The sequence below is a fragment of the Euleptes europaea genome, chromosome 2 (genome assembly GCF_029931775.1).
Source record: "Euleptes europaea isolate rEulEur1 chromosome 2, rEulEur1.hap1, whole genome shotgun sequence".
In the NCBI taxonomy this organism is placed as follows: Eukaryota; Metazoa; Chordata; class Lepidosauria; order Squamata; family Sphaerodactylidae; genus Euleptes; species Euleptes europaea.
The window spans coordinates 101,871,576-101,943,309 of NC_079313.1; the positions used below are offsets into that span (position 1 = coordinate 101,871,576).

The 71,734-nt window shown below is 45.7% G+C and overlaps 3 protein-coding genes across 3 annotated transcripts in view; 1 reads left to right on the forward strand and 2 right to left on the reverse strand.

Annotated features, from left to right (window-relative positions):
• Positions 1–2,351, forward strand: part of GPR37L1 (G protein-coupled receptor 37 like 1) — a 12,011-nt gene extending 9,660 nt beyond the window's left edge. Inside the window, exon 2 of the mRNA XM_056845037.1 lies at positions 1,064–2,351. Within this exon, the coding sequence (XP_056701015.1) occupies positions 1,064–1,873 (810 nt within the window). The 3' untranslated portion in view covers positions 1,874–2,351. The remainder of the gene's footprint in view (positions 1–1,063) is intronic.
• A 4,355-nt stretch (positions 2,352–6,706) lies between these two features.
• Positions 6,707–55,710, reverse strand: ARL8A (ADP ribosylation factor like GTPase 8A). Its single transcript, XM_056844274.1, has 8 exons — positions 55,557–55,710; positions 24,684–24,764; positions 23,649–23,722; positions 21,079–21,172; positions 19,443–19,510; positions 16,469–16,539; positions 15,876–15,997; positions 6,707–6,722 (listed from the first exon to the last, which is right to left on the reverse strand). Exons 1-7 carry the CDS (start codon positions 55,677–55,679, stop codon positions 15,948–15,950), a joined length of 561 nt encoding a protein of 186 aa, XP_056700252.1. The 5' UTR covers positions 55,680–55,710; the 3' UTR covers positions 6,707–6,722; positions 15,876–15,947.
• Positions 55,711–66,219: 10,509 nt separating this feature from the next.
• Positions 66,220–71,734, reverse strand: part of PTPN7 (protein tyrosine phosphatase non-receptor type 7) — a 21,341-nt gene continuing 15,826 nt past the window's right edge. The window contains exons 7-9 of the mRNA XM_056845023.1: positions 70,167–70,324; positions 68,211–68,324; positions 66,220–66,298 (exon numbers count right to left, since the gene is read on the reverse strand). Coding sequence (XP_056701001.1) covers positions 66,220–66,298; positions 68,211–68,324; positions 70,167–70,324 — 351 coding nt within the window. The remainder of the gene's footprint in view (positions 66,299–68,210; positions 68,325–70,166; positions 70,325–71,734) is intronic.

Here is a 71,734-nt window from a genome sequence, read left to right on the forward strand (position 1 = left end):
CCGCCCTCCTCAGGCTCCGCCCCCAAAAAATCTCCCGCCAGTGGCAAAGAGGGACCTGGCAACCCTATGGGTGACCTTGGGCAAGTCACAGTTCTCTCAGAACTCTCTCTGCCCTCATGGAGGCAGGCAGTGGCAAACAATCTCCAAATGTCTCTTGCCTTGAAAACCTTACAGTGTCGCCATAAGTCACCTGTTACTTGATGACACACAAGTACACACACACACACACACACACACACACAAAGTACAGTGGTGAGCATGAATGGGTTTAGGAAGACCACACAGACCTTTTTTTTTTTTGTTCCAGCCTCTACTCCACATTTACACAGGCAGTAGTTTATCAGCCATACTCTTCCCACCTTTTTTAGAAGAACCCTACTAAAAGTAGCCCTGTGAAAGGGGCTAAAGGCCGCTATGGATTTGGTGCACCTTTCCATAACTAATAGTTATTTATTCTGTTCTTTGGAGGAACCCTTCACAGAGAAAAAGTTTTAACCTTAAGTTTAAATTCCTATCTTACAATATGCCCCTTGTGTCAGCTCTACATGGTGGAGCCTGAGCGTATCTTGCTGAGGGAGATTATCATAGCAGTGAGCATTGGAAAGTTACTGGCCCACTACAAGGGCTGATCCCATTTTCGCTTACTTTATTCCAGAGGGGTAAGCAAATTAGACTGTTGCAATGAAGACAAGTACAGGAGTCTTGTAGCATCTTGAGAATGAAGTAATTTTTTGTGTGGACTAGAGCCAAATGATCATGCATGTAATGAAAAGGGCTCCAGCCTATGAAAGTTCATGGTAGAAAAAATATTTGTCCATTTTTAAGAATTGCTCTTTTGCCTGACTGCAAGTGTTTTATGGCAACCACCCATTTTAATCTTCTACCTGTTGATTGTATGTATTTTTTGTAATGTGGTGATTTTGCAAGCCACCCTGGCAAATATGGTGTCTCGAAACGCAAGATACGAGTGCTTAAACGATCGAGAAACATGTTAAGATCAACAAAGAATGTACAAAATCATGCTATTTTATTTAACACTTCTCTCTGTTCTCTGTATTTCTAGGTGTCTTCTTTGGGAGTAACCACCTTCAGCCTCTGTGCCTTGGGCATTGACAGATTCCATGCAGCCACTAGCCCTCAAGCCAAGCTGAGGCCCATTGAGCATTGTCACTCCATCATTGCCAAACTGGCTGTTATTTGGATTGGCTCCATGACCCTTTCTATACCAGAGCTCCTCCTCTGGCAGCTAGCACAAGACACCTCACCCATCTCTGGCGTGGTGACGGACTATTGCACCATGAAACCTTCGCAGGACCTGCCTGAATCCGTTTACTCTCTGGTCCTTACTTATCAGAATGCCAGGATGTGGTGGTACTTTGGGTGCTACTTCTGTTTGCCCATCCTCTTCACAGTCACCTGCCAACTGGTCACCAGAAGGATCAGTGGCACAGAGAAGACCGACTGCCGCGGTGCAAAGCATGGCCAGTGCGAGAGCCAACTCAACTGCACAGTGATTGGACTGACCGTCATCTATGGTCTCTGCGCGATCCCTGAGAATGTCAGCAACATTGTGGTGGCCTACCTGTCCCCTGACCTGGCTAAGCAGACCTTGGACCTGCTAGGCCTTGTCAACCAGTTCTTCTTGTTTTTCAAGAGCTCAGTAACTCCTGTGCTGCTGCTGTGCCTCTGCAAGCCACTGGGCCAGGCCTTCATGGACTGTTGCTGCTGCTGTTGTGAGGAGTGTGGCCAGGAGGCTGCCTCCAGTGATGGTGGCTCTGACGGCAAGACGAAAACGGAGATGTCCTCCTCCATTTACTTTGACAAGCCTCGGGAATCGCCTACTCCTGCGAGGGCTATTGGAACCCCATGTTAAGATCAATCGGCCCAGAGGGGAGCATTAGGTGCTCTTTCACCAGTTTCTCCCAAGACCAAAAGCTGTTGTTCTCTTTAGTATCGATCGGTGAAGTGGCTGGACAGTGGATAGGGCAGGTGTCATCCATATGCTTGTTTCAAAACCAACTCCACTAAGGGCGATGGAGTGACGAGGCCTCACAGAGAAGCTCTCTCTTCAGTGCCGAACAGGTGTGAACGTGTCCAGAATCCCCTAGATCCCAGACATGACCAGAGAGGCCACTGCCCTGAGTGAGGGAGATGCTGAGGAATGTTCCACCTACAGACCCTCAAGGACTAAGAGACCACAGTGTCTTAGAGGACATAGTACAAATTAACCCATCTCCATTCATGTAGTATCTCACTGTCCCCCTCCCTTCCAACCCCAGAAATAGCCTCCTCTACAAGATAAGCATTGCCCTACCCTAGCCTCAATAAACCAATAAGCTTGATAGGAAAAAAAATGTTTCCTTTGACATAGTTAACCTATTGTAGCGCAGCAGGTTATACTGTAAGAGTCTTACCAGTGACTCATAGTGAAACTACTGACTATTTTATCTCTGTTCATGTCAAGGGGAGTACGTATGGTTTCCCATGGGAATGTATTGTTTTTCTAGCTGCAGCACTGTATTTATATTTTAAGCCTGTCAAGAGAGGCGCTGGAAAGGTTTTGTTATGCTGAGGTAGCGGCCATCTCCATTAAGTCCTGAACATGAACCAGTGGTTGGCCACTAGGAATATGGCATGCCCCTCAGAGCCATGATTGGTTGAGATTCTTAGCCGCGCACTTCCTTCCGCAAATGGGGGTTTAGCATAGAGGTACACGGAAGACAAATGGGAATTGATATTTCCTGTATTGTGTGAAGCGGCTGCAAGAAAAAAACGTGAGTCTCTCCATGCTTCCCCATTCTTGCAGATAAGAGTTTGGGAGCATGGCCCGTGTATGACGTAAAGCAGGGTTCCCTAACATGGCGCCTGTGGACCCCTGTCCTGATGCATGCCCCAGTGTTTTTAGAAAGTGGGTGGGGCCAGGTGGGCCTTTTGCCCATTGGAGATCTGATTGGCTGCACAGATTTTTAAGCAGTTGCTTTGGCAGCAGCTGCCACCACAACAGAAAGATCTCTGTATAACTGAAGATAAGCTGTGTATATGCATGAAAATATCTTAAACAGTATGTTCATTTTAAAAGACATCATGTTAAACAGAGATTCTGCCTGAAATGTTGAAGATTAACTATAGAGTTATGCATGACCTCACTCTCTGAGGTTTTGTGGCTGGCTCCACCTTTTGTGGCAGCCATTTTGTGGTTGGCTCTGCCTCTTCTGCCAACCATTTCATGGTTGCAGCCACCTTTCAGAGTCAGAATTCCAAAGGTGCCCACAGGCTCAAAACAACTAGGGTCTCCTGCCATGAATGATACAAAGAGTAGATTAAAAGGTGGAAGACAGTCCAGTAAAAGCAAGATGGTGCACACAATAAAGATCGCAAAAGACTACAATCCCATTCCCTTCTGGATTGTTCCATTATACTGCAGTTCTGAACCCTTTATAAAAATGCCATTCTGAACATTTCTGCTTTGCGCATTCTGTAGAATGGCATAAAAATGAGAACCTTTCCCCTCTGGTAGGCCATTCCACAAGATGGGAGCCACAACAAAGAATGCACTTTTACAGTCACTGCAAAAGTCACGTTTGCAGGGAGGCACCCTTGGAAGGCTTTACTCAGATAAGTGAAGCTGGCACAGCAGAGCAGAGCAGGAGAGGCAGTCCTGCAGGTAACTTATCTGCTTGTCCTAGGGTTGCCAACCTCTAGGTAGTAGCAGGAGATTTCCTGCTATTTCAACTGATCTCCAGTCAATAGAGATCAGTTCACCTGGAGAATATGGCCACTTTGGCAATTGGACTCTGTGGCCTTCCCCAAACCCCACCCTCCTCAGGCTCTGCCCCAAAAACCTCCCGCTAGTGGCGAAGAGGGACCTGGCAACCCTAGCTTGTCCAGCACAAGAGTCCTGCCAGGAAAACCCTGCTTACAAATGTGCCTGAGCCAGTCTTTGCCCATCTAGTACTAGAAGGTGGGGGTTCCTGGTCAGAAATCCTTAGTTGCGCCTTTCACAAGTTGCATAAAAAGGCAATACTACAGAAGGCAAAGCTTTTCCCCAACACAGCATTTTCCTCTGCAGAAAAGATGCCGCTGCTGAAGTTTTTGCTTGTCCTGCCGCTACAACAAAAGGCCTGACAGTAAAACAAAGCACCCTCCCCAACAAAGCAGGAATTCTTGAAAATAACACAGGTTTTTGCACCAAAAAACCAAGGCTTGGTAGAAACAGTATTAAAGAGCTGTAGAGTTTAATCTTGCCTCAGTATTCCATGTCAGAATATAAACTTTTCTCTGCAGTAAATATCAGTTACCCCTCTGGGAGAGATTCCCAATCCCAGGCAAGCCTCAGTAGCTTGGAAGAAGCAGATTGTACCTTTAAAGAATCACCAGTGAGGGTGAGACAAAGACTATCTTTAGTCAGCAAAAAAAGGCATCTGAATTACTTGGATTAGTGAAGCCATACCAGAGGCACACAAGGAGCCAGGTTTTATCTTCAGTTATTGGGATAGTGGGGCTAGGGAAAGAAAAATAATCAAGAAACACTAAAAGATCCACTACCTGTTGGAGTACACCAGGGGTGGGGAACCTCAGGCCCGGGGGCCGTATGCGGCCCCCGAGGACATTTTTTGTGGCCCTCGGGAGCTCCGGGAACCCTGCCGCGGGAACCCTGCCACGGAGCTCTGGGAAGGGGAGTGCACGGAGACTGGGGCCCGGTTGCTTGGTGCTCTGTGCGCCGCCGGGTGTGTGTGTGTGGGCGGGGGAGGTGGGGTGGCTGGGGCCCTGTCGCACAGGCCGGCATGCACGGGTGTGTGTGTGGGGGGGGGAGGCTTTTCTCTCTTCCTCTTTTTCTGTCACTCTTTCTCCTTTCTCTCCCACTCTTCCTCCCTCTTTTTCTGTCTCTTTCTTTGTCTCCCTCCGTCCTTTTTTTCTTTCCCTCCGTCCTTTTCTTTCTTTCTCCCCCTCTCTCTATTTCTTTCTCCCTTTCTCTCTCTTTCTCCCTCCCTCCCTTTTCCTCTTTCTCTGTTTTCCTTCCCCCCTTCCTCCCTTGCCAATCGACTGTGGGCTGCCCACTGTTTTCTGGGGCCCACCGCTGGCTGCCCTCCCACCTGGGAGGGGGGAGTGGGGGCACCCTGCAGGCCTTCTCTGGGTGGCCTCCCCTGGGGTTGCCAACCTCCAGGTGGTGGCTGGAGACCTGGCAACCCTAGCCTCTCCCCCCCACAGGAGATCTACACCTGGTATGGCCCCCGAAAGATGGCCCTTGGCAGGAAAAAGGTTCCCCACCCCTGGAGTACACCATAGTGAGCAAGGTAGACCAATGGCCACTCCTAACAGGAGGAATGCTTCCGAAAAGGTGGAAAGACCCATATTCTATCCTTGCTTCCAAGTGCTAGTCGAAGCCCCAGCAGTCTTGGAGGGGCTGTGGCTCAGTGGTAGAGCATCTGCTTGGCATGCAGAATGTCCCAGGTTCAATCCCCGGCATCTCCAGTTAAAGGTACTAGGCTAGTAGGTGATGGGAAAGACCTCTGTCTGAGAACCTGGACAGCCACTGCCGGTCTGAGTAGACAATACTGACTTTGATGGACCAAGGGTCTGATTCAGTATAAGGCAGCTTCATGTGTTCAGTATGGCTCTCCAAAGAAGCCCAAAGGTATGGAGAACTGCCCCCACACACACATGCACACACCCACACACACTTGAGAGACTCCTGGGCCTGGCTGTGCAGAAATGTTAAAGAGCCTTGTTCTCCACCACTCTCTTTGGATTGCACCCTCAGGAGCGACAAACGCCACTGAGAGAGGGAGGCAGTTGCTAGGTGATGAGCCGCAATGCTGGGGGATCAGTGAGGGCTTTGTATATAGAATGACACCCACAGTTCCTTCTTGGGACTGCTGCCATGGAAACAAAGCCTCAGTCTTTGCACAAAGAAAGTGATGTTTGCTAATGGGGGCAGCCATCCAAAGAGGAGCCCTCCCAGGACAGGCACACTTGGTATCTCTCCCGCAAAGCTCTCTCACCCCAACAGATTGGGCCAAGGCACTGTCTGTCTGTGTTGGCATTGCGGGGGGGGGGGCAGCCCCTTTGCCCCTGGGACTGTTAAATCATTTGGACAGAATCTGATGAAACTTATTTGGGGAACGAGAGGCTCAGGCATAACTCCTCCAAAGTCAGACACAAGGCCTCAACAAACACAGCACCTGTTTTGAGGGAGGGAAACAAGGTGCCAAACAAGGAATTGGCACGTTAACAGAGGAAGAAAATGGTTTCAGAGGGTAGCTGCAGTAGAACAGTTAGATTTGAGTCCAGTAGCACCTTAGATACCAACAAGATTTTGGGGGTGTGAGTTTTCTAGAGTCAAAACTTCCTTCATGAGACAGAAATAGGAAAAGATCTGAGTCTTTTTAACTCAGCCAGAAGGTGAGAGGGGTGTTCTAAAGAAGAGGAAGAGAAACCACCTTCAAGTACTTGAAGGGTTGTCATATAGAGGATGGTGCAGAGTTGTTTTATTTTGCCCCAGAAGGTCAGACAAGAACCAACGGGTTGAAATCAAAAGAGTTTTCAGCTAAACATTAGGAAGAGCTGCCTAACAGTTACAGCAGTTCCTCCGTGGAACAGGCTTCCTCTGGAGGTGGTGGGCTCTCCTTTGGAGCTTTTTAAGCAGAGGCCAGATGGCCATCTGACAGCAGTGCTGATTTTGTGGACTTTGGAAGCTCATGAGAGGAAGAGCAGGAAGGGTTGTGTTAGTGCTTGGCTCTCGTGGTCCTTTCTTACATGCCCAGGGCAATGCGGATCGCCACTTTGGGGTCAAGAAGCAATTTTCCTCTAGACCAGATTGGCCAGGGATCCTGGAGGGTTGGTTTTTTTTTTTTTTGTTTTTTTTTTGCCATCTTCTGGGCATGGAGCAGAGGTCACTGGGGATGTGGGGGAGTAGGACTAGATGACCCTGGAGGTCCCTTCCAACTGTCTGTTTCTATGATTCTAAGAAAAGAAGGCAATAGTTATGAGGGCAGTAGGTGAATGCAATCTGAATGCCTTGCCAGAGGGTGTGTTGGCATTCCTTGCTAAGCACCAGTTTTCTGTCTTCAGGGACCCTTTGGTTATTTATGCCTCCCACCAAATCCTGCCTACCAAGAACTCCTAACGTTGTAGACAATTCTGGCTTGGGGGGTGCATAGTCTGTTCATGCAGAGTTCTGAATGGGCCTGCTTAGCTTCACTCTTGCTGTTGTGAACCAAGTGGGTACAGTCTATGTGTGCATACAGACAGACTGCTTCTTTCAGATTTGTCAACAACCCCCCCCCAAAAAAAACAGCCAACAAATGCCACAGAAATTTCTCCTCCCTGTGGTTGGCACAGGCCAGTTTTCAAATGGTGGCCGATTTTGCTTTGGATACAAAAGTCTCTTATCACAGTATCTACTAGTGGAAAGTTGTTCAGGTTTGGGGCCCTTCCCCAACTGCCTATCTGGAAGCTGTTTCCCGTTTGCCACTGGAGGAGCATTCCCATCCCAGAAGTAGGCTAGCCACCTGGCCCGGAGAAATATGTCTTACCCTTTTAAATAGAGGTTTAATGGGTTTAACAGGCAGTTGAAACTTTTTCTGGCATGGAGGTAAATAGCATCACCTGGTAAATAATATTCCATTAAACTTCTACTAAAGGGGCAGGGCATTTTTTTTTAGTACTGGGCAGCTGGCAACCCTACCCAGAACACAGCCGGAAAACCACAGCAGAAGGGAGAATTTCCAGCCAAGACAAATGAGTTGTAGTTGCCAAATCCCTTTGAACTGATGGCAAGTTCACATTCTTTGGGCAAAACACATGAAAACTACAACTCCGGACAATATGGATTATTGGACCACCTTAGGCATGGCAAGCATCACCAGGATAGAAATTAGCTGCAACATCAAAATGCTGGTAGTTTTCAAAATGGTGTCATGTAGCCCACACACTTCCCATCTAGCTCTTGAACCTCCTCCCTCTCCTCTAAATATCGTTGGACTTTAACAGTCATTACTAACCTGCCGCCTACTCAAAGAGCTGCCCCTTTCTTATGACAGAAGAATTACCCCAACCTCTGGTCAATGTACTACACAGTCCTTTCTTGGCCCCCATAGTATGGAGGGGGGTTAGGGTTACTAACCTCCATGTGGGGCTTGGAGCTCCGCCAGAATTACAAATGATCTCTAGACTAAAGAGATCGGTTCCCCTGGAGGAAGTGCAGCTTCAGTGGGCAAGAGGGCGAACTCTATGGCATCATATCACCACTGGGCTCCCTCGCCTCCTTGAACCCCATCCTCCCCAGGCTCTGCCCCCAAATCTCCAAGAATTTCCCAAGCCAGAGTTGGCAACTTTAGGTGAGGGGCTGGTTCGTTGGTAGTACGGTAGCCCTTGTGGACTAAGTAGATGAAATGAGGGCTTGGTTAAGAGTCACCACTGTGGTTTTCCTATTTGGACTAATCTTTGCTTGCAGTCTTACAGACTGAAGTATGACAATTCCTCCCCTGCACAGGGATCTCGCTATGGTTGGCGCTGACCTAAAGGATAATATTTGAGAAGATCCTTTGGACTGAACAGGCAGTTTATGTACATGAGGTGAAGTTGCCTGCACTTAAGGTTCTTGCTAATTATAGGATGCCGTCCTACAATAATTCTTAGTGAATGAAACCAGGCAATTATGGCACCAACCCACAGAGAGAAGCACTGTCTCTCTCTCTCATAAGCCATTTATTCATGGAAGGTTTTGCATTGGATTTGCCACTCTTTAGATGCACTTTCCCCCCATCCATATTCTCAAAACTCAACAATAAGCCGCCATGCAGAGTTTTAAGAATTCAGACGGGGAAAATGTGCATCTATAGTGACAAATCCAATGCAAAACCTTCCATGAATAAATGCCCATACACACACACAACCCATCCCGCCACCACACACTCACACTCCTCTGCCTTGATCCTAGCCCTGCCAGGGTGGGAGGGCCAGAGCGCAGCTGAAGTGCCTGATGTGACCTGAATGTCTAACAAGACAGGAGGGGATGGAGGGGAGCAGCCTTTCATGCTGTGTTCTCTCTGCTGGTTTACCCTGAGCAAGGGCCAAGCAAGAACAATGCTGGGTTTGTTGCAGTGGCTCCCAATTGGTCAGGAAGCTGGGGGTGGGGGAAAGGAGGAAGAGATCAAGCCTGGCTAGAACACTGTAAGGGGGGGGGAGAAGTGTGTCTAACATTTGATAAAAGCTGGGGCCAGGAAAGAAAGCCTCCCTCTCTCAAGAGGGTAAGAGAAAGCCACGCACAAGCCCCCAATAACAAACATCAGCACAATGCTATTTCCACAAGGAGATAGCGCCCAAGCAGCTACTAGTGGAGAGAGGGTCTAGGGCAGGGGTGTCAAACTCATTTGTTACAAGGGCTGGATATGACATAAATGTCACTTGGTCGGGCCGGGCCTTGCCTCGCCCGCCCAGATCGGGACTGGTGTGTGTGTGGGGGGGGGGGGGCTTCCTCAGCTGGCTCCAGCCCTTGGGCCATATGTTTGACCCTCCTGGTCTAGGGTGATCCCAAAAGGCAAGGGCCAGTGGGCAGAATCAGTTCTGTAGGGTGCAACCAATTGGCATAAGAACAGTGAAGATAACTAGAACGAGAACTTCCATTGTAGCAGCAGTACAAACAGAAGGGTCACCCCAAAGGGAGGGGACATCCCGGTCTCCCCTCCCCTGCTGATCCCTCTGTCCCGTTCTAATAAGCCTCATCCCCACGCTACCCCACATTGCCTGGCTGATGGTAGTTGTGTGAGGGATGGTGCAGGGTGGGTTGTTCCAGCCAATGAGACCCCTGGAGAGGACATTGTTGCAGGCATCCTGGCCTGTGCTTTCAATCCACCCTGCCACCTTCTCTCCCCCTCTCCTTGTCCTCGATCCTCCAGCCTCTCCAGCCACCATTTCCCCATTCCCCTCAACTGCCCCTTACTTTGGTAAGGGGTTGCTAGGTAACTCTACAATGCCAATGGTGACCTTGCAAGATCCCTGTCAGCGTCGTTGTTTTTTTGCACACTGGCACACAAGATGCTTCTCTTCCCCATGTATTTTTTTCAAACTTGGGGATTCCGTGTTTGTAGAAACATCCCTTCTTTCTGTTCCTGGATCAGATTTTTTGATTTGTACTCTGGGTCCAAGTTCAGAATGATGTACAGATATGTTTAATTACCATGTTCTACAAAGAAGGGATGGCCCTCTCTCTATTACCCGCTGCTTCGAGTTTTCCAGAAGCATCTAACTAGCTACTGTGTAAAAGCAGAATCCTGGACCAGGGGATTTCTTGCCTGATGCAGCTCAGCAATCCCATCCTTCCAGTCAATTCTTAAATTACCATGGATCAGAAATTGAATTAAGGCATGCGTATGGATTAAGGTCCCAAGCTTTCAGTGGCATCAGAACATATCCACTTGCTAGATGAAGAACGCGTTTTCAAATTCCATCTACTTCTAGAAGGGTCAAATTAGACTTTTTCAAACAAGTTGAGACAAGTTAACCTAAACCCTCATTATCCCCTCAGTCATATGGCAACTGCTGGGAACTGATTTCCCAAGCGCCACAAGAGTCCAGTTTGGATTGGGACAATTGTGTGTGGCTAGAAGCAGCTTCATCCTTCTCCCCTTGCTTCTTTCATGACTTGAACCACCAGGGTTGGGGGGGGGGGGGAGGAAGGTTTCTGGGAAAACAATCCAGTGCAAACCAGGCCCCTGCAGTGCTTGAGAAATTAGTTCCCAGCAGCTGTCAGCTGACTGAATGTAATGAGAGTCCAATTGAGGAAACCCGGACCTAACCTGTTAAGAAACATATTGGCTAGTTTGGTCTTGAGTCTTCAGCAATGTGAACATTTTCACATTGTGCAGGACACTGCACATGCTCATTTAATCAAGATTGCCCTCTGCTAGACTACTCTCAGCTCCTCCTTTGAGAAAAGCCTGCACCACGTCCATTGATCAGAATGTTCTTTGGCCCCTTTGCTTTCCATGATAGTCTCAGGATGCTCCAGATGAGAGAGGCTCTCAGGCAATTGCCTTCTGGACTGAAGAATGTCTAGTCCCCTGTCCTCCCCACCCCACCCCACCCCACCCTCTCATATAGATTTTTTAAAACCCCAACCACCCACAATCAAATAAAAAAGGGGTCACACACACTTTGGTTAAAGGATTGGTAGCATGTAAGCTATGCACTTCCTTTACAGTCTCTTATCTAGACCAAGGCTGAAGTAAATATAAATAATTTTTTCCTAGATATTTGCCTAGTTAGACAAGACACAGATGGAGATGAACAACAAGGGTTTATTTAACAGAAAATAAAGTATTTAATAGGGTCAAATGCTTTGTGTGGATGGCTTCAATATATAAACTATAACTGGCTTTCAACGTCACCCACTAGGGCTTAGAGATTTCAGAATTTTCCCCAGTGAGAGCAACTACTTTGTAGCTGAGCCTCAAGTAAAATAGATAAACCCCGAAGGGGGATTCGATTCCCCTTTCTCCGCACAGGTTACCTCAGCAGGGTCAAGGCAGTTCTTTTACCACACAGGGCTCCTTTCCATAGAACCTGTTCACATAAGCGAGGAATGGCAGGACTTTAATAGGATTCTTATTGGTCATACTAAAACAAGTTTTCTTCCCTGAGCTGATACTCAAACCCTAGCTGAAAGCCAAGTAAAAGCCTGGCTATGCTGATGCCGCTATCCAGAACCACAAAATCCCCGTCCCAAGAAAAAGGGGCTTCTTCACCCCACTTAAGGTGAGGCTGGCTCACCTCCTCCCATCCGGTGGAGTTCCATGGGCTCTGATCGGCTGACAACCACTTGGATTTGTATGAAGCCGAAATCACAAGGATTGGTTCAGAGCCCTGGAGGAGAGGTGGGACTTTGGAGGATGATTGCCACACTAGTGGCAGAAAGCAAGCCAAAAAAACCTGTGGGCAGAAACTGATGAACAAATAACAGAATTCATGCTTCTGAAATAAGTAGGTGGTACATATTTCTCCCCACCCCCAGTGGGGGATTTCTGCCTCTGTTCACTTGATATTCTTGTTCTACTAAACCTTACCAGAGTATTTATTGTAATCTTGACAGGATTGGCTTGCATCCAACACTATGTGGAAATGTAGTCACCTCTGATATTTTGAGACACTGTCCAGCAGCACAGTAGCTGAATAGTGTAAAAACCAACCTCTCTTATGGCTCTTCAGGGATGCAAAAGAACGTTTCATCCTCTTTTCTTGCATGAAAAACTCATGCAATTAAACCAGCTTTAGAGCAGGGGGGAAACTCCCACAGCAGCACTTAAGGGAAGATACTGCTGTCCTATTGCTGTCAGGTCTATCACCGCTGGTCAAGGAGGCTCTGTTATCAGTGGATTTGTTTAACCCTCTCCCCCCAATACACACAATCTATCAGTTTTGACACAGAACAAAACAAAGCACAAGATTACAGTTCACTGAACAAAAGCAATAATTTCAAAACCCACTAAGCTAGTGGCCGTCACATACTTTGTCAGTGAACTTCCAAGTCCATAACTTGCAAGAACTTCTTTTGTCTTGTCTTGGTCAATTCAATTTGAGTGACCCCATATTCTCTTATTCTGAGAATGAGAAAAATCTCTAGTCCCTCTTTGTATTGCCATTTACCATCGTATCAATCTCTTATTTTCTTCCTTTAGTTATCCTTTTTCTGAGCTAAAAAGGTTCATATGTTTTAGTTGCTTTTTACTGCGGAAATTCTTCAACCCACTGATCAGTTTGGTTGCTCTTTTCTGTACCTATTCTAGTACTGGGATATCCTATTTGAAATGAGATGGCCAGACCTGTAACCTAGCATTCCAAATGTGGGCATACCATCAATTACAATAAAGGTATTGTGATGCTGGCAGTTTTACTTCTCGTCCCTTTTCTCATAGTTCTTCATTCTCTTTCACTGCCGCTGAACACAGAGTTGACATTTGCAGTTTCACGGATGGCTCCTTAAAACACTGTAAGATGGAGACAGCGCTGAAGTGGTACCCACCTTCCCCCACATACACAGTAGTCCAGCAGTTTTCACCATGCTTGCAGTTAACAGATACACTGTGCAAATAGTGAAAATTGCATGGGAACACACACACAAAAATGGCTTGCCATGTGGAACAGAATTTCTGTGCAGCTGCCTTTCAAGCAGCTATCTGAACAACAGGCTGCAGAGGTGAGAACCAGGCCATCGATGTCTGTTTTGCTACAATATTGGAAACTCTAGAAACTGGTCTGTTAGATGAGGATTTTGCCAGTCAGGACACACCTAATAATTCTGGAGTGACACCCGCAAGCCTTCCTTAGTTTGCTGCTCTCCTCCTACACAGGCTCTGCCCCAAGGCCCAGAAGCCCTCCCAGACTGGCAAGACTACAGAAGAGCCAAACAAGCTGGGGGGAAATTGTGCCAGGTACCAATCTGAAACATTACACATAGGAGCTGGGTATGTTTAGCCTGAAGAGGAGAAGACTGAGAGATGATATAACCACCTTCAAGTACTTGAAAGGCTGTCATATAGGAAGGTGCCAAGTTGTTTTCTGTTGCCCCAGAAGGTCAGACCAGAACTAACGTGTTGAAATGAGAGTTTCCATCTAGACATTAGGAAGAATTTTCTAACAGATAGAGTGGCTCCTCAGTGGAACAGGCTTCCCCGGGAGGTGGTAAGCTCTCCTTTCCTGGAGATTTTTAAGCAGAGGCTAGATGGCCATCTGTCAGCAATGCTGATTCTATGAGCTTAGGCAGTTCATGAGAGGGAGGGCACCTTGGCCATCTTCTGGGCATGGAGTATGGGTCACTGGGGGGGGGGAGGTAGTTGTGAATTTCCTGCACTGTGCAGGGGGTTGGACTAGATGACCCTGGTGGTCCCTTCCAACTCTATGATTCTATTCTATGCATGAATAAAATCCCAGTGGAGAAAGATGACCGCAGTACAACCACCAACAACACAAAATTGTTAATTTATTGTTGTTATTATTAGGAGGCCAAAAAAAAAAATAGAGTACTGTTACAAGAACCATTTCCCATCAGAGAAGGTCAAAATAAGCCAAAATATATTTTTAAAAGGAATAAATGACACTTTACAATTCATTAAATTAAAAAAAAAAAAACAATGTAAATCTCTCCTTGTGCAGTTCTGTGAAAATGAGAACAGAAGCAGAAAAAGGATGCAGTTGAGAAAGCCCCACCTCCCCAGGGGAGCAGCCCCGTGCAGGGCTGGGCCAGGCGAGGGGCAGGAAGGGCCCTGTGGCGTCACACCTGCCCACAGCTCAACGGGGCAAGGGAGGACGTGGCCACACGTGGCCTGCAGTCAGTTGCCCTTCACAGGGAGGCATGAGGGGCTAGCACATGAAGCTTTATGATCCTTCCCACGATCCCATCCCTGGACCATGATGCAGCTGCGGTAAAGCCCCGACTGAACAGGCGCCAGCACACTGGCCCGGATTAAGCGGCCAGGAATATCCTCCTCTTTCCTGTCACAACCTGTGGCTAGAAACTCAGGCGCCCCACTGCCCAGCAGGGTGTGAAGTGCAATCTTCTCCACAGCTCACTCCTACTCGCGCGAGAGAAAGAACTCCTCTCTTCAGCTGCTTCCCCCATCCCCAAGTCAAAAGCCTCACCCTCAAAACTTGAGGAAAGACAGGCTGTCCTCTCAGTCCCAGACCCATGTGCGTCTGCGTGTAGGGGCAGGGGGAGTCAGGCCCAGAAAACTGAGGAAAAACTGTCGCTCCTAGAGAAGAGGTTGTGGTCTACACTAACATCTCTGGCTAGAGACGGCACAGGAGAACTTGTTTCTCATCTCATCTGTTCTGGGATCCACATCATGAGGGTCTAGGATTTGAGGAACATGGATGAAGCAAGTGCCCCAAGACTGAACCCTTGCCCAAAGGGGTTTGAGGGGAAGTTATGACAAAACCACACCCCACCCCATGCAGAACAACGCCCAAATGTCTGTGTAGGCAAGAGGCCTAGGAAAAGAGTTTCACTAAACTAGCCCTCTAGATCCGACCCTCTCTCTTTGGCAGCCCTCTCAACCTGTAGACTCAGCTACTTCCATACAACCAAGGCTCAACATGCACCCTCCACCCATCTCTCAATGGAAGGCTGGCGCATAGGCTGAAGAGGGCACTGGGCAGACACCAGATATGGGCAGTGCAGGACGACTGAAGGAGAGAACGTTCAGGGTCTTCAGGAGCAAGATGGGTGGGATTTGAGCTCGTGTGGGGAGACCATCTCATCCTTAGCGCTAGGAGACAACAAGACAGGTCTTTGCTCGCCAGGATTTAGTGTCTCTCCCTACAGTTTCAGACCAGAGGCCTAAGTGAGAACAATACTGCCCCATGAGCTTTTCGTCCCCCACCCAAAGCACGGAGCGGCTTGGGGAGGCAAAGACACAAGCAAAACCAGCCAAGGGTAGTGGATTCCACCGCAGAGAGGGAGCAGGGGATGCTCATGGAGGAAGGAGAGGAAGACAGGAACCACTGAAAGCCATGCTCCGTTCCAGCCCCTACCCTGCGGCTGCTCATGACATTCCCAATACTGTGTCAGGTACTTTCCCAGCCCCGTTAGTATCACTGCTGCCCCCTAGACAGCTCACAGGCCCAGTTTAGTAACAGCGTAATTGTTTAAATTAAAAAATTAAAATATATATACATATATATATATATACTGTACACACACTGACGACAACAGAACAGTGCCAAAACCAGAGGAGGGAGCAGGGGTGGAGGGAGGGGGAGACAGTTTCTTTACAATAAAAACAGGAGTTCAGTCTCAGCAGAAGAGGAGTCTGGGGTCCCCTAAAAATACCCATCTAGGGAAAGGGGGCGGGCGAGAGGGAAAGAGCAGGAGGGGGGGCAAGAGGAAGGAGGAGGTGCGCTTGGGCTTTTACAATGGCATCTTCCCGATCCGAGATGTGGCTGGAGGGCTCTCAGCTTCGCCGCGACTTTGAATGCTGAATAAGCCACTGTAGGGTGATGTCTGTCAAAACATAAACACACACAACCGTCAACGAGACAGGATCAGCGGATCTGTGCGTGGCTCAGCAGGAGGTTATTGAAGCAGGCAGTCGGCTGGTTGCCAAGGACAGAGGCATCCCCAAACACCGGGCTGGGTAGATGCTCCATTTCTGGAGCTCTGCCGACAGTGCCTTAGGAGGCTGAAGAATGCCTGAAGAGGAGGACTCTTATACACGAGTAACCTACTTCCCGCTGTTAATCCCTATCCTCTGTATGACAGCCACCCCTGCCACGCTACTAAACATGTGGAGGGCTGGTCCCAAGGACATTCCATTTAGAAAAGAAGTTCCACACCCCAAATGGTTTGGCTGAGGGTGTCTCAGCACAACTCAGCACAAAATAGGACTGTCATGAGCGATTTGGATGTTAGGATCCATTCCACCCCACCATTCCTCCGCATGTTTCGCAGGGCACTCTGGCCTTCCAGACTTACCGATGTTGTCCTTTTCTTTGCAAGAGATTGAATAGCAACAGATCTCTCGGTCCTGGATGGCAGATAAGTTCCTGTAAGACAAACAAAAGGAGATCAGCCGTCATAGGGGGGAAATCCTGCAAACAGAGGCTATTCATGAAAATATATATGAGAAAGCCAAGGAAATGGACAGCACGTGCCTCTTTTGCCTTAGCAGCTATACATCTTTGGTAGAGAGCCAGTTCAGAGCATCTCCCTCCATGCAATGGTGGAGCAAGACCACACTTTTCTTCCTTCCCTCCATCCCAGTGGGCAGGCATGTTCTCTTCTGGGGAGAGGGGTCACATGCACGATACAATCAATATGCCACATACAACAGACATGTCAGATTTTATGCACAATACTCGTGCACGCCTGGAGGCAAGATAGGTATGGGTGGAGATGTCTGATTTCACTCCCTTAGGAAGAAGGCAGCCACGCCTGGTTAAAACTCAAACAAAAAGGCCTGGTGGGCAACCAGATAGGTATAGGTCCACACTCACATCAAATTTCTCTACTCCTCCACAAAACGCCCCAGAAAAAGGCTGCATGCTATAAAAGAATGAGCTCTAACTGTGGCTGCTTGTCTTTCTGGAAGGACCACCTCGGTGGTATGGGGATGCTAATATGGAGCTATTTTTGCATGATGCTGGAACACACCGAGATGCAAGTTCTGAAAACATTAAAGAGGCTATGAATCTCTGTTCAGGCAGAGCAAAGGTGAGCATCTCTCTTCCTCACCCATCCTCTAGCTACTTGCCGGAAACCCCACACAGCATCTTTGAGTTATGCTGCCATTTTAGAAAGTATCAGGCATAAAAGACCCATGGACTACTTTAACTTTCTTTTCAACCATTCAACTACATTTTCCAGGCTGCAGCACTAAAAGAGAGATGAAAAACATAGGCCTGCCTCTGGCGCCACCATGTGGCTTAGACCATGCAGGGCTCAAGGTATTTAAAAAAATCACACCTGTCAAATCAAAGATTTCTGCAACTCTGTACACTTCCACAACAGTAAAGTCTGTGACTTGAGCACATTTTTAATCTCCACCCAAGTTCCAAGATGAACATGGATACTTCTGGCACCTTAAAGAGTCATAGATTTACTGTGGCATAAGCTGTCAGGGAATAGACAGCACCTTCAGATGCATGAAACAAATTCGATGCCACTTGCACAATCCACATGCCGGATACAGTCCATTTTGGGCCTACACATGTTGAATTTTATGCATAGGTTTCTTCCCCACTGCAGGTGTCATATTAGCCTGTCTGGAAAGACAGAATCATCTTCATGACTGTGTTGCAGACAGGTCATTTTGTTCTTGCCTTGTGATACCTTTGGCCTTTGCATAGGATGGAGACCTACGACACCTCTTAGATTGCCTGGCCTTTTGGCCCCTCTGATGGCACTTGTTTTTCTCTTTACTCACATGGATCTTTCTCTGCCAACTGAGGACAAGGCGTTTGACAAGGTTGATAATTCTGAATGATAGCGCAACAACAAATTACTGATCGTTTATAGCTCCTTCGTTATTTTCTGCAGCAGACTAACAAGGCTGCCCTCTGGAATTTAACAACACAACGTGTAGCCTTGTGAAAGGAATTATGGATCCGTACCCCTGCAAGTACAGTGCAGGCGTTCAAGAAACAAGGGCTGGGAGCTCAGAGCTACCTTAGGACAAAGTGGAAGATGTAATCCCTAAAGGCAAAATTGGCCCTTTACAAGAATGCAGCCAGAAAGTAGTTACCTAGATCCTTGCAGCTGGAAAAACAGGTGTCCTAATGGTGGTCTACATGAGAGTCACTGAGGAACAACACCTCCCCCGCCCCCCATCTTCAGATGCAAGCTACCAGAGAGACGTTTGAAGAACTGTGCATGTTTGGGAGAAGAAACCGACAAGCCAAGAACGCACAGCTCTGACGCATAACTTTAAGAGACCAGGGCAGGACGGTTTCTCCTGCTTCCCACCACTACAGGGCCTGTTGCTCAAGAGGCAGCCATGGTGAAAAGAGTTCCTCTTAGGAGGGAGGAATTAAAAGGACAGACAGAATCAGAAAAACTCCTTGAAAAATGAAACTATCCCAACAAAGAAAGGAACACATGCCAATGTCTCTACAGTGTTGCATCAAGGCAACCACCAGCAAAAAAAAAAAAAAAAAGTCAGCTACAGCTCAGCATCACCTAACATCAAAGAAGACAGAAGTGGCAAACCAATGACAGAGTGGCTGGACTATGGTGACCTGAGTTCGAATTCTAATTTGGTCATGAAGTTCACTGGATGGCCTTGGGTCCGCCTCTCTCTCTCAACTTAACATGCCTCACAGGTTATTATGAGGATGGAATGAGGAGAGGAGAACCCTGAGGAAGTTAGAATCAAAATGCCATAAACAGACACCTATCACACCTCTCTTTTCATGACAAAAGATGGATAGAGAGGATGCCAAAGGGGGAGGAAGCAGTGTTTATCCTCCAAGTAGGCAAAAGAAAGAGGAGAGCTTGAAAGACATTTGGCAGAGCGTTTCCCCACCTCAGCACTTGGAACTGGGCTGACGATATCTGGGGGACAGGTCATAAAAACATGCTCATTTGGAGCATAGCAGGGGACACTTCAGATCAAGGTTTCTGGTGATTACAGAATGGCTCCAATGGAAGGCGGGAGAGGAACTGTATGGACAAGAGAGAGGACAGACAAGCAGACTGTCGCGCTGAAGAAGAGAACCCGCAGGACTGCAGCAAATCCCAAGCACTCACACTCACCGACATTACTACTGCCTAGGCTTGTGATTCTTTGTCCACGTGAAAAGCATCCCAACCTGGTTTCTTTACTGGCACACAGCACAGCAGCACCACACCGTGCGCGCCTCCACATGGCTCGGCAACATCCTGCCACATGGCAGGAAGGCGCAGGCCTGCAGAAAGCACCTGCAACTCAACCGCCACAGCGAGCACTTACATCTTCTCAATGAGCTCCTTCTCGTCCAGGGCGCCAGGGAGATCTCGCTTGTTCCCAAGAACTAGGACCTGCAAGAAAGAACAGGGCATGGTCTAGCCTTACTCACACCCCAGACTCACACATGGAGTGCCCTCGACAAGCCACAGCATTCAGAGTTTAACAAGGAGCTGTTTGCTCCAGAGATGTCTCAAGCTTCGATTCCCTGGCACATGGAGCCAGCCCAAGACAAGCTCATGTGAGCAGTGGAGGGGAAGTGAAGCACTCCGGGCCTCCCTTCCTTCCAGAGCTATCGGGAAGGGGAAGCGAAGCCCTCTGACCTCTCCACCAACAGCAGCACGTCCAGAGAATCAACCTTGTATAGGTCACACTAGGACGGGAGAAATTACATAAAACGATTTGCCTGCTGTTCTTTTCTTGTGGCAGCAGGAGAAATAAATTTAAGCCTTTCAATGCAGGAGCTGATAAGGCTAACTGAAAGCACGAATTAAAAAAATCTGACTTCTAAGATGACAACTTCCAGCACGGGGCCAGTAATAAAAGCCATTCACAAAATAGGCAGACCGCAGGGGTGTGTTATTGACATTAGCTTCAGGAAAAATATTGGAAGCCTGTATTTCATTCTCTCTCACACACGCTGGGGGGGGGGGGGCAGGGCAGGTGTTCATGAAAGATCTCCCCACGTATGTGCAACAGCCACTTCCAGCCACCAACTTGCTCCCAAAAGTGGTCCTATGCACAGATTCACAACAGAGGTCTAGCTGAGCAAATGAATGCCTCCTGTTTTCTTCTGCAATTGCTTCCTGTTTATCCATCCACCCTGTAGGCCAGTTCAGGTGGCTGCGAGAAAAGAGCCTTTCTTCAGAGAGGCTAACAACAACTTAAGCCTTCTCTGACTTTTTTTTAACTTTCAGAATCTTTATTAGTAAGCCACTGATGCATGATACACTCTAGGCTTGGCAGGAAATTACACGTCTTTTGTATGAAAGAATCCTACTGAAACAAAAACTTAGAATTTGCCAAATTCTGCAAGTAACTGAAGATTTGCGAAAAGAGCAGGATTTGAGGGGGCAATGAGACGGCCCTCCCTGCATATATGTACAACATCCAGCATCTTACCTGGATGCAAACATTTAGACATGCCCAGGTGGAAACTGTTTCTGCCTGAGAAGCCATATCTGTATCTAAGTTCTGCGAACTTAGGCAGATCATGAGAATTTAGGCAGATCATGACTCTTGTGGCCCTTTCTTGCATGCCCAGGGTAATGCCGATTGCCACTTTGGGGTCAGGAAGGAATTTTCCTCTAGGCCAGATTGGCTGGAAATCCTGGAGGTTTTTTGCCTCCCTCTGGCCATAGAGCAGGGGTCACTGGGGGAGTGGTTGGGAGGTGGTTGTGAATTTCCTGCATTGTGGACTAGATGACCCTTGAGGTCCCTTCTAGCTTTATGACCCTTGAGGTCCCTTCTAGCTTTATCATCAGAGAAGGGCCAAATTGCACAGAAAATGCCATGGCATTTTTACTTCACAGTAGCTGTGGCAGAAAATGGAATCCATAGAAGTGGTGCTGGCAAACCTTTCCCTAACCCACACACCATGAACGTCTCATCTCCTGGTCTGCTTCTAGCGAGACCAACTTACAGGGATGCCCTGGAGCTGTGGCTTATCAAGCAGGTTGTGAAGTTCATTCTTGGAAGCTTCAATCTTCTCCTGGTCTGCGGCATCCACCATGTATCTGGAATGAAGCAAGTGTGTCAGAGGTGACAATGGATGCTGTAGAGAACAGCCAGAGCCATGGAAGGAGGAAAAATAAAACTAATACTCCACATCTGACCTGCTCCCAGCAAACCAAGATGCTTATTCACAGCTTTCGCATGAATCTCAACCACTGACAGGTTATGGGGTGACTTGGTTCAGATGTAAAGGAAACCCTGGTCTGTGAGCTCATGTACACTCCCCCCACCCCCGGCCCCACATATTGCAAAATCATTAAATACTTCCAAGTTATCAACAAACCGTGGCTTGCTGGTTTGGTTGTAACAGCAAACTATGGTTTATTTGGAACCTAGAAATATTTAATTACCTGGCCATGGGTAAGGAGGGAGTGTGAGAGTTGTAAAATCCTCCAGGTTCATTCACATAGCAGCAAACTATGGTTTGCCATTATGTCTGTCCCACCCATTACCCTGCACTCTATTTTTCTTCATGCTTTCTCACCCCTTTTAGTAATTCATACAACAAACATTCAGACATTCCTGACTCCCATAACACCTCAATTTAGCTAAAAAAATAGTACACGCTGGTTAGATTTGTAGAAATCCATTTAATTCACACAGTTTGCAGACCACATGCATTGCTTAGTGGGAGCTAACTGATAGGCTGTGGGAGGAAAGTTTATCTTGGAAAAGGCAGCACACAGACAAAAGAAGGTGCAGGATTATTTCAAGATTTTACCAGCTATCAGCCATGCCTGTGATTTAGACTATAAGTTCCTTGGGGCAGACATCTCTTTTTGGCTTATGCTGGTTTATACAGTGTGAAGTTCACTACAAATGCGATATACACTAACAAATGGTTCTTGAGATACAGGCTTCTCACTTAAGGAGTGGGGAATCAAACCCAGTTCTCCAGATTAGAGTCTGCCAGTCTTAACCACTACACCACATTGGCTCTCAGCTCCTCCTTGATCTTTTTAATTGGAGATGCCAGGGACCTAACAAAATAAATAATCTGGAGAACCAAGTTTGATTCCACACTCCACATGAAGCCCGCTGGGTGATCTTGGGCCAGTCACAGTTCTGTCAGAACTCTCTCAGCCCACGCATAGGCAGGCAATGGCAAACCACCTCTGAGTGCCTCTTGCCTTGAAAACCCTACGGGGTTGCCATAAGTCAGCTGTGACTTGTTGGCACACGCATATGCACACACACACACACACACACTTAAAATAGTAACAGCAGGACATAATGGGGAGGGGATCAAAGCTTGAAACTGTGAGCAAAGCTTGAAAAGTGTCTTTATAGAACCACCAGAGGGTCTTGCCCATCTCTCTTTAAGCCTTAAGGAGAGCAGCATAGCTGCTTCCAGTTTCCAGAAAGCAGGCGAATGGTTGTTTTGTCCACCTGTACCAGGCTCCTAAAAAAAGGAGAACTTCAAGAAAAGCTATGCCAATGGGCACTGAAGTATCAGTGCTAAGGACAGGAAGTCTTTCAGAAAGAGTGCAGGAGTCTGGCAGCAGCCCATCTGGTCCCTACCCTACCCCTTACTAACAGAGGGTGAACTGACAGGAGCCCAAAGAGGCTTTCTCCTGCTGTCTTCCACACCTCTGGCATCCAAACAACTCCTTCTGTCCAAGTGTCTTATGCAGCAGCAGCGCTTCATTTGTGACCGAGGAGAACAAGTGCCAGCAGTACGGGCATCCAAAGTTTACTCAGGTGCACTAGAGCATATAATGGGCACTCACACACAGTTTAAAGACACGGTACTTCCAGAGAGCTCTGGCATCCAACAAAGATTCACTGCACCGTTCTAAAAATGTATCAAGAATCCTGACCTCAGCTTATAACTGAATCCACACCTATATTGCAGATCAGGCATCCCTGTTTGCAACTTGGGTCCAAGCGCCAAAGGACCTGGTTGTCCAGCTCTGAATGGAGAGGATCCAGCAGGCCCAAAGCCCAGAAACGCAAAGCATCACAAACAAGCTAGGGAGATCCCTGTCCCTCTCCAAACATCAAAATGAGTCAGCTGGTGGGGAAAATAAACAGGAACCTCATGAAGAGAGCCAACTAACACCTCCCACAGTAGAATGCTGTCCAATACTCACTCAAATATACCCAGCATGTTGAATAATCTAAGACTCCTCTCTTTCTCTTCTTCCTCTTTATGCTGGGTGGGCATAGAAGAGGACAAGGGTAATGTGCATTTGAGAGGTGTACAGAGGGGGCAAGATTGTCGGAGGAACACTCGTATTTAAATGAATGACAAATAAAACTTTTAAAAACACTTAGAAAGATACAGGGAGAGATGCAAGTCCCTATCTTCAAACAGCAATCATGGACTCCCCAGTATAAGGAGTGGAATTTCCCCCCTTTATACCCATTCTTTAATGCTAAATTCAGTTACCACAGACTGTTGCCCCACACCACCTAAGGCAGCAGCATACGCTTATATGAGTTAAAAACACTGCAAATATAATGGAATATACTTACACAATGGCGCTGACTCCACGGCAGTATCGCTCCCACATGCTCCGGAAACGAGGTTGGCCCCCGATGTCCCAGAGCTGCAGGCAGAGAAGCAGCACGGAAGAAAAAAGGCTCAGAAATAAAATTCAAAATGTCTCACAAACCTCCACTCACACGTGCTCCCCCCCGCCTCCTTTTCTACTGCTCCCCATGTGTCCATTACATACACGTCTCCCCACATTCTTCCACTGCTAAAAGAAAAAAATCTCAACAGCTACCACAATAAAAGACCCTAGAAATGCTCATGAGGCTCTAGAACACCTGCTTCATGAGAGCATTCCCTCATTCACACAAGCTGCAAAGTAGTCATGTATTCACATTTTTATTATTAGATAAAAACACTTTACGTTTAGTATCAACTGTATTTTAAAAAGCCCTTAAAGAGGCAGAACTGATGCCACGCTAATTAAATATATTTTAGAACTTTCCTAAGCAAAAGAACATGCATCAAAATGAGTAAGAGGCAAAATCTTATTGGCTGGGTTAACTCTTAGTAGAAATCCTAAATGGAGTTTGAAACTATATACCTGTCTACCTTCCAGTCTTGAGCTTGATGAGATAAGGCAACATTTAAGCATTTAAACTAAATATATCTTCAGAAGTACTATATGGCATTTAGCTTTAGTGAGGGGAAGTTCATTCAGTGAGGTAAAGTAGACATTTTTAAAAGCTAGTATTGCGAATCAAACCCTATTCTCTATCAAGCCAACACACTGTGAGCTGAAATTGCCCTCCCTACTCATCCCACAACCCTGCTTAAGATTAAAAGTGTGAGAGTAAAATAAAATGAGAAAGTAAATGAGTTAAAAATAGCCCAAATAAGATAAAACGAAGAACTCTGCAGCAGAGTACAGTGTCTGCTTCGTACTCTCCGGAACAGGAAGGCATGGCTCCCAATCAAACCTTATTAATCTTTCTGGAGTTTCGTTAAGTCCTTAAGTCTCTGATACTGTCCCCCAAATCTTGCAGTTTATTTAAGGAGTAGACTTTGCCTCTTACCTTTATAGTAACATTTCCCTTGGTGATCTTCCTCATGTTGAAGCCCACTGTCGGGATCATATCTTCATTGAACTGCCCCGACTAGAACAGAATAAAAACCAGTGCTAGAGTCACTAACAGGGAGAGTTGCATTGCATCCACAGCTAAAAACAGTTTCCCTGCCAATGGAAGATCACATATCACCTCTGTCCTTTGGGATGTGTCCAGAGATGGCACAGGGCACAACGTTTGCAGTGGGAACAGTCTCACCAATCCATGTTGGCTGCATGGACAACGATGACCTGAAGCACAAGCCACAAGTCTACAGAAAAAGGCATCCTCTGCTTAGCTGATTTCTGCTACGTTAGTGTATGCTGTGCTTGTGTGCACGGGCTTGTTTTAGAATGAACAATCTTATAGTTAGCCATCTGCCCAGGGCAACTTGCTTGGCAAATTCTCCGCACAAGTGGTGCTATAAATTACAGGTACGTGAAGATGTGACAGCAAGAATAGTTTTTGTGGGCTGATCCCCCCCCCCCCCCAAGACATTCAAGGGCTGGATAAAGCCACTTTGAGAAGCAGTGTGAGAACCAAAGTAGCAACAGTAGCAATCCAGTGGGAATTTCAACCCTTTAGTCCAGGCCCAAAGAACAATGGTAGCAACAGCACAGGTTTTCTTAGCTTTACAGGTATCTGCATGTTAACTAATTCTGCACTTGCTCCATGCTATAGCTGGCTTCTGTGAAGACCCAACTAGTAAGACAAGTTAATGCTGTATCCAACAAGCTTCCTGGGACACACTTACAGGCACCAGATCACAAAGCCAAGAAAGAGGAGAAATTTTCAGGTGGAACAGAGGTGCATTGTGCTTACAATCAGAAACGTCAAGGGCAACAGGTTTTCACTTGGTTCTCCTTACATTTCCACAATTCTCTACAGTTCTTTCACAAGCACGAAGTACCCAAAGAACTTGGGAATGAAGCTTCCAGGTTTGGCTTCCTCACCAATCTACTCTCCTGCTAAATCAAGCCGGTTATTTCATCTACTCAACCAATTCCTTAAACTACAGAGTGGGACACTGGCTCGTTTTAAGTTCCTGTTCAATGTTTTATCATCAACCTTATTTACACACACACACAGCTCTCTGGCCGAAAAGGGAATGATGTATCAGAAATAAGAGATTTCACAAAGCTGCAGTCCCTGAAGGAAGTTCATACATTACAGGAAATGTGCAAATACCACTGGACCACTAATGGGTGCTGGTGCAGACATACCCTCAGGTAAAGAAGAAGAAAAAGAAGAGTTGGTTTTTAGATGTCGACTTTCTCTACCACTTAAGGAAGAATCAGACCTGCTTACAGTCGCCTTTCCTTCCTCTCCTCACAACAGACTCCCTGTGAGGTAGGTGGGTCAGAGAAAGCTTGAAGAGCTGTGACTAGCCCAAGGTCACCCAGCTGGCTTAATGTGAAGGAGTGGGGAAACCAACCTGGTCCTCCAGATTAGCCTCTGCTGCTCATGCGGAGGAGTGGGGAATCGAACCTGGATCTCTAGATCAGAGTCCACCATGTGTGTGTGTGTGTGTGTTTGCACATTCTCAGTACAGAAAAACAGGAAAATGAGGCGCAAGCTCCGCTCTACTACTCTTCTGTGAAAAGCCACTATTATTCCTGATCTGACTCGCCTTAACATTTCATGCTTCGATGTCAGAAGATCTTAGAGATTGATATGCCTATCAACACTGCTGTTTTCTTTCAATGATTTACAACCTTAACATGACTAACATTCCAAAACCTTTCTTGCTTTTTAATCTGGACTGCAAAGTTTTATGAGCCTGCAAATCTCCAGCTATTCAGCTCAAATCTAACTGTCAGCAATGAGTTTATATAATTCTCTGATTAGGAGGACTGAATGCTTTTAGCCATCAGCTTCTCAAGATATGACACATCAGCGTGACTTCCAGGGTTTCCAGATTCTTCACAATGATTTTGCACTGGTTGTGCTTCCCCCTCCCCTCTTTCTATTTTAAAAGCAGGATCCTGGTGCTTGTCAAAGGGGAGAATACTGCTTATAATAGGTCACCCAATGCAGTCCGCATCTCAGGGTCGACACCCCATGTCTGCCCAGCCTTTGGATCTCTCACAAAGAGAAGAATACACTGCTGTGGTAACTCAAAGCATCTGCAATTTTTTTGACTCGCAGTCCTCCTGAAATAGCAAACTGTTACTCCACAGAGAATTGCTTTGAAATTAAATTTAAAAAGCACTCCAAGCATGTTCAGATTCCTAAATGAGGAGACAAATCATTCAGAGATATGGATCCCTCTGAGGTTTTGCCAAATAACAGAAAACCTACAGACTTTAAGAGAAACAGGAGGGAATCTGTTGAATTAATCGTGTAATTAAACACGGTGAAGTATCTAACAGTTCAGGATGCATAACGATACTACAGTTAAATAGAAACCAATGCCTAAGCAACCAGCTTTTCCACTGGTGAAAAAGGGAGGGAAGGGTCCCACCAAAGAGACCACGCTGGAGATTACAGGACCTGCACAGATAAAGGCCACGTGAGGTGGGCACTGCAATAAGATTGGGGACTGGATGAGATTGAGTGAGTGGAAAAGCTGGCCAGCTCATGCAAAGCAAGCTAACAAGCAGAAGCAAAACTGAAAGTACACGCCTGAGGTCACCTGGAAACCAAGTCCCATATATTCTCTCACTTCTAAAATGGTCAAGGTTAGAGTTTTAACTGTGTACCCAGCTAGGGGGAAAAAATCAACCAGGGACAGGAGCGCAAGTAAAACTATAGGAGTTTCCTGTGTGATGGTGCTGCCAAGGTCTGATGAGTACGTCGGCACCAAAGTATCCTCACTTTCATACTTAAGACTCGAGTCCAGTAGCACCATAGAGACCAACCAGATTTTCAGGGTATAAACTTGAGTTCATTCACGTTCAGAACAATGGACCCTCCAGGGCTGAATAGGGACAAAGGATTCTTATCTCACTACAGATGCTAATTTTCTGCCCCCAGTTCTAATCAAGCTGATTACAATATGCATGGTACCTCTGCATTCTTTAGAAGTGTTCTTTACAACAGCCATCCCATTCGGACTGGGATCAAAAGACTCAGATCTTCATTCCTAATCCCGTCTGAGGAAGGGAGCTTTGGCCATTTATGCATGGGAGCTTTGGCCTTGGATTTTTCAATCTCTAAATCAGGGGTGGGGAACATCAGGCCCAGGGGGCCATTTAAGGCCTGCGAAATCATTTGGTCTGGCCTTTCGGGTCCTGGCAGATCTCTAGCTCAGAAGGATCTAAGACTGGTGATCTGCCCCCTCCCGCGGACAGGAAAAGCCTCTATTCAAGGCAGATGTGAGGTTTTGCCTAGAAAAGGAAACTCCCCCCCCTTGCAGATGAGTCATTAGCTATGGAGCTGCTAGGACCGCCCAAGAAACGGTGTTAACCCTTTCCCACATGGGCTGTGGAGAAATGTATTCCCTCTGTACTACAAGAGGGCTGGGGGCGGAAGTGGCGACAATGGAGGGGTTAGAGGAGGCAGGGCCAGAATGCACGGGGGGGGGGGGTTCTTAGCCAGTGTGTCCTCATTTCATTCCTGCAGTCGGAGGTAGCAGGAGCTGACTGTAGAATCCGGCCCCAACCATGCGGAGCAGGAGCAACTCCGGCATGCGGCTGGACAACTACACCCGGCTGATGCAACAGACCAGGGGTCGCCAAACTCATTAGTCAAGAGAGCCAAATATCAACAGTACAACGATTGAGATTTCTTTTGAGAGCCAAATTTTTTAAACTCAAACTATATAGGTAGGTACACTGTTTATTAACTTAATAAACTTTAATTAAAATTTAGCAGAAGTGGAAACCAGTAGAACACCTACTGCACAGTGGGGTGGTGAATGGCTGTGGGGAGAGTGTAACCCCCCCCCCCCGGTTCCTTTTGAAAGAGGCACAAAGTAGCAGGAAGAGGGGAAACCTGTAGTAATAGGCCAGGGGAGGACTAACAATTGCCAGACAAAAAGGCCCACTGTTTTCTCCCCCCCCCCCACCATCACCCAGCGAGGGTCCAGATCTCCAGGGATCCCAGGCACAGAGGAAGAGGCCAGCAGGTCCCCGGTCTGTGTGTGTTCCATGCAAAAAAAAAAGGGGGGGGGGGAGATGCACAGGCCATCCTTCCTTCCCCCCGCCATGGACATGCCAGTTCCCTCCTGGCCAGAGGGAGGGGCAGGTGCTCACCCCCCCCCCACCATTCTGGGACCGACGGGCTCCAGATTCAGGGCAGGCAGGCGGGTGCCCGTGCAAGGTGGCTTGGCTGGAGGAGCCCCCCCCCCCAGCTGGGGGGCAGGCAGGCAGGGCCGCGCACCCAGGCGGCTTCCACGGGGGGGGGAGAGAGTCCCCCAACTGCCCCTTCCTCCCTCCCTCCCTCCCTCCGAGGCCACGGCGCCAGCCCCCTCCCCCCTCCAAGGGGCGGCCTGAGCACGGCCTTGGGCCCGCTCTGCAGCCCTGGGGGCGAGAGCGGCCGTACCGAAAGGGAGGCCGGCGCGGCAGGAAGGGGGGAGGTGGCGGCCGCCGGGGGAGCTCGCTCTCTGCCTCCCCCTCCCCTCCGGGCTGCGGGAGGCCTCAAGCGTGAAAGGCGCTGCGCGGGGCTTCCTCGTCCAGGCGAAGCACATCCAAAGCAATGAGAATTTCTCTCGAGCCTTTCTGAAGAGGGACTCGAGGAGCCAACAGCAGAAGCCAAGAGGCAGCGGGTGGGCTTACCATGCAAATATCGAAACAGCGGCTGCTCCCTCCGGTGCTTAAGAAACCCCCAATCCCCACAGCAGGCCAGCCAGCAGCAGCAGCATGTGGTCGCTCCTTTGTAATTCGAGTGCCTCCTGCGCAGACTTCTCCCCAGAGCAGGCCCGCCAGCAGCAGCGGCACGTGGTTGCTCCTACGTAACCCAAGCGCCTCCTGTGCAGGCTCTCTCCCGACCCCCGCCCCTTTCGCTACTCAGCCGGGCCCGGACATGGAAAGAGCCGCACTCAAGGGCTCAAAGAGCCGCATGCGGCTCGGGAGCCGCACTTTTGCGACCCATGCAACAGACCATCCTGTGCCACCAGGTAGGCGAGTGTGCCACTGGTTGGATGCCTGCTTGCCCGTGCGTGGCGGGGGGGGGGGTGTCATCTGGGGCAGCTGCCTGCTTGGGGCTTGGTCAGCTAATTTTAAAGTTGATAATTTTGTATGGCCCACAAATGATGTTATAAATATTCAAATGGCCCTTGGCAGGAAAAAAGGTTCCCCACCACTGCTCTAAATGCATCTTTTCCCCATCTGAATTCTTACAACTCTGCATGGGGACTTATTTTTTAGTTTTGAAAATTCTGATGGGGAAAATGTGACTCTGGAAAACGTATACCCTGAAACTCTTTTTGGTATCTAAGGTGCTACTGGACTTGAATCTAACCGTTCTACTGCAAAACAACACAACTACTTTCTGAAATTCACTTTCATACTGAAGCTCTTATGTTTTGGATTTTGGACCACTTGGTTTTAATTTCTCACATTTAAATCCTAGGGTTCCTCCAATGAGTGTGGGCGTACACAGGGCCCTGTAAGGTTGTTTAGGTGGAGAGATGGGGGATTGATCCAGGACCACCAGTTGGCTTCATGGTCCAGCGTGGATTTCAACCCAGGTGCCTTTAGTCCAGGCCCAGCCTCCTCATCAGCTGTAACATGCTGCTCTCCTAGTTGTTGAGGGTCATATTACATGTGGCAACATCCCCAGGTCTAGCCCATTCTCATCACCACCACTTTAAAGCCTAACAAGATGATTTTAAAAATGCTGTGTGGGCCCCATCCTAAAAGGGCCCGCAGCAATGCGGGATAAGGTGCTCTCCCCCCCGCACACACACTTGCATTTTCAAGTGCTGAACCAGCTGCCGCCACCCAGCTGTTTTGGCACACGAAAAGGCACATAGGGAAAGAGCACCTTATTGGACCCTTGCAGCATTTTAAAATATCCTCATTAGTCTTTAAAATGGCACCACTGTCCATGGGTCAGACCCAAGGATGCTGTCATACCTAGTCTGGCCCTTAGCAAGGGGTTCAAAAGATATAAGAAGAGCTCAAGAACCTGCTGCGCCAGAAGACAAACACTGACCGAGTCTCTTCTTTATAGAACTGTAAGAGTGAAAACAGGCATTTGCAAACATACATGCAGGAAACAATTTGTTCCCTGGGTCAAGGCACACTCATATCACAAAGGATCAGCAAAGACAACTGTTTTGGAACAACTTGTAAGCATACACAGAACTACTTTATCGTACTGCAAAAGGATCCTGTTGAAATGTGGAACAACTGCCCTGCTTCACCCTAGTTCACCCTAGTTATATAGTCCTGTGACCAAACGTTTGTAGAAACAGGCTCCAACAGAGAGTTGCTAGACAGCAGAAATCCTGCATAGAGAAGATTCTTTCATTTGCCGTATTTTCCAGTAGCAACACTGTAAGAGTACTAAAAATCAGTTCGTTCCATGACAGATAGGGAAGCTCACAGCTAGGTACCGAGACTGATTGCTGTTCTTTCCTTGAAGCATTTTGCTTGGGGGATTTAATCTCATTTTTAGGGTTTTTTGAAAATAGCTCAGGTTTAATTAAAAATGATGCATACCTGTGAAAACCCTTCTCCCACATTTAGACATTAATACCCCATATAGGCTGATGACTTGCTTATCAATCCAACAGTGTTTGGGTTAGTTCATAATGATAGAAGCTGCTCAGTAAATCTGGCTCCCAAAGTGAGCAAATTTTAAGAAGGGTGAAGTAGAAGACTATATGAACATTTCAATAAATTCTATACCCTACCTTAGACAACCTTCATCTATAGGGCAACTGGACACATACTGGACAAAACTACACATTGCTTGTATGAATAAATATAGAAGCAGGATTATAGGAGGGAGTATTTTCCATCCCTGACACCACCATACATGCCCGCCTGATGCAAAAAAACCCTCAGTGCCTCAAGTCTCTTAATGTTTATGGAGTGTTTTGTGGATCAGACGCTAACACAAGTCTTGCACGTGACTTTTGTTCACAACTTTTTTCAGTGGCTCCCTGTGGAACTGGGCAAACCTGAATTTGCTTACCACATGGAGCAACCTTCTTGGGCTTTTCCAGAACAGGGCAGGGTTGTTTCTGAAGCCTGATCGAGGATTGAGAATCCACTTGACATACAATGAAATACTAATGGTGCCTGGATCACAATAGTTTAGCCCATGTTCTGAATACCAATGAAGCATAAAAAGGAAGCCAAGCGTAAACCCTATTTATGTTGAAGGGAGAAAGAACTCCTGTCTCAACTAATAAAGCTCAATGTATGGATTCAATGTCATGAATGAAGGCAAACACAAGGTAGTTTTCTTTACTTGGCAATACAACCTAAGATGAGTTCATTCTAAACATCTTTCCTCCTACTTGGTCATCCCCATGGGATAAATGAGATAAAACCAATCTTGTCAGACAAATTTCGGAACCATACAGCACATGCGATGCGTATATGTGTTACAGTGAGGCAATGGAAGATTCTTAGGAGCTTGTGCATAAAATAGCACAATTCTCCAAATATGCTAACTACTGACATTTGAAATGGATGAACAGAGGCAGATGGGAAGTAGAAAAGATGAAAGTAAAGCAGGCGGTTTTTCAAGGCAGAAAGGATGCCTTTTGAAGACGGGCCCTTAAACTGAATGGAATAAGTCACTTGTACTTTTTTGGGGGTATTAGTCATAAGAGGTTTGGATGGAGAGACACAATACTGAACGCTATGAGCACAGACAAGGATGATATGCAAACAGAGTGCAACAGGAGCGAACCTATACTGACGTTTAAAAAAGAGCAGGAGGAGGACACTCTCTAAACTGAGTGCGTAGATGTGCCCTAAGGGGCCTACAGAATAGCTGTCCAGCACCAAGAGCAGAAGAAAAAGCAAGTAGAGTGACTATGACTGATCACAACAGCCAGAATAGAAATATACATATAACAAAGAAACTAACAGGTTAACAATGAGTTTAGAACAGGATTACATACACCTTTGCTTCCTTTAGGAGCAAAATGTATCCTTAGTGCTTCCTAACTCATTAGGATATAAAGAGCTCCCTTACACCAAGTTGGGCCAACACAACTTTCTAGTCCAGTATTATCAAAACAGCAACCCATCAGGGTCTTACACAAATGGCCTTGTCTACACAAAGAATATTTTAGTTGTTAGTTGGTATATGCAGAAAATAATTCCTTTGTCAGATTCATATGCACAACATCACTTCTGAATAGTATTGGTGCATGTTATGGGCATAAGCATATAATTAATAACTGTTGTGGGATTAGGTTCTGATATTCAGGAATAAGCTTTCAGTTACTTAAAATAAATATCTGAAATACCTCTGAGAACTTAACTGCGACTGAATTTGAGGCCATGAAGCTGCCTTACACTGGCAAGAGCTCTCCAGGTTTTTTACATCACCTGATTCTTTTAACTGGAGATGCCTGGGATTGAACCTGCTTGACCACTGAACCACAGACCTCCCCATGTCACAGTCTGATTTGCTCACTTCCCCCACACTCTTCTTTTCCAACTGAGGTCTGAAATATGCAAAGTAACAAGTGCCTCAGTGCATGTGTAGAGTATCTCTTTCATCACTAAGCAACCACATCCTATCTCTACACTCTTCAAGAATTGACAAGGCCTTCTAGGACACATGGGATGGCTCCTAGTGCGGCTGCTTTTAGAAATTAGGCCTTGTACATGCGAGCCTATGCTTCTTCCTCATTAGCTTCCTGCTGCGTCAGCAGAAAAGCCCTGAAGTCTAAGAATCAGCTCACATAAACCAAAGCACCCAGAGAGCCACGTAACAATCATTAAGGTACTTTTTGTACAGTAATCAGATTTTTACAAAATCCAATCATTACTTCTAGCCTATTTTCCTGCAGGAAATAATTATAACATACTTATTTGTGCCATGTTTTAACATGGGGAGATAGTTTATCTTTAGCAGGTCTTCTTCCCCTACCCCACATCCAAAACCAAAAGGCAAGAAACAGCTTCTATTAAGTCACAAAAGAACACATTCTACACCCTTCTGAGCTCTCCAGAACCCTTCATTGGGCTGCATGTTACAAAAAGGGGGTGGGAGAAAAAGGGTCTCTCAGACTGTAATAATTCAGGCCTCTTTGTGAGCACCCTTTATGGAATAATTTGTCGACTGCAATGAGCACAGGGTATGGATGGCATCAGGTTGAAACCTCGGTGTCCTAGGAACAAGGAGCCAAATATGGAAGCCACCCAGTTGAAAACATAACCAGACGTTGATCGAATGTTGCTCAGGTGTCCATTTCAAACAATGTCCATTTCATACAAGGAAAACCTATATCTTATTATCTTATTTGTATCATGGTAGGGGAAGGAAAAGGTGCGTGTGAGAGGACTCGCCCTATGTGCACCCCCCACCTGCTTTAAGTGGTATTTGCCACCACTCAAGCTCTTTCTTTTTTCTTGCCCACCCATGGCTTAAGGCCCAAGAGAGAACTCTTTTGATCTGTCAGTCACCAGTCCTTAACCTATGAACAACCACGAGCCACATCCAGGCAGACCAAAGGCTAGCAGAAAAATCTGATCCACAATCATGTGCCTACCCGTGAAGGCAGTTTTAGGTTAACCTCTGAGTTTCTGACTACAGATTAAACATTTACCGGTACCTTCTAAAGCTATAGTTTTTATCCTGCATTAACCTGTTCCTGTATGGCAAGGATAAACCAGAATCCTAGTCACAGGCAATGCTCCCATGTTACTTATAGATCCCTGAATCACTTTCTATAGCCAATGAAAGGTCATGAAATGCATTTATTTACTTCACTTTTCTCCATGTAGGGAACCAGAAGCAGCGAACATTGTTCTCCTTTCCTCCATTTTATCATCACAACCACCCTATGAGGTAGGTTAGGCTGAGTGTCTGACTGGCACTGGCCCAAGGTCAGGCAGCAAGTTTCCATGGCCGAGTTGGAATTTGATCCTGAGTCTTCCAGATCCTAGTCTGAAACTCTTAAACACTACACAACATCAGCCGCATAACTGAGCAGCATCTTAATTCTATCAAGGTATTTGTGACAGAATAAGCTCTCTTTTTATGACCCAAGATTTTATCATTCTGGTGTAAAGGAGGGAAAAGTCAGGTGGAGAAAAATGACCAAACACCGCCATGTAGCGCAAACATCATTATTAACCCCTTGCCATATGTTATGTGGCTCTCCAAGGGAGTTTCCACAGTTGTCTGGCTGGCTAGCCAAGCTCAGAGTCTCTAGGGAAATGCAGTCTAGACAGCAAAGCGCAAGTTTATAGCTGAAAACTGAAGCAGTGCCACGTGAAAAAGTGACTGATACTCAAATATCTGTTGTCTAATGAGGCCAGACTTTCATCCACGGGCGAATGAATTTCTCCTTATAAAATCCATGCCATGCATTTCCTGCCTTTATACAGGTGCTCATTACTGCCTTCTGCAGGGATGTTGATTACACTGACTGTAAAGCATCTGCACAAACAATGGAAGCCTCCGTGGCCCGAGCAAGGGACGGGGACCTCAAAGCACACTCTGTTCCAGCAGTGCTCTTTGCACCAGGACTGAGCCCGTGCCCAGAGCTCCAAGGGTTAGCTTTGACAGTAGCCATGTAAAACGCTGAACATTTAAGCAAGTAAACAATAAGGATTCGTTTATATATTGTTGTAAACACTGGAAAATGTATAAATGTTTGGAGAACTGGCAAAGGGTTACCTGGCCTTCCAGGATCGCCTATGCAGCAGACTGTGCGCTTCCCAACACTGGCCTTACTGTTACTCAATCGGTGCACAAGACTGTCACTGAAGCATGTTACTGTGTTAGCTTTTCTTAACAGAAATCAGTAGCAGAGATGATAATACGTAAGAATACATACACAGGCCACATAAATTGTGAGCCTGTTAATGTTCACACAATAACAATGTTGATACAATGATAGTTTACAGATAGCGAGGGGATGTGATCTGAGGGTGGAAGAAACAACTACGGCGGTTCCTTTGTCATGGAGAGATTGCTATTTGCTCGGGTTTAGACTTAACAGGGATGCCAAGACTCTGCGGTGGGTGGGTGTAGAATCTATTAAAATGATCTGTCCCCAAAGCCAGATAGATCCAAATGGCTTTCTTTCTTAAGGCTCTGGGGATTTTCCTGTTGATACGGTTGGTGTTCCTGTTGATGCCCTGGTTGACCTCTAGAATGAGGAATAATTGGATGGTTGACATGATTGCTCCAAGGCACCCCCTCTCAATTTTTAGAGCCCAGATAGCTCCTTGGTTTACTGGGGAGCTGCAGGCAATGAAAAGACAAGGGAGACGGCCAGAGCAACAGTGGAGGAAGACTTGGGACTAAGGTGATAAGACACCAGGGAAAGCCCATTTTAAAGTGCACTGTGCGGTGGCGATGGCAGCAAAGAAACAACACTTCTCCACCAATATTATGTCTGCACAGCGTAGGCTAGTGTAGCTGTTCCGGATGGTCAAAGGCTTGTGGGATCTGGCCTGCAGGAGGAGGTGGACTTGGTAGCCCACTGTGGCTGTTTTACTCAACATTTTCAGATCAAACTGCTCACATCTGTTCCGACTTGGACTTCCTCCACATGAGCGGTAGACTCTAATCTGGTGAACCGGGTTCGATTCCCCACTCCTACACATGAAGCCAGCTGGGTGACCTTGGGCTAGTCACAGTTGTCTCTGAACTCTCTCAGCTCCACCTACCTCACAAGGTGTCTGTTGTGGGGAGAGGAAGGAAAGGAGATTGTAAGGCGGTTTTGATTCTCCTTAAAAGGTAGGGAAAGTCGGCATATAAAAACCAACTCTTCTTCTATGCTTTTTAACATCTACTTGAAATTGCAGGGTGAGGTCATCTGGAGATTTTGGGCCGGGTTGCTACCAATATGCAGATGACACTCAGCTCTATCTCATGCTTCTGGCTGATTCCAAGAATGCTGCAGAAACCCTGAACTGGTGCCTGGAGGCAGTTCTGGAGTGAATGTTGGTAATAAACTGAAACTTAATCCTGACAAGATGGAAGTGCTACGGGTGAGAGGAAGGTCGGACCCAGGATTTAAGGTGGAACCCTATTTTAACGATTTAATGGTTTTAATGATGTCTTGTTGTTCTCCTTGGCTGGTTTTAAAATGTGATTTTATTATGTATGTTTTAATTTGTTAGCTGCCTTAAGGGCCCTTGTCATGGAAGAAAGATGAGATATAAATTTTATAAATAAATAAGTAGTCGTTTTATTAAACCAAATGCACACCTCTATTCAAAAGAAACTCCTTTTCGCTTGCAGAGGTTTTATAGAATCCTATTTATACGACTGAGCTAATTTTAAACAGATTTACATATCAGATCTGAGGTGCCATTTCTGTCTAAGCCTGAACAGGCCTTCCAAAGCACATATAATTTTTTAGCCCTAGATATTAAGAGCTCACAATGAACCTTTGCCAGCATATATGAAGACCCTATTTCTATACTACATTATTTTTGTCAACTGGCTGTTAGGATCCTCTGTGTGTTACAAATACACCTTGTAGGGAATACTTAATACTGCGAATACAAAGCCCCCCTCAAAGGCATTAAGATACAATAAATGTTAGTATCAGGAAATCCCAGACTAACTAATGACAGGCAACTTCATTATGGTTAAAGATGGAGGTGCACAGCTGACATCCTGAACAGAGATACTTACAGTAATTATTATACATAAAACCACAGTGAACCAAATGTTTTAAATAATAAACAATTTGGATGGAACCACCACTGAAATGTAACAGAAGCAATGAGACTGTCTAAATAGTAGCAAGCTATGGTGATGCTATTGCTTTCATCAATTTTAACTGCAGACAACTGTGGGCCTCAACACAAGCTTGAGAGATAAGACCCTATGTGGAAAGGATTGCTCTGTAACTCACTGCAGGTCACTGCAAGCCGCGCAGGGGAGAAAGGGGACTGTAGAAAACCAAACTGTTTCAATACCAACTCAAATGCAAAACGAGTTTCACATATAATGCAATGGTTGATGAACGTGGTGTGAACAGGAACAAGTGAATATTCTATACCAGGGGTCTCACCCTTTTTGAGCCTGTGGGTACTTTTAGAATTCTGACACGGTGTGATGGGCGCAGCCACAAGATGGCTACCACAAAATGGCTGCCGCAGGAGGTGGAGCCAGCCACAAAATGGTTGCCATACCTTACCTTCAATCACATAGTAAAGGTCCTTGTGCTGTGGTGCCAGCTGCTGCCAAAGTAACACTCGTAAAAATCTGTACAAGCAATCAAATCTCCAATGGTCAATCAGACGCCCTGCCGGACAAAAGCCTCACCTTTCTAAAGGTGGGTGTCAGGAAAGGTTTTGGTGGGCACCAAGGCGGCCACAGGCAAAATGTTGGGGACCCCTGTTCTATACAAAGTGATCTTCCAGCCAGAATTAATTACAGGAGTTTTTGTTTCTTTGAAAGGTTTGATTTGCAGATTCACCTGACCTACAAGTTTAAAGACACAGGGGCACTGATACAAAGGGGTAAACAGAGAACTTTTCTATGAGAGCTAGTGGTATCTTTGCGTTTATCTGCAAGACTATGCGTGATCCTCACACAGCAGCATTGAAATGCTTGCGAAGAACAAAGAAGCAGGAATTACAGTAGGAGAGGGTGAGCAAGTAGATGCAGAATTTGCTAGAAGTAGCCTGACTGGATCCCCTCCTTTACTCCTTAATATCTGAAGTAGGCAATAAAAGGGGAGAGTTCACGCCACAATGAATCTCATTTTCATGTCTAAATGTAGCTAAGGCCTGGAATCTGGGCACAATTTCCTTAGCTTAAAGCCTCTATAACTTTCATCTCCCAGCTGTCCATGCAATAAGAGGTTAAAAAGAAGTAAGCTGCAGGTGTGACATGTATGGGAACTGGAATTTTTAATTTCAGGGCATATGCCCAGATCAATACTGGAGGAAACCTAATAATATGACTATAAAGTCGCTCATTTTTCAAAACCCAAGCAGTCAATAAGTCCTTAATTATGCTACAATGATAGCTTTGCTTTTAAATGAGTTTCCCTACACAGGAAAGTATACAGCAAGGATACATTTCTTTAACATTAGAAGGCTGGAGATATATTACTCAGTTCTCAGCCCATCCTGGTGATGGCAGTGATAGAACAGTAAATATGTCACCACTTGCCCCAGATGACCAGGCAAGAGGCTGACTGAATCTCAATCGTAAATGAAAACTTGGGGTGCAACTGTTCTAAAACAAACAGATTGCATAAAAAACAAACTAGAATCCCCACAAATGCACTACTGAATATGAACATTATTATATGCCCAGAATTTGGACCCAAGGCGCTCCTAGAAAACTGGGTGCTTAACAGATCTTACTGTATGAACTTAGGCTAGTAAGAGCTGCTAAACACAACAAAAAAGGGTTCATTTGCTATGTTCAAAGAACATGGTAGGCCCTACTGCGGGGACAGGGAAGTGAAAATGTAACAGATGATGAAGAGAGGGCAGAACTGCTCAATTCCTACTTTTCTTCAGTCTTCTCTCGCGAGGGAAATGGTACTTAGCATGGCAAAAACAGAACACATGATGAGGGAAGGGAGTTGTGGCCTAGGATCGGCATGGGGTAGTACATAAACACCTAGTTTCTTTAAACGAAACTAAGTCCTCAGGGCCAGAGAAAGGAGGATCCGGGTAACCGTGGACCCGTCAGCTTGATGTCTATACCTGGAAAAGTTTTACAGCAAATCATCAAACAGTCCTTGAGCATTCAGAAAGGATGGCTGTGATTACTAAGAGCCAGCAAGGGTTTCTCAAGAACAAGTCATGTCAGACTAACCTTATCTATTTGCTGGATTAAGGGAATGCTATGGACAGAGTTTATCTTGATTTCAGTAAGGCTTTTGATAAGGTTCCACATAATATTCTAGTTGACAAGTTGGTAAAATGTGGTTTAAATCCTATTACTGTGAGGTGGATTTGTAACTGGTTGACAGATCACACCCAAAGAGTGCTTGTTAATGGTTCCTCATCCTCTTGGAGAGGAGTGACAAGTAGAGTGCCTCAGGGATCTGTCCTGGGACCTGTGTTGTTCAATATCTTTATAAATGATTTGGATGAAGGAACAGAGGGGACACATACTAAAATTGCTGATGATAATAAATTGAGAGGGGTGGCAAATATGGGAGAAGACAGAGTCAGGATACAGGATGACAAACTAGAATGTGTCAAGAGGAGGGCAACGAAGAGGGTGAGGGGTCTGGAGAACAAGTACTATGAGAAAAGGGTGAAGGAGCTTGGTATGTTTAGCCTGAAGAGGAGAAGACAGAGAGGGAATATGATAACCATGTTCAAGGACTTGAAGGGCTGTCATATACAGGAGGGTGCCGAGTTGTTTTCTGTTGCCCAAGAAGGTCGGACCAGAACCAGTAGGTTGAAATTAAATCAAAAGCATTTTCAGCTAAACATTAGGAAGAATTTCCTGACAGAGCAGTTCCTCAGTGGAACAGGCTTTCTTGGGAGGTGGTGAGCTCTCCTTCTTTGGAGGTTTTTAAGCAGAGGCTAGATGGTCATCTGACATCAATGCTGATTCTGTGACCATAGGCAGTTCTTGGGAGGGGGTGTTAGATCTCAACTCTCATGGCCCTTTCTTACATGTCCAGGGAAATGCTGATTACCACTATGGAGCCAGGAAGCAATTTTCTCCAGGCCAAATTGGCCAGGGATCCTGGAGGGTTTTTTGCCATCTTCTGGGCATGGTCACTGGGGGTGTATGTGGGGGGGGGGGAGATAGTTGTGAATTTCCTGCATTGTGCAGGGGGTTGGACTAGATGACCCTGGAGGTCCCTTCCAACTCTGTTTCTATGATTCTACTGGCATATCTGAGAAACACCAAGGAGCCTGTAACAACAAGCTCATCATGGCAAATAAACAGCCACATTTTCCATAGTAATCAATCTTGAAATTATCCTCCATAACAGTTTATTATTTAAGCAAGATTTCCGACTGATGATAATGCAAGAAGCAAAGAGGTGGTGAAAAAATGTGTGATCATTTCTAATTCGTTTCATATTCGTGATCATATCAAAGGGACGTGAAGATCAAGTGTTTCACCCACCATAAAACAAACCTGCCTTGTTCTGCAGACCCTTCTGCAAGATGCTGCCCAGGCAGCAAAAATGAAATCTTGTGTTGTACATTAGGAAAAATTTATAAGAATCTATTGTATTTCTTTTAATGCTCTTTAATCTCAACTTGCAGGCAATGAATGCAAGAGTTTCCACAGGGGCAGCTTTTATGCCCTGAATGTGAAGCTATCCCTCCCAACCAAAACCTGCAGTTAAGTTCCCTTCTTTACACATCTCTGTTACTCTTTACATGCCTATTTGCCTCCTGTACAAAATAATGGAAGAGCTCTATAAACACGATTGCATTAACATCAGTTATTTGGAATAAATAATCCTTTCAATCAAAAACTTCGTACAACATTATGGATTATGGCCACTTCTGTTCAGTTTAAAAAATGTAACCCCACAGGCAAAGGATAACAGTCTTCCCGTATGCAGCAACAAAAAAGTCAGTGAGAAGATTCCTGTTATCTCCACAGCATCCCAAGCTTCACATTATAGTTATGGCATGAATGTTGAAGCATTAATGGGTGTGGTGCAGAATACTTGCAATCTTCTAACAACTGGCAATCATGTTTCTAGCACAATCAGATTAGACAGAGTCCATTTCTCAAACACTTTTAGGAGTAAAAGATACTCATTAGCAAATGCTTACACTGCCTTTCAATATCAATTGGAAAGCAACATATAAACGTCAAAAGAACATAAGTACTCTCCAGCTAAAGCCAACCTTAAAACCAAATAAATCGATGATCAAGAAGAAGAAAAGCTAAGCAGCAGATTTAAAAGAGAGCAAGTGCCCCTCCCTCCTTTTCCCCCAGCAGAAGAACTAAATTTATGAATTTCTTTCAGGAGGCAAGTGACAGGGCCAGACACCCTTTCCTAAGGACTAAGGCTGTACCAAAAAGCCTCTATTCCTAACAAAAGATGGCTTCCAGAGCAGGGTCTTGTTGGCAGATTTTAAAGCATGGGCGTGTGGGGGTGGAACTGGATATTTCCCATACAGGAAATGACATTTCTGGTGATACTCTGCACCCAGGTAGTTTAGGGCTTGGGAACATATTAGTAGTATCTTTTAAGATAGGTTCCTGCTGGCTTGTGTCAGGCAGCATTTAAGTGATGTTTCTAGACCTGGGGTCTCCAACCTTTTTGAGCCTGCAGACACTTTTGGAACTCCGACAGCGACAAAATGGCCGCCACAGGGGGGTGGGGCCAGCCACACATCCATTGCTGCAGCTTAGTCACATAGTGAAGATCCTTGTGCTGTGGTGGCAGCTGCTGCCAAAACATTTTAAGTAATCTGCACAGCCAATCAGAAGAATTGCTGAGAAAAAAGGCCTACCTGGTCCCACTACTTGGTGGGCGCCAGAAAAGGTATCTGCAGGTGCCATGGCACCCACAGGTACCAAGTTGGGGACTCCCTGTTCTAGACCATCTTTGAAGGGGGCCCTCTTCAAATCACATTGTAACAGTCCAAATCTGTAAGTTACTGAGCTATGAATGACAGTGGTTAAGTCTCTCCACACCAAAGCTATCTGGTCCTTCATGTTCCTTCCTCAGAGTCCTGTCTCAGCTCCACATGTTTTTTTAATAAAGTTTTTATTGTTTTCTCATTTTATAAATCATAAATCATTTCCCATTAATACTTAACAATATAAAGTTGAATCTATAAAAATTCTAATCTTAAGAAATAATAAAACATAATTGACTTCCCCTTCACTCTCTTCTGTCCATAATTAAATTGTATATACTTTTGCTAACAGTATAACCCCCCTGCTCAGTTACTTTATAAGTATCTTACTTAATCTAATTAATATACCTGTAATCATCCTAATATTTTCACTATACCAAATAAATGTGAGGGATTAAATCAAAGAGTATCCTTTAAAATGACCCATTGAAAAATATTTTTCACAATAAGTTCTCCACACCTCCCACTCCCCCAAAAATTGTCAGTCTGATTAATATAAGCAGTAAGTTTCGCCATCTCCATCAATTCCATCATCTTATATATATCAAAAAAGTTCTATGAGTCAAAATAGTGTCCGGTATCATACTCAATACCATCATTTCAGGTGTTTTAAGTATATTTTGTTGTAAAATTAACCTTATTTCCTCATATATCGTTTCCCAAAATATCTTGGCTTTTTCACAAGTCTACCAAATATGATGAAAGGAACCAGCTCCACATGTGACATTTTGTGCTCCATTTTAAGCTGCTAGTGTTTAGTAAAGGGAAAAACACAAATCAGAGGAAACACAAAGAACAGAAACACTGTACAGGTTTACTGCAGGTCAGCCATGAAATTTGACATTTCCCAGAAGTGTAAATACTCTCCCAAGTGGCCCTCAACAGACTGCAGAAAAGGATACCACCATCACAGAGTCAGGCAGTATTCAACTGTGTCCAAATGCCATGGCCTCAGCCTCTTCTAGGTGTGACACTAGATAGGCAAGCAGCAGCAGACAAAGGAGGGAGGATAGTAAGCAACAATTGTGAAGGTCTGATCAGCTAATAGCCCGATTCAGAAGTTACAGGGATCACACCTACATTCTGTGTACTGGATTTTCCTTTATATGTACGTTGACTAACTCGCATGTTACATGCAACAAATGTACAGCTGAAAGTGTGATTCAAATTCCACATTTACCCAGGCACTAATTCCCAGTTTTGTCAAATGAATGCATGTTGGCTCTTCCTTACAAACAGAAATTCATGCGAACAGGGCTAACACAAAAGGGAGAAGAGACGAAAGAGTATGGAAGGAGCAAAGCTTCTGACAACAGGCCTCACGCCTTATGGTTCCACAGGCATAATGCTACCCGTAGCTTTTGGATCATGCCCAAAGGGGAGGAGGATATAAGAAAGATATAAGCCACTTGGGGTCCCCAGTGGGGAGAATGAAGTAAAGCAAAAATAAATAATTGTCCATTCGTTTAATTTGCTTCAGAGAATCATAAATTTGGAAGGGGCCATATAGGCCATCTAGTCCAACCCCCTGCTTAATGCCGGATCAGCCTACAGCAGGGGTGGGGAACCTTTTTTCTGCCAAGGGCCATTTGGATATTTATGACATCATTCGCGGGCCATACAAAATTATCAACTTAAAAATTAGCCTGCTATATTTGGTCAAACATTTAGCCAAGAGGCACCACCGGAGAGGGCTTGAAGTGTCTGCCACGTAGAGCGACTTGCTTTTGAGCTCTGCCGTCCCCAGCTGGGCCCAAGAGATTCAGGCAGGGCAGCATCCTTCTGAGCTGGAGATAAGCCAGGACCCATGAAGGGCCAGACCAAATGATTTTGCGGGCCTTATACGGCCCCCGGGCCTGACGTTCCCCACCACTGGCCTACAGCATCCCTGACAACTTCTTCAGAACTTCAGCTTTATCTTAGCCCTTTCCCACAAGATTATTGAGGTCCCGTAATAATCCCAAACTCTAGAGGCTCAAATGAGACACAGTGGGGAAGCCTGAGGCTCATCACAGTGGCCTTGACTATGGGGATTAACGCATGGCCAATTTGTCTCACCTTTGTGCCCCAAAAGTAGAGAATTCCCGTGGTCTAAACGCATGACCGTCCGTGGGCTGCGAATCAGACCCACCTTAGGCACGAATTTCAAACGGGTTAAGCAATCCCTGGTTTATAGTGATATTTTCGGTGCTAAACCGCTACTTTTCTTTATTTTGCTACATTTCCGGAATGCCGGCGTGCGTGTAATCACACGACTAGCCAGCTACTAACCTCCTTTTGTTCAAGGACACGCCCCTTACTGGTCTCCCCCATCCCGCCCCCTTTTTTGCGCGAGCAATTGCCGCCATTTTCTGCATTCCATCACTCTATTGGTCACGAATAACGGATGATGGTATACTGGAACGCTGGTGTCCCAAGAAAAAAAGGGGGGGAATCGGCCTTTGATTGGATAACCTCTCAGCCAATCCTTGGGCAATGACACGGCGGTCACTCCCCTACTATCCCACATTATATGAGTGGCTCAAACGCACGGGGAGCCTCCAGCAGCTACTTGCTTCGGACCTACAGTGGGATGGACGAGCGTCATGCGTTTGACTATCCAGTCTCAGATTAAAATATTGTGAGATAAAGGAGGAGCGAACCAAGAACATTCTGCCCATGTGTTAATCCTTGTGATCATGTCATACCATTATGGGTGGGGTGGGGGGAATGCTGATGTAAAAGGCGGAGTGGGAGATCTATCTGCAATCAATCATACGCCTGTTCCACAGGAAATACCAATGGAGTAGCTGTGTTGGTCTATTATAGCAAAGCAAAACAGAAGTCCAGTGGCACATTAAAGACTAACAACATTTATTCCAGTATGAGCTTTGATGACTCAGACTTCTTCAGAAACAATGGGATGAAAGCAACTCCTTTTTACCTCATTATTACAGAAAATGGGGAAATGGAAGGAGCTGAGCAGAGATAGGCCTAGTTTAATAAATCAGGAGTACTTCTCTATGCGGGGACTTGAATGGACGATGGGAGAGGGTGCAAGGTTCTGACCTGTCTCACATGCAGTAAAGAGAAACAAAAGTGCAACTAAGCAAGGTAGATAATATAATTAAGGAAGAGGCAGTTTGAAGCATGAGAAGAAAACAGCCCAAATTAGAGTTACTAAATAGCCTGACTGGGCAGAGGTTATAGGGCAGACATTTCTGCCCAACTGTAAATTTATGCATTCTGCAAGATCTTATACTATCTTGAGGAGAGCTGTAGCCTAGAATGATAAGATGCAGCTTGATCTGTAGAGTGTGCTGGCTTCCCATCCTTACCTCAGATCACGAAGCTTGGGTTGGTTCCTAGGAGGACAGAAGACATTTTTTACACTAGTGTAATCAGGTGCATATGCAGTGATTGTTCACAAAGATTAGCCAGAAATGTTATTCTCATACAAAATTTGTACTTGTACCTAAGAGACACTGCAATATGAAATTTGTAGGCAGCATGGGACCTGGGATTTGTCAAACCCTGCAAAGAGGGACAGAGGAGAGTGCTTGTGCAAGAAAAAGGGATGTATTGAGTGGTCTACACAAGCACATTGGGAAGGTGCTATAGGGAAGGAAGTCACTTGTAAGACTTTTTTTTTAATATCAGAGATGTAATGAAATATATATATTGCTAATATTTTTGTGGTGCAACAGGAAGCGTAAAGCAGGATGATTACTGTAATGTTGAATGTGAAAAGTATATCAGTGAGGAAAAGTTCTGATCTCTTGTTATTGGCTTCCTCAGGCGTACAATAACTACCAAAAAGGTATGCTGTCTCCTTAAAGGATGCAAACCAGCTCTGAGCCAGACTATAGGTAAAGGCCCTGTCCTGGATGGCCCAGGCTAGCCTGATCACGAAAGCTAAGCAGGGTCGGCCCTGGTTAGTGTTTGGAAGGGAGACCACAAAGGAAGGCCAGGGTTGCTGCACAGAGGCAGGCAATGGAAAACCACCTCTATTAGTCTCTTGCCCATAAAATCCTACAGGGTCGCCGTACGTTGGCTGCAACTTGATGGCGCTTTCCTCCACCACCAAACAGATAAAAGCTTTCCTCCAGTATGTCAGGTCTTGCTCTTTTAGTGTCTGATAGTTTCAAAGGGTAGCCTTGTTGATCTGCAGTAGAACAGATAGATTCGAGTCCAGGAGCACCTTGAAGACCAACAAGCTTAATGGGGTATGAGTTTTTTAATGTCAAAGCTCCCTTCCTTAGATCTGATTAAGGGAAGTTTGACTCTAGAAAGCTCATACCCCCAAAATCTTGTTAATCTCTAAGGTGGTACCAGACACGAATTTAGTGTCTGATGTCATTCTTGTCCAGAGTCTGTACAAGACCCAAATGTCTCAAAAGCGGAATAGGTTATCTTAAAAGAGGAAAATAACATTTCTGGCTAATCTTAGTAAACAATCACTGCACATGCACCTGATTACACTAGTGTCAAAAATGTCTTCTGTCCTCCTAGGAAACAACCCAAGCTTCGTGATCTGAGGTAAGGATGGGAGGCCAGCACACCCTACAGATCAAGCTGCATCTTATCAATCTAGGCTACAGCTCTCCTCAAGATAGTATAAGGTCTTCTTGAGGAATGCATAAATTTACAGGTGGGCAGAAATGTCTGCCCTATAACCTCTGCTCAGTCAGGCCATTTAGTAACTCTAATTTGGGCTGTTTTCTTCTCATGCTTCAAACCGCCGCCTTACACTGAATCAGACCCTCAGTCTATCAAAGTCAGTCTTGTCTACTCAGACTGGCAGCGGCTCTCCAGGGTCTCAGGCAGGGGTCTTTCACATCACCTACTTGCCTAGTCCCTTTAACTGGAGATGCCGGGGATTGAACCTGGGACTTTCTGCATGCCAAGCAGATGCTCTACCACATATAAGTTACGAGTTATGTCCAGTTTTATAAAAATTCTTTGGTGTATAATCATTTATAGGGGGACTGTCTTACATTCAGTGTCGCCTTTGAGTAAACATTTTGCTCAATGACATAAAAATACACATGCATGAAGTTATCGTCATTGCTTGTTTATATGTTAACTGTACATCATTCACTAGATGGTAGATGAATTTCCTAGCTGTAACTTCCTATACAATATTCAGTTAAACAGAGCTTTTTAAAACAATAATAGAGTTATGAGATATTGGGAAGAAGTTAGTTCAGGGTTAGATGTTATTTTTTTGTTGTTGTGATGAGAAATATCAATATATCTAATTTTCAACATGACCTCATTTGCAGACACTTAAATCCAGGGACTGGAGCCATGAACAGACAAGACAGATCTTTCTACAAACCTGAGAAAAACCCCAAGTTTGCAGAAAACTCCCCCAAATAATAGAAGCAGCACCTGTACCTTTAAGAAAAGAGATCTCCATGGCCATTGTGGGGGTTGCTAGGCGACCACAAGTTTTGCAAGCCTTCAAATCTTGGGAAGGCCTTTTCCAGAGCTATTTTGCCTTCCCAGTAAACCCCTGCTCCCCTCCCTCCTGCTCTGGATTGATGACTCATTAGGGCCTGCCCAGCAACAACTACTGGGCAACTTGCTACCATACAATTAGTGTGACTCACTCAGTTGTGACAGTATTTACCAGACTACTTGATAACATACAACTCACATAAGCCCAGTGGCAGCCTCCACACAACTTGCATGACTTGGCTAACTCAACTGAGCAACTTGCTACTGCAATTCTGCAACTTGATTAATTTTCCCCAAAGGCAGGCTGCCAGGGGGAGGGAAAAAGGGAAATCTGAGTGCCAAAATGATGTAGCAGTCAGAATATCAGACTAGGATTTGGGATATCCAGGTTCAAACCCCCATTTTGCCATGGAAGTTTGCTGGGTGACCTTGGGCCAATCACTCTCTGTCAGCCTAATATACCTCTAATTACTGTTGTGAGGATAAGATGGAGGAAAGAAAGACAACGTAAACTGCTTTGAGACCACATTGGGGAGAAATCTGGGGTATAAATGAAGTAAATCATAAACAAAACTGAAGACTAGAGGGACTGATAAAATAAAAGTTGGTTGGTAAGAGGGGAAGGAGAGAAGGAAGCACGGAAAGGGGAGAGGATATGGGGGCTGCCAGGAGGAGAACAAGTGGACACAAGGAGAGGAAGGAGATACAGGGAGAAATGAAGTGACCTCCCGGCACTCCAGCATGGTGTAGTGGTTAAGAGTGGAGGACTCTAATCTGGTGAACCAGGTTGGTTTCCCCACTCCTACACATGAAGCCTGCTGGGTGACCTTTCTGAACTCTCTCAGCTCCACCTACCTCACAAGGTGTCTGTTGTGGGGAGAGAAAGGAAAGGTGATTGTAAGCCAGTTTGAGACTCCTTAAAAGGTAGAGAAAATCAAGGTTTAAAAACCAATTCTTATTCTTCTAGTAGGTTCCCTGCTTGATTATTTATATACTACAATTCAGAGCTTTAAATAAAATTATGAAAAACTAGGATGAGTTTAGGACTATGTTTTGTGGCAGCAACAATTAGAAAGTATGGTCATTAAAATACAAAATGCTGGAGTCTGGCTCCTAATTTTTTGGTCTGGTTCCTACAGCCAAAGAAAATTGGTCAAAGCCTGCATTTCTGTACGGCATTACTTGGAAGACAACATAACTATCACAATACTGAGATGAAGCCTTTAGAGAGGGCATCTGTCCAAGGACACAGCTTCATTCTCAAGACAGTCATTTTACTGGAGATGGCTGCTTACAAAACCGCAAGAGACTACACAATACACATCTATCACAGCTGATCTGACCCATTCAGACCAATCACTGTAATGCTAATGAATACCATCATTTCTAGTACAATGCAAAAAAATTGTCATTGTGCAACTTGGCTATAAAACCAGAAAGCGCCTAAACAAGAACTGACACTCCTTTCAGAAAAGGGTTTGGGATATCAAATCCTTGCCTGAGTAAGCACAACAAAGAAAAGAAACCATTTAGCATGTATAAAGTGCTGCTGGAGTGTTTCATGCATTTCATACAAATTATTTTAGTAACCCCTACAACAACACTGTAAGGCTTAATTATCCCCAGACTGCAGGGGGAAGAGGCTTGTTCATGGATGAGGGGCTCCCCAGCTTGCAGCTTCAGATGCTGCATTACTATCCTATTTCTGAAGACACAAGATTTGACACAGTGCTTGAAAGCACCATAATCCTCAAGTCATCCATGCTTCATAATGCTCACTGCACTTTACCATCAGAAGCCCAAGCTACACATGATGGTGACAAGCAAGACTCATCCATGAGACACTGCGTGTGGCCTCATCTCAATGAGCACTTCAGTTGCTGCAAGTACGAAGTTACCATGGCCAAGTTCCATAGCCTGGACGGTCATTGAGCCATTGTGCCAACAGTACGCATGTAGCAGCTGAGTCTACTTTAAATGAGATGCCAGATATGTGCAATATCTCTTAGGTATGTTCTACTTGCCTGCCAGTATCTTATTTAACCAGGCCTTAGAGAGATCTTGAGAAAGATATTAATTCTAACTACTAAAAGCAACATGGTAAGCAGCATGTGCTACTTACCATGTAGGACATAAGGAGGCATACAAATGGAATCAGCTGGATAGAAAAGACATGAGGGGTCTGAAAGTATCAAGTTGTGAACAAGCTGGAGAGACTCATGAGGCTGCAGAGAACCAGGAAAGAGGAGGGGGTTTTTTTTTCCTCCTAAGAACGCAGGTCTTACAGAAGTAGTTAAAAAGAGAAGTAGCAAGGCAGTGAATAATATGGAGGCTGCTCCAAGCGTAAGGAACAGCATGGCACAAGGCATGGAGACTGGAGTGAGAGAAAGAGACAAAGGCAGTTAAGAACAGATGAGTCCACGCAGAAGACAGCAAACAAGGAGGATCTTCAAAGCAGATAAACATTTAGGCCCAAGGGAGTGGCAGGCAACTCCTTGATTGGCCAGCTGCCTTCCCCCCTCCCTCAGTCCTGTGAAGCTCCAGTTATTACCAGAAGTATACTGAAATCTTCTTTAGAGCATGTCCATATCAGCCCACATGCTAGAATTAGCAGTCATTTTCCAAAGACCCATGTTCTGTGTAAGCAAAGACAGGAGTCTTGTGACATTTAGAAGCCTAATAGATTCACTCTGGTTTAAGCTTTCATGAACAAGAAGCTATTTCACCATCTGATCTAGCACAGACACACACACACACACCAGAATTCGTTTTGGAGGACAAGCCGGTTGGCCAACTCAGTATGGTAAATCATGTTCTCAGTGCTGATGATTCTGTTGCCAAAATTAGGAGAGGACAAAAAAACTGGCAATGTGTTGGCAGGTTCAGGCATAGAAAAAGCAGGTTCAAGCAAGTGATGTGCAAGGTTTCTGTGTGGGGAGGAGTCTCAGTGTGTGAATTCTGATACATACATTTCAAGGTCAACCCAAATTGGGCACAGATACTCCAGAGTCGGAGACCAGTTTTGAAGAAGCTCATTTTGCTTCACCCTCCCCACCACCTTCCCTTTTCATCATCAAAAATTACCTGGAAGGTGCATGGGTTTGTGGTGCAAGCTTCACAGGAGGTCCACAAGGTTGCCCACAGTGTGCTGGGGCACCGTTGGGCCATCGGGGACCATAGGCAAACACAGCTTCCATAGTCGCTAATGTCCCTAGACCAGTGGTCCACAATCCATCTGACCCTGCAGGTGCTTCTGGAATTTTTAGAAAGGCTGATGGGTGCCTTCACAAAAAGGTTGCTATGGGGGCTCCTAATTCTTGGCATTTTTTTTTTGAAAAGTTTCAATTAAATGAAACATCCGATTGGAAAAAAATGTTCACTTTTTGAAGGAGGCCAAAAAACTTTCAGTGTAATTGCTTAAGCTTACTAATATTTATCCAATCTAAATAAATGGTGGTGGGTGGCTTTAATTACCCCAAGTCTTTGCACGACTGAAGACAATAATAGGGGAATCCAGTTGAAGCTGATACTGTGGAGTCCATAAGCCAGCGTATAATGTGCATGTGTGTTACGTGCCATCAAATTGCTTCCAGCTATGGCAACCCTGTAAATTAATGACATCCTGAACACTCTATCACTAACCGCTTTGCTCAGGTCTTGCAAACTGAAGACCGTGGCTTCCTTTATTACTGTATTCATTAAAACATTTATATTCCACCTTTCCTCATAGTTCATGGCAGCTTACAATAATAGTTAAAACATTTTCAGTTAAAACCAAAATGGAACAGCAAACCCCAAATCTCCCCCCTCCCCCTTAAAAGATCCCCGCCATTCAAACCTCTGCGATAGCCTTAGCAAACAAGCATGCCTTGCAGCACCTCCTGAAGAGTCAGTCCATCTCATGTTGGGTCTTCCTCTTTTCCTACTACCTTAATAGGCCATATGCAAAGATTTAATAGGGTGCATGGCAAGGTTAAAAAATACAGGGTGTGCACAAAGGTATTCTGGTTGTGCCAGGTGCTTGCAGGATAGGGTGGGTTTCCCTGGCTGACACAGGGTAGGATGGGAAGTACAAATCCTCTGTTCTTCTCTCCCCACACCCAATCTATTCTGGCTCTTATTTACTTTTAGTTCTCATAATGAGGGTACTTCCTATCTTCCTTACTGCTAGTGCTGGAAAATGTTATGGCTAACAAAACACTCCTAAAAAAGACAAACAGAGGCATGCCCAGATGTTTATCACCTTCTAAGCTGTGGGCTACTTATCAACTTTTTAATTCTGATTCTGTTTTTATAGGTAATTTTTACACTGTTTATGTCCAATAGCTTTTGTTTTAATATTCTGGGTTTTCATTGGAAGTACATGGAGCAGACCTCTGAAGAGGCAGCATAGAAACATTCTAAATAAATAAATGATACTGGATGGACTTCTTGTGAAGCAGCTGGACCCTGGCTCTTCCCCTCCCCACAATCACCACCACTGCAACCCTGCCATTCAGCCATTGTTTTCAGCACATCTTGAAACTGGCTGGAGAAGTAGGCTAGAGGTGAAGGCCAGAGCCATGCAAGAGGGAAAGAGACAGAGAAAGGGGAATGACAAAAGAAAGGGGAGAAGGGAGGGTGTGTTAATGGGGCAAAGGAGGCAAAGGAAGAAAGGGAGCTGAAAAGAGACCCAGGAAGGGGTGAGGCAGGGAGATGCCAGGAAACACACTGGTGAATGCCACACTGGGGACTGCTGCCCTAGGCACTGCTGGAGGGAGATTAAGAATTACATTTTAATGGTTCCTAATGATCAAAGTTACTACTTAAATGTGCTTTCACCTCTGTCTAAACAGCCTAATGGAGGCTCTGTGGTACCCATTCTCCACTGGGTTCTGTTGGAGAAGGCAGGCTCAAGTGCTGAGACTGCAATAAGGTTGGGGACAAAGAAGGCCCCTAGGTCCAGTCTCACAGGCAGTATCGGAAGCAGAACAGACCTGAAACTTGGGAACAAGGTCCAAAAAAGAATAATTTTCAATTTATTTTGAAACAAGATAATTTTGTTCAAGTCCATTCCAAGTTCGGCAACAGGAGGGTTGAGTCATCATTAGTTCAATCACTCCTTGGCCATGATGCTGTATGAGCGAAACTGGGCAAAAAAGTAAATCCCACCTCAGCCTAGCATCACAGAGATGCTGTGAGGTGAAAACAAGGTTAAGGCAACATTTTTACCTACCCTGAAGCCTTGGAACAGATTTTTTTTAAAAAAATACCCAAATCAAAGTGCTGAGAAGGAGAGGTACAAGGTTCCCAAGCTGAAATCAAAGGCTGGCCCAAACGTACAGAAACCATGTGTCCGGAACACACTGCTAAATCAGTGGTTGGTGACAGAGCATCTCTGCTGGAATAAACACACCAGACAAAAATCATTATTTAGCAAATGACCAATTTGCATTGTCATTTCTTCAGCACTCAGAAACCAAAACAAGTTGAACTGAAATGAGGGATTATAAATCTGATATACAGACATCAGATACCCTCCCAAAATTATAAAAAAACTACATATGCAAGAGGGAATCCCAGAAATAAAAGGTAAAGGTCCCCTGTGCAAGCACCGGGTCATTCCTGACCCATGGGGTGACGTCACATCCCTACGTTTACTAGGCAGACTTTGTGTACGGGGTGGTTTGCCAGTGCCTTCCCCAGTTGTCTTCCCTTTACCCCCAGCAAGCTGGGTACTCATTTTACCGACCTCGGAAGGATGGAAGGCTGAGTCAACCTTGAGCCGGCTACCTGAAACCAACTTCCGTCGGGATTGAATCCCAGAAGACATATTTGAAAAGCACAAATCACATATACAAATTACACCAAAACCGCTAAGTATAATTTGGATACATGAAAGTTGCATGCCTCATCACATGACTTGGGCCACCTTTCCCCAGCATCACCTACAAGAATTCACGCAGTTAGTAGCAAATATTCTTTTAGAACACATATGCTGGGGGGGGAATTAAACCATGAACTTCTTTTGAAAAATGAAATCTACTAAGTAAATAAATCTCAATTACTACATCCTATAGTTGGGACAGGGGAGTGGGGAGTTAGTGATAAGATGGTCCTAGATTTACAAGATATTAGTGGGGAAAGAGTAGAGACAATAGGCTTTTGTAGCTTCCATCACTGCTATCCACTTCCTTTTGCTGGAAAAAAAGATGCTTAGTATTCATAAATGAGACCGCGTGATTCTGGCCTGAGCCCATGCTGCAATCCTCTTTCCAGGAAGAGCAAAAAGATGGAAGCATTCCAGTTCTGCAAACTCACCTAGATCAAGCCCTTGTTTTGCTTATGTACCTCACTAAATCAGCAACACAAACCTCATAGTTCAGCCAGTTCCATTCGTGGTCCAAGACAGAAAGCTGAAGACAGCTATCAATAATCCCATGGCCAATATTCCCCATCCCACGTGCTGTCTAATGTCTCCCCCCCCCACTCTTTGAAGCCATTACTGCAGAATGCACAGAAGGGGGAGGGGGAGAAAAAAAATGCAAGGCTGGATAAGCCACGGCTTTGCATCTAAGAGATTCTCCCCTACTAGAATCTTACTGCTTTCCTAAGATGGTTTCTTAGCCTGTATGCCAAGAAGCTTAAGAACATACGAATACACGCTGCTTTAATTTTACCTTCCATTTCTAAAGTAAAGCACACATATAGCACACACACAGTAAAAAAAAAATCCCTGCTAATTGCCATATTGATCAGAAAAGATGGGAGATGAAATTACCATCCATCACAGGAGACAGAACAGCATCCCTCCGTCCCACCAGGGACCCAGCCTCGATCCTGAGCCTCGATTCCCCACCCAAGATCCCCCCCAGCCCCCACAAGAAGAAGGATGAGGATGTCAGACGCTCCGTATTAAACACACACAGGCAGACATCTAAAGAGGTTGTTTTTTTAACCCAAGCCTGAAATTCTGACCCTGTCTCTTCTCCCTCCTGATCCCCCACTAAACTATCCAGTGAGAGGGCAAGCCATGGGAACCGGGGGGAATTGGAGAGGGGGGGGGGAAGAACCCAAGAGGACTCAAAAGGCTTTACCCGCAATGCACATGCCATCTTTCCTTCCCCCGTTTTCAATTACACCGGGGGGGGGGGAGGAATAGAGGAGCACCGGAGGGTTGCGTGTGTGTTAAGTGCCGCCAAGTCGCTTCCGACTCATGGGCCATTTATTCACGGCTGGTTTGCATTGGATTTGCCACTCTTTAGATGCACTTTCCCCCCATCCATAAGCCGCCATGCAGAGTTTTGAGAATTCAGGTGGGGAAAACGGGCATCTATAGAGTGACAAACCCAATGCATAACCTTCCATGAACAAATGGCCCATATGGCGACCCTATGAATGAAAGTCCTCCAAAATGTCCTATCTTTGACAGCCTTGCTCAGATCTTCCAAATTGAAGGCTGTGGCTTCCTTTATTGAGGAATTCCTTTAATTATTTCTGTACCGGAGGGGTACAGAAAGGAAAACCGGCGTCCTTTCGACAGAAAGGAGAAAAGACGGCCTCGTTGCAGGGGGGCCCGGAGGCGACAATGCCCTCCTCCCCAGGGTCTGGGGAGGGGCGTCCTCCTGCCCTGGGGGGGGGGGGAGCGAGGCCTCCCTCCTGCCCGGGCAAGGAGAAATCCAAGCAAGAGAAGAAGAAGAAGATGGAGGCTCCCCTCCCTCCCTCCCTCCCTCCGCGGCGGGCCCTGCCCGTCCCGGCCGCCCCTGCTCCGGCGCCTCACCGCGATCACGTTGACGAAGGTGGTCTTGCCCGAGTACTGCAGCCCCACCAGGGTGAGCTCCATCTCCTCCTTCCAGAAGAGGGCCCGGAACCAGTCCAGAAGCTTGGTGAAGAGCGCCAGCATCCTGCCTCTGCTCGCCAGGCCCCGATCGCGCAGCGCAGCCAGCAGGCCCAGCCGCCTCTATTGTCCCCCGCAACGAGCCCGACTCGCTGCTCCCACCCTCTGCCGCCGGCCTCTCCCTCCCTCGCTCTCGCTCTCTGTCGCGCGCCCCCGCCTCCCAGGCGCTCAGCTGCTGATGGGTGGGGTCAGGCGGCCCCGGGTGGAGGCTCGGCTCGGCTCTCCGCCGCAGAACCCGACAGCGGCCTCTGCAGGAGCGGAGGACCCGCCGCAGCCCCCCAAAGCCGCCTTGGCGAGGCCTGGGAGCGTCGCTGCCGCCCTGTAGCGAAGCATCGCCTCGGCTAGCATTGGGTGTGTGTGTGTGTGTGTGTGTGTTCAGTGCCGTCAAGTCGCTTCCGACTCATGGCGACCCTATGAATGAAAGTCCTCCAAAATGTCCTGTCTTTGACAGTCCTGCTCAGATCCTGCAAAGTGAAGGCTGTGGCTTCCTTTATTGAGTCCATCCATCTCTTGTTGGGTCTTCCTCTTTTCCTGCTGCCCCCAACTTTTCCTAGCATGACCGTCTTTTCCAGTGACTCTTGTCGTCTCAAATACGACAGCCTCAGTTTAGTCATTTTAGTTTCTAGTGTCAGTTCAGGCTTGATTTGATCTATTGATCTTGATTTGATTTTTGGCAGTCCACGGCATCTGTAACACTCTCCTCCAACACCACCTTTCAAAGGAATCTACTTTCTTCCTGTCAGCTTTCTTCACTGTCCAGCTTTCACACCCATACATAGTAATAGGGAATATGATGGCATCAATTAACTTAATCTTGGTGGCCTTACACTTCAGAATCTTTTCTACCTCCTTCATGGCTGCCCTTCCCAGCCTCAATCTCCTAATGTCTTGGCTGCAGTCTCCCTTTTGGTTGATGGTGGAGCGAAGGAATAGAAAGTCTTGAACAATTTCAATTTCCTCATTGTCAACCTTAAAGTTGTGTAATTCTTCTGTAGTCATTACTTTTGTTTTCTTGATGTTCAGCTGCAGTCCTGCTTTGGCACTTTCTCTTTTAACTTTCAGCATTGGGGTAGTAACATAATATATTGGGAGTGCCCAAAAGTAGTAGTCTCGTTACCTTTTAGATCACTGGTTCCCAACCAGGGGTCCGTGGACCCCCAGGGGTCCGCGAGAACTAAATTAAGGTCCGCGAAACAAAGTTATAAACCCATAATAAATTAATATTTTCAATTAAAAGTTCTCTATTATAAAATATATATTCAAATATTATTCTAAGTTTAATGTTTAACTAACAGTTATGATTAAAGTTTATTTTCAAATTCTCTGAATTTTTATTTTGAACCTTGGGGTCCCTGCACCGAACAAAAAAGTCCTAGTGGTCCCTGGTCAAAAAAAGGTTGGGAACCACTGTTTTAGATGAAGAAGAAGAGTTGGCTTTTTTTATACACCGACTTTCTCTACCACTTAAGGGAGACTCAAACCGGCTTACAATCACCTTCCCTTCCCCACCACAGACACCCTGTGAGGTAGGTGGGGCTGAGAGAGTGTGACTAGCCCAAGGCCTCAAAAAAATTATGAGAGCAATCCTGTTTATACACATCTATGCACAGAAACTGAAAGGTAGGAAGCTGTTAAAGGTGAGCCTAGGGGTGGGGGGGAGAAAACTAGAAAGGACAAGGATTGGCCAATGCAAAAAGGTCCCATCTCCTTGCCTGAAGTTGGGCATGTAGATGAGAAGCAAAGGGGAGCTGTCTGAGTGACAGCTGGGGATGGGTGGGAAGTGGCAACTTCTTGTGCTAGACATCCTTTTCCTGTCTGGCTTTCTTGCATCCTCCAGCTATCCTCCTCTTGGCTACATGTCCATGCACACGTGTTCTTTTTGCTACCTCTGTGGGGAGTGATGTGGTGTGGGAAATTTTGTGCTCTACTTTTTCATGGAAAATTGCTCCACATATGTAACAGTCCATTTATCTACAGTTGTCTGGGCTGTTGTGCTACAAATCAATCATGTTCAATGGGCTAAATGTGGGATGTGAAGCATGGACAAACCTCTGTTCTTGTACATTGTTTAAGCTATATTTGCCATCTTTTGCTAATGTTAATTAAATTTTGCAAATATGATTTAAACATTACAATTATTTATTAAAATCAGAAAACCTTCTGACTCAAATTTTCCCGGAAAACTCACATTACTAAGCATGGAGTGCTAGGGATCTGGCCTCTGATTTTTAATCCTGGTTTTAAGAAATAAGTGTCAGGTTATACATCTTCTTACACAACATTCTATTACATTTTAAATATGAATTTAAGACAACATGGAAGAGGTGGTTTTATACTCCCCTTTTCTCTACCATAAGGAGTCTCAAAGCAGCTTACAATCATCTTCCCCTCCCCACAACAGACACCTTGTGAGGCAGGTGAGGCTGAGAGAGTTCTAGGGGAACTGTGACTGGCCCAAGGTCACCCAACAGGCTTCATGTGGAAGAGTAAGGAAACAAACCTGGTCCTCCAGATTAGAATCCACCACCCTTAACTGCTACACCACACTGGTGGTACTTCTGTTTGTTGAAGCTGCTTTAAGAAACTCCATCATTTGGCTTACATAGTTCTAGAAGCTACCACAAAATATGTAAAAATTTTAATTTGCAAGGATGCTGTGTCATTCTTACATTACGCATTTGTTCGTTTGTCCCGATATTGGCCGTTAGGGAGAATGTGCATACCATATAGCTGTTGCTAACAGGAACTGACTTCATGGGCTGTAAAGGTTTAGTAAGGAGTCAGTTCCATATTTTTCAAACGGTAGCTTCCTCCCTCTATTTCACATTAATTTTCAGTTGTGACTTCTCATGAACATTCACCTTCCCCTTTTCCCACAAAAGCGAGCTTTGCACACAGCAGCTCCATCAAGACATTTGTTCCACTTTCCTCCCTGCCAAGAGGTGTCTGCTACTGTGAGAGCTAGGCTTCAGAGTCCTGTTCATTTTTACAATGCAAATTAGCCGTGGGAAGGAGAGGTACTGATACTCATTCTTCAGGGTGAGATTAGGATTGCGGGGAGTCCAATGATGGTCTCTTGCCCAGCAGCCTATAAAAATTAGCTTCAATGACTGAGGAAAGAATTAAAAACATTCACAGAAGAGTTGGTTTTTATATGCCAAATTTTATATGCCAATTTTCTCTACCTTTTAAGGAGAATCAAACCATTTTACAATCTCCTTCCCTTCCTTTCCCCACAACAGACACCTTGTGAGGCAGGTGGGGCTGAGAGAGTTCAGAGAGAACTGTGACTAGCCCAAGGTCACCCAGCTGGCTTCATGTGTAGGAGTGGGAAAACCAACCCGGTTCACCAGATTAGAGTCCACTGCTCATGTGGAGGAGTGGGGAATCAAACCTAGTTCTTCAGATTAGAGTCCACCATTGTTAACCACTACACCTTCAGTGAATGTCAGCTATAATAGCTAAATTGAACCTCTGCATCTTCAGGCAGTATATTTTTGAATACCAGGTAGTAGGAACAAGCAACAGGGTAGGTTTTATTTCCTGTTTGTGAGCTTCTGAAACAGATTTTGTCTTCACAGTTGAAAACACTACTGGATTATTTGGTCCCTTGCTCTGATCCAGAAAAGCTCCTCTTAGGTTTTTAATGAGCAGCCTGCCCTGGAGAAGAGAAAAAGTGGCTGAAGATGGAAGGAGATTTGGATAGTGGTTTCCCCTTTGGTCCACCTTTTTCTGTAGTCACACTCATCCAGAATCCCACTCACTGATATAGTTCCTCTTCTCTGTTTTGACCACAGACACAATAGCACAGAGCAATATGTACATGTTTGAGTAAGCCCAAAGACAGCAGAATGGTAAGGGGGAGCAATACAACTTTAACCAGATTGCTCCCATGTTCCCCAATCATTTGTCTTGTTTTCTTTCCTCAGATGCTGAAGTGGAACAGAGTAGCCTGAACACATATTCCACAAGGGTAAGCCAAGTGACAGCAGAGGTGGCTGGACATTGCGTTTAGTATTTTGCTCTCTTCCCCAGCTATTCCTGGGTTTGGCAAATCTGCAGCAAAAGTTGTTGCGGACATCTGTCCCAGATTTTCAATTTCCATACTGGCTTGATGAAGGGCAAACAGGTGACAACCCTTAAATCAAAAGGTTCAAAAACTGAATACAAGAGTGTGATGCACTTTCCAGCACAGGCCTACTTAAAAAGAGGTCTGTTGGATCAGACCAGTGGTCTAACTGTAGGGTTGCCAGCTCTGGGTTGGGAAATACCTGGAGATTTTAGAAGTGGAGCCTGAGGAGAGCAGGGTTTGAAGAGGGGAGAGACTTCAATGCCATAGAGTCTAATTGTCAAAGCTGCCATTTTCTCCAGGTGATCTCTATCGGCTGGAGATAAGTTGTAATAGTGGGAGATCTCCAGCCACCACCTGGAGGTTGGCAACCCTATCTATCCCAGCATCATGTCTCACACAGTGGTTAACCACCTACTCTGGAGGGCCAACAACAGGACATGGAGGCTGAGGTCCCCTGATGTTACCTACTGGCACTGGTATTCAGGAGTTTACTGCCTTTGAATGTGGAGGTTCCCTTTAGTCATCATGGCTAGTAGGCACTGATAGACCTATTCTCCATGAATCTGTCTATATTCCTTTTAAAGCCATCTATGCTTGTGGCTATCATTACATCCTCTGGCAGCTAATTCTACATTTTTATCACTCATTGAGTAAAGAAGTATTTCCTTTTGTCCGTACTGAATCTACTGCCCATCAACATCATGGGATGCCCTTGAGTTCTAGTGTTTGGGGAGAGGGAGAAATAGTCCTCTGTCTGCTCTCTATTTTGTCCATGCATATTTGTCTAAACATCTATCATGTCCCATCTTAGTAGTTTCTTTTCTAAACTGAAAAGTCCCAGAGTCTTCAGCTTTTCCTCACAGGAAAGGTGCTTGAACCCCCTAATCGTCTTGGTTGCCTTCTTCTGTACTTTTTCCAGCTCTGCGATATCCTTTCTGGGATATGGTTATGCATGCAGTATTCCAAATGAGGCCGCACCATTCAGAGGTATCATGATATCAGCCACTTTATTTTCAATCCCTTTCCTAATAATCCCTAACTTAGAGTGTATCTTTTTCACCGCTTTTGCAGCCTGGGTTGACACTTTCAGTGAGCTATCTACTATGACCCCAAGATCTTTTTCCCTCTCAGTCTCAGCAAGTTCAGACCCCATTAGCCTATACTTGAAGTTGGGATTTCTTTCTTTTTTAATATAAAAAGAGAAAAGGGAAGTACAGGGGAAAGGAAAACAGTCGGAAAAAAGAAAATTTCAAAAAAATTGTTACATGCATGTATTTGTGTTTCACGGTACATGGTTCACACATATCCAAAAAGTTTTCCCAGCTTAAAGAGATAGTCAATAAAGATATCAAATTTTAGTATCAATTCTATCCTTCTAACATCTTCTATGATTAATCTTTTACATATTGATAATAAAGTTTCCAGTTTTCATAAATCAACTCATAATGTTGATCATTGTTTGCTAAATTGGTCATTTTGGCCATGATTGCATATTCAGACAGCTTTTCCTTCCATTCTTCAACACCTGGAAGTGATATCAACTTCCGTTTTCTAGCTAGAATGGTTCTAGCAGCTGTTACGGCATAGTTAAACAGTTCTCTAGATTGCACAGGCAATTTTGGTGGAACAATGCCCAGCAGCATGCTCTTAGGGCAGGGATGGGGAACCTCAGGCCCGGGGGCCATATGCGGCCCCCGAGGACATTTTTTGTGGCCCTCGGGAGCTCTGGGGCCCCGCCGTGGAGGCGCAGCACAGGGAGGCCCTCCCTGAGGGTGTTCCTGAGGCCACGGCTTGCAGGGGCGCTGCGGCGCTCTTTGGACCTCCTCTCGCCGACTGACGGCTGTAGGTCGGCAAGAGGAGGGACACTTCCCCCAAGGCTACCCCCTTATCACTACAGCGTGCAGGAACACCGGGGCACACTGTAAGCCCCTCTTGCTGCCTGTCGGCTGTTGAGCAGCGAGAGGGAGGGGGGGAAGAGGCCCATGGCTCCTGGCGGCAGAGCATGTGCGCAGGAGCCGATAAGGCTTTGGGGGGCCTTTTGTGGACTCTGGGGGTGGGAAGGCATGGAGCCTGGGGCCAGGTCGCGTGGGGCCTGCAGATGTGTGTGTGTGTGGGGGGGAAGGCTTTTCTCTCTCCCTCTCTTTCTGTCTTTCTTTGTCTGTCTCCCTCCGTCCTTTTCTTTCTCCCCCTCTTTCCATTTCTTTTCCCCTCTCTCCCTTTTCCTCTTTCTCTGTTTTCCTTCCTTCCTCCCTTGCTGATTGACTGCGGGCTGAACCCCCCTGGCGCCTCGTTTGCTCGCCCCCCCCGCCGCTGGCTGCCCTCCCGCCTGGGGGGGAGTGGGGGCGCCCTCCAGGCCTTCTCTGCGTGGCCTCCCCTGGGGTAGCCAACCTCCAGGTGGTGGCCGGAGACCTGGCAACCCTAGCCTCTCCCCCACCCACAGGGAGATCTACACCTGGTATGGCCCCCGAATGATGTTATAAATGTGCAAATGGCCCTTGGCAGGAAAAAGGTTCCCCACCCCTGTCTTAGGGTCTAAGTTGGGATTTATTGTTGCAGTGTGCATCACCTTACCAACACTGAATTTCACCTGCCAAATTGTTGCCCACTCCTGAATGCTTCTTCAGATCTACAACCCACTAGGGATGTATTTCCCTAGCCAACCTGGTATTTCGTTCACTGAATAATACATACTGGACAACAATACACTAGTCTGCTGTATAATGTGTGAACTGGACTTTTGATTCTAATGTACTTGCTTAACTGGCTTGGGGATTAAGATGTAAATTTATAAAAGTTATGGCTATGATATTAAATCCACATAGTATAGGGGGATTAGCAAACATATGTCAACATACAAAACTTCCTGAATCAGACCCTTGGGCTATCTGATTAGTTAAGAGCCTTGATTTATACTGTATTTATTTACAGAATAAAGTTCACATTGAGGTTTGTTGCTTTAGAAAAGAAGTAGCAGTCCTTTCATAGAATCATAGAGTTGGAAGGGACCACCTGTCTAAGCTAGGGTAAAGAGAGATTGCTCAGAGCATGTCTTGCCCTCATGCTTAGAAAAAGAAGTAGGAAGAGAATGAGGTAGCTGGAAGGAAGGAGCCTGTAAGAGTAGCATTCTGTTACCCAAAACATTCTAGCTAGCTTTGCTAGATCTATGGCCCCCTCTAAAGCACCAGTGTGCTCTAGGGACAGAGCAGAGGTCTTTGCCAGCCATGTTACTTGCAGTCATTTTCAGCAGAGATGCTGGGGACTGCACCTGGGTCTTTCTATGTGTAAAACATGTGCTCTGCCAGTGAGCTATGGCTAGGGATGATAGGGTGCCACCTGAAACTCTTGGGAGGCATTGGGGGGGGGGCACGGAGACGATATCACTTCCAACAAAAACTGGAAGTGATGCCATGAGTTGGGAGCAACACTCTAGGATTCAACAAAACTCTACAGTTAAACCATAGCATTTTTAGCAAATTATAGAGCACCCCTAAAGTCATTATGTCATTTCTGGTTGTTGCTGGCTAGGAGGAGTAAACCTATTGTTCTTTCTTTTCTGTAAATGATGGCAGTGAGAAAAAGCATTTGGGAAATATTTTATTTGGTGGGGATGGTAGTGAAAGAAGTGGAAGAGGAAAAGTCTTCTAATTGAGAACTGGCAACTGAGGCTTGATACTTTCCTCACTGGGTAGTACGTAGAGCCTGTGAATCTTGTTTTACCCCAGAGAGTAATTGAGGAGCACTTTGAGAGTTTTCGTCCTGCAAAGTAGCATTTAGGCTCTATAGCCTCCTAGGGAATTTCCATGCTCATGTTATGGTGCCATTTTGGAACATGTCCCATATGTACTATCTAGGGACTGTGCATAAGAATATATCCTTAGTGGTTTGCAAACTTTCAGATGCACACAACCTCTGTTTGCAATGTGCAAGTGATTGCCAGAAAGGAGATAGTTTGGCCTTATCTAATGCTAAAGATATAGTGATAGAACTTGAACGATTTCAGAGAATAACTTAGTATTATAGATCCTAGCCTTCATTTGAATGGTTGGGATCTTTCCTGAGTGTGCTTTCAAACACAAATTGCTGAAAATGGTTCACTTTCTAAATTATGTTTTTGCTTCTGACAGGAAATCAGAGCTTTGTTGTTGAAGACCTACCTCTCCTTCCCTCACTTTGGAACTCTCTGCTTTCAAGTCAAGTGTACAGGCTCAGAATTCACACATATTCATATCAATAAAATGGAGACCCTGCATTGGCAGTTATTTGTCCTTAACTTTCAATCTTTTGTAGATGAGTAGAGGCACAAGGGGAGATAACTGGGGAAGGCACTGGCAAACCACCCTTCAAACAAAGTCTGCCTTGGAAACGTCGGGATGTGACATCACCCCATGGGTCAGGAATGACCCGGTGCTTACACAGGGGACCTTTACCTTTAGAGGCACATTATGCCATAATCCTGCTTTATTTCTTTTGCACATCTTCAGATTCTGTGCCGTTTCATTTAAGCCCTGAACCCAGTCTGTGTGATTTCCCAAAACATTTTAATGTAGCATCCGCACAAGTTTGGTTTGTGAGCAGCGTCTGTATTGGAAAAGTTGCCTCTTTGTGCAGGATCAAAGAAAATGACCTCTAGATTCTAAGGATTAAGACTGTCCAAATTCACCAGAGTGCATCAGTTTATTACTCCAACAAGACTGAGCCTCATCTCAGGCTGGGTTTCAGAAAGATGCAGAATGCCTGCAGAGGTGAAAGCAAAATACTTCTTTAGCAGTCAACTCCTTTCCCTTTCTTGATCACACTTCATGCCTGGGAGGGAGGAAAATTGGTCTCTAGAGCATTCTTCAAGGAATGATCAGAGGAGTAAGAGGAAGGAAAGAGATTAGTTATTATGTAAAACATTATGTAGAGTTTCTTAAGCTCTTGCACATAAGAAAATTAGTATATCTGAGACTCTGGTCTTGCTGTGGAAGAATTGGGGAGAAGAGCATGGCTAGCCCAAAGCAGTATGTTCTTTTAGCATAACTGGATGATGTTCATCCCAGTGCCGCTGATGTTCTCATCCTGCAAATACTTACATGCCCACTTTATCAAGGGGGTGGGGAGGGTCCACTGTGACTGCAGGAAACATGGAGAGAGGCAAGCTGAGGCCACCTTTTTCTGGCCACCTTTTTTTGCCATCAAGTGTCCTGAATGCCAGCAGACCTGAGGGCCTGAGGCAGGTAGGATAGTTAGATAGAAGTTCAGGGTCCAATACCAGGCTGTTTTAGGTCTGGGTCCAAAGCATCAGTACCAGAAGCAAAGTCCAAATGTCAAGTCAAGGTCCATTCCAAGGTCAAGGCCACAAAAGTCTCAGGACTGGTCAGAGACCACAGAGTGGTTGTTCCCACACTGGCCTGGATGCATGTGCCTGCTTGAATAGGCCTGGGATGAACCAGCTGTTGTTTGTTACTCTGCCTCAGCATTCCGTGCCTGGTGAAGCTCATTAGACTCATCACTGTCATCAGGGAGTGTTCTGCACTAGGCTTGTAGCTTAGCACTCCCTCTACGATTGTGTAGTAGTCCTCTGAGCCTTTTGCGCCTATGCTCCAGCGGCTTTGGGGGGCTCTCGGGTGACACTGCTTGTGGCTGGCCCTCTGATACAGGTGAGTCCCCTGTGCTGGTTAGCTGTAGACCCGGGGAGGACTCATCTGTCTGTGGCTGCTCAGCCTGCTGCTAGTCCTCTCTTTCACTGCCTGCTGTTTCATGGTTTTCCTTGTTTGAGGAAGCCTCAGCAGGCGCCCCCATGCCACATCAAGTCACAGCTGACTTATGGTGACCCTGTAGGGTTTTCAAGGCAAGAGACGTTCAGAGGTAGCTTGCCATTGCCTGCCTCTGCGTCACGACCCTGGTATTCCTTGGAGATCTCCCATCCAAATACTTACCAGGCTGAGAGTGTGTGACTGGCCCAAGGTCACCCAGCAAGTTTCCATGGCAGAATGGGGATTCGAACCTGGGTTTCCCAGATCCTAGTCAGACACTATACCACCTAGTCAGACCTAGTTAACCACTGCACCATGCTGTCACCTCCTTACCCTCTAAAAATATAACCAAATCAATCCATTTGGTCTACATTTTAATAGCTTTCTGTTAGTGAATTCATTTACCAGTCATGTCACTTGGGTGTATTGGAAGGCAAACAAACCGTTTTTCAGGAACATGACATCAAATTTGGGTTTACATAAATTGTACAGAAACTTCAAAGCAAAAAAAATCCTAAAAAACTTGACTTGAAAGTCTGCTTCCAGATAGAACACCATCCAGTTATATGCATCCAGCAGTGTGACAGATCTTCTCGTGACTAGTTTACACCCTAGGGGATTTAAATATACATTCTACTTCTCTGGGTGTGACTGTTGTTGGCCTTGTAGAGTCAGGAAAATGGTCCATCAATGTGAGTGTCAAGTAGCAGCTAATTTCCACGCTAACACTGTCAGTCTGCTAATGAAGCTGCGAGGCATATGTGGCCAGTGTATGATGGAGGAACTGGTATTGTTCACTAGTTTGTATCATTCCACCTCTGCAATGCAAAGAGAACTTATTTAATCCTACAGTCATAAGGAGCTACAACAATTTCATATTGCGAACAATAATGAGAGGAAGCTGCCTTTATACCATCTAGTTCAGTAATGTCCCCTCTGATTTGAGAGTGGCTCTTCTGGGCAGTCAGGGAAAGGTGTTTCCCGATATCTGCTATCTCAGACCTGTAAGTGGCGATGTCAGGGACAGAACCAGAATGTTCTGCAATGCAATGCATGTGTTGTACCACTGAGTCCGACAATGGGCATTTTGAGCCATTTACTGCATGCAAGGTTAATGGCAGGGGTATCGCTGGAGAACTACGTGGGGCTTACAAACTGCTCAGGCAAATGAACCAAAGCCTTCAGCTTACCTATGAACTAAAAGAACAGCAAAAGGAGGAGATGGTGGTAGCAGCTGTATAATCATTGAGGCCTCACTGTAGGCATTGTCCATGGATGTGGACCAGGGATGGGCAAGTAGCTAGAGAAGACACTGGACAATTATGCAGGGTCAATTTTTATGCTGGCTCAAAGCTGTTTTTTTAAATGAGAGCTTTAAAATGCTTATTCACGGTCCCACCGCAAAAGGAGAAATTCCATCCCCCACTCACCTGCTCCTTTGTTCCTTCCATTAGCAACCTCCGTTTGCATAGCTAACGGGTGTTCGTGGCGAGGGCGGAGCAAACACAAAAGGTCGCGTTAACGGGGCTCTTAAGAAATGCGAAGTCGGTGTGCGACGGCTTCGCAGTCACTTCCTGAATGACGGTTCAGCATGCAAAACTCAAAAAAAGCTGCGGGGCACTTCAGCCTGGAACACGCTGCTAATTACCAAGCATAAATGGCCACTGCATGGCTTGGAACAGCCAGAGTGGGAGCCAGGTTGTAATGCTGGGAAAATGAAATATGACTAGCAGATGCAATGGGAGGTTCACAGAGGGAACAGAGGAGAAATGGCAGAATTGAGGAGCGCTGTGGGAAATAGGACAGAGAACCAAATGAAGATTTGGATGTAGGGTTGCCAAGCCCCAGGTGGGGCCTGGAGATCTACTGGAATTACATCTGATTTCCAGACAACAGAGATCAGTTCCTCTGGAGAAAATGGCTGGTTTGGAGGGTGGACTGTACGGCATGATACCCAACCAAGCTCCTTCCACTACCCAAACCCCATGCTCCCCAAGTTCCACCCCCAAATCTCTAGGAATTTCCCAACCTAGTTAGCAACCCTATTTGGATGTATTGTTCCTGACAGCATAGGGCATGCTTGCCAAATCAGTGGTCTTTTTAAATGTATAAGTGTGTTTTTCTGCCACTTTTGAAAGGTTTGATGTTTGGCGATGATTTTCTTATGCTGTTTTATATTATTGTTGTAGTTCAACTTTATTGTTGACTGCTACAAGAGCCTGCTTGGTGGGTGTTTTTGCCAGAATAGAAATGTTAGCATAAATGAACGGATAGATTAAATACTGATGTTCTCCTTGAGAATGCTTTCAAGAAAACTTCAGGGTTTCCCAGAACAAAGCCTGGAAACCACTGGAAACCAATTTAAAGACAGTTGGACTGAGCGAAGAAATTGAGATTTCCTTTGCGTTATATCCCACAAGGCATACTGTGATTGCTCAGTTCTGCTGTAGGTTATATATAGTAAAAAACCATCACACTTTCTCCAGCTATTAATTTCCTTGCTCTTTAGTTGTTGTTGTTTTGTGTCAGTGTGCTGCTTTACCTGAATTCACATAAAAGAAATCTGCTCCTCATAGGGTTGCCGATTTCAGGTTGGGATGTTCCTTGAGATTTGGGGGTGAAGCCTGGGGAGTGTTATCCCTCAATCCCACTCTGCTTTGGAGCTCTTTTCTGCTCCAAATTTACATACGATGACAAGGTGGACAGTACTGGCGGCCACTTAATACCCACCTGTCTATGCGTAGCTGGCATACTATGCTCAAAATGTCCACTGTTCCTTTGTCCTTCAGCTGCTGGCATCCAATCTGGGTAGCAATAAAGCAGCCTGTCCGACCAATTCCTGCACTGAAAAACAAACACCAAGACCACATCAGACTACACTGAGTGTCACTGAAGATTTTGGGATTCAAAAGGTTCTGAATATCAGGAGAGGGAGCGGAACCATTTACCCTTACTATGTATGAATGCTGTTTTTCTTATACAGAGGTCTGTAGAGACTCATGACTATAAATCTTGCACCCAAACCCCTTATAAGAAAAAGGACTTGGCAAATGATCAGTGAACGAATGTTTCAGTTTGGTCGGATCTATATGGAGATGGCTCATCTGATAATCCTTAATCTGCTTCATTTAGGGCTGCCAGGTCCCTCTTCGTCACCGGCGGGAGGTTTTTGGGGCGGAGCCTGAGGAAGGTGGGGCTTGAGAAGGGGAGGGACTTCGATGTCATGGAGTCCAATTATCAAAGCAGCCATTTTCTCCAGGTGAACTGATCTCTTACCGGCTGGAGACCAGTTGTAATAGCAGGAGATCTTCAGCTAGGTTGGCAACCCTAGCTTCATATGTTGCCCTGCACTTTAATAGGCCACAACACAGGAACCTGCCAGGAGGCTTCCTTAGGAAACTCATGTCTACCTGGAGTGGGTTAAACATCCAAAGTATGTGCCAGAAACAGAGCAACAGAAGAGACAATTGGCCTGTACCAATTCATTATGATGTGCATTTGCCCACTCAGCACTAACCAACAAGATGGAGTTGGGCATTAGGGGGAGTTGGAAGAGGAATATGTATCATAGTTATGTAAAGTCATGAATTAGATATTACGGAGGGGAGGTACTCAACCCAGGACTGCTATGTATGCTGGCAGCCCCATGGTCTTTATAACTTGTAGTTCTACCTTCCCTGTATGGGAAGGAAGATACATAGCTCTCAAATCCTGGACTCTTAAATTAGAATCTGTCACGTTTCAGGGCAATCATGAGCAAGAAGCAACGATAGAGGTGTAGTAAAGGGAGAGAAAATGGCTGGCTGCTCGATGGGAAATTATATCCAAATCCGGTGTCTCCCCTACTGTTTGCAATAGGCTAATTTTTATTTAACTCCAAGTGCTGTTTCTTCCTATTCTACTCCCCAGTGTTGGTACTGAGGGGAAACCATAGTCTCAAACAGATTTTAATGTAATAGTCTCTAACAGATTTTATAGAAGCTACAGTCACCATGCTGATGGATTTAGCAAAATTTAGGGACTTCCTTGCCTCGGTTAATGTGCACATTCTGGGGCCCAAAATCAACAAGTGGTGGATTTGTTTCATTAAATTTAGATAACACTCCATCCATTTTATTAGAAAGATAGACTCGGAATAACATCATCTGGAAAAAAATCCAGATTAAGATTAAGATCCAGTGCAGTGTATTGGTTCAAGCTACAGACTACGACGTGGGAGTCCCAGGTTTGAATCTCTGCTCTGCCACAGAAGCTCTGCCATGGGTGACATTGGCCCAGTCTTTCTCAGCCTAATTTACCTCACAGGGTTGTTATTGTGAGGATAAAATGGGAGTGGAGAGAATGATGTTGAAAGCCACTTTGGTTCCCCACTATGAAGAAAAGCAGAGTATAAATAACTGAATAACAACAACCCAGGCCACATGTTCTGAGCCCTGAGCCCTGAGATTGCAAAGAGGTTGTGCTGCAAAAAAAAAAAAAAAAAAAAAAAGTTGATAAGCCCCAGCCCAAATGAAGTCTTGATGATGGGAAAGGGAAGTTTTCTGTGTACTGTCAGCCAACAGGCCATAGTGCAGACAACTTCAATAGCCTATTCCCCTGATCACTGACCCACAGTATGTTCAAGCCAAGGCTACTGTAGTATCGAACTATTTCCACCACTGCAGTATAATGGAAAAATATTCTTACCTACAGTGCACAACAACTGGTCCTGTCCTCTCTGAAGCCTGCAGAATTTTTTCCACCTCCAAAACTAAGTTCAAGAAAGTCTTGACTGATTCTGGGGTTTTCTGGTCTGGCCAGGATGAGAATACGATGTGCTTCATTACGCGGCATTCATCTTTGAGCTGTGAATCATCATAAGATTGAAAGGATGTTATTTCTAATTTGTTTTATTCTGCCTTTTTTGCCCCCAAAAGAAGTTTATGGATATTAACAATGGGAAAAAGCACAAAAAGAATTAAGATAATTTCCACCTCATAAAATGAAGTAAAAAACAATTATGGATCAAATCATAAAGCTGAATCATATTTTTTTTCTTAATGATTCAGAAATCAAAAAAGCCCCTTTTGCAGGAGTTTTCACTGAAATTGCCAAGGCTTCTGAAGAACAATCTTCTCATTCCATTTGCTCATATACACAATCAACGGTATAAACAGTGTTGCTTACCTGTAACTGTTGTTCATCTAGTGGTCTTCTGTGCAGGCACACATGGGTACTGCGCACGCGCAGGCCAGCCGCGGAGATCTTCTGGAAAGCTCTAGAATCTCGGCTCGCTCGCTTCCTCCCTCCCCCCCCGGGATCCTTCCCGCCTTTCTGGTCATGTGATGGGGGAGGAGCGAGCGGCCGCCCCTCCAGTTCTCCGCTTCGCCGCCGCGGAATTGCCCTGTAAGAAAGCAACCCACAGCGGGGACGGAGGGAGGGATGTGTGCCTGCACAGAAGACCACTAGATGAACAACAGTTACAGCTAAGCAACACTGTTTTTCATCGGTGTGGCTTCTGTGCAGTCCCACATGGGAGAATAGCACGCTAAGAAATACAGGAGGCGGGAGTAAGGTTGCAAACTCACTTCAATCTTTATTAACCCCCTACAGCACTGTGTTCAAGACTGCCGTACCCACAGCTGAGTCGCAGCGGGCACCAACATCCATAGAATAGTGGCGTACAAAAGTGGCCGGATGAGACCACGTCGCCGCTCTACAAATGTCTGGCAAACTGGCAGCGCCTCTGAATGCAGCCGACGCTGCTACCGACCTCGTGGAATGTGCCTTCAAACCAAGAGGACAGTCCTTACCTGCCATTTGATAGGCAATAGAAATGGCCTTGGTCACCCATCGGGCGATAGTCTGAGCCGATGCCCTGTAGCCCTTCTTTGGGCCAAAAAAACATACAAACAAACTATTATCCTGTCGAAACTGTTTGGTTCTATGTAAATAAAACAACAGAGCCCGTCTAACATCCAATGTGTGCAGGCGCCTTTCTTCTTCCGAACTGGGGTCGGGGGAAAAGGTAGGCAACACTATGTCCTGAGACATGTGAAATTTGGATACCACCTTGGGAAGAAACTCTAAACTGGTGCAGAGGACTACCCTATCACTATGCACCTTCAGAAATGGGGGGTCATGTCGCAGGGCTGACATATCACTGACCCTCCTAGCCGACGTGATGGCTACTAAAAATGCCACCTTGTAACTAAGATAATACAGGGGACAGGAAACTAAAGGCTCAAACGGTTTGAGCATTAACTGAGATAGAA

Bases quoted from the DNA above. Each gene is read 5' to 3' on its own strand.
- ARL8A (XM_056844274.1), bottom strand. From the start codon at position 55,679: ATGCTGGCGCTCTTCACCAAGCTTCTGGACTGGTTCCGGGCCCTCTTC. The intron at 19,511-21,078 runs GTAAGTTGGTCT...TCTTTCTTGCAG, and splicing joins CACAGCTCCAGGGCATCCCT to GTCCTAGTTCTTGGGAACAA. The intron at 15,998-16,468 runs GTAAGTCTGGAA...ATGTTTTGACAG, and splicing joins CAAAGAAAAGGACAACATCG to ACATCACCCTACAGTGGCTT.